Raw genomic sequence first — 60,379 nt, forward strand, 5'->3', positions numbered from 1 at the left:
TCTTTCAAAAAAATGACTTACCCATTTTAACTCGAACACAATCTTCAGTTCCGAAAGATGAGAGAGTCACGGTCGGAGATGAGGAGGAAGATAAGATAATGGGGGAGAATATTTGTTTTGACAGTCGAATTTTTGGATTTTCTAAGGAAGTAGAAGAAGAGAAGAGAGAACGTTGGGAGAAGAACAGAAAATTTTATTTTCTTTTACTCTTTTTTTAAAATGGTTTGGATAGAATTATAAAACTTGAAAAATAAAGTGTTTTTTTGTATTTTATAAAAGATTAGAAAATTCTGAAAATATTAATTTGATCTCAAATTTACTTAATTACATTTTAAAATGAATTTGACCCTTTCTTGGTTAAAGTGTTACCAAAAACCAAAACAACATTTAATTGACATCTTCCATTTAATTGTCTCAAGCAAAAAGGGGGCAAAATGATTACTGTTTCATTAATTAAGGAAGCAGAAGAGTGAAGGCAGTTGCAGAAATGGAGGACTGGAAATCGACCTACCGTTTACTTACACACTGCAAACACTTTTTTCATCGCCGATTGAGCCCTAATTTTCACAATTCTAAGCCATTTTGCACCTCAGGTACCGCTATTATTAACCAATTTTTCTCTCAGTTTGATACAATGCTTTGGTCTATTATTGCATTTCATCTCAGTTAAATTTATGCTTTGTTCTATAATTTTAGCAATCCTGAGAGTTTCTCATAGCATTAGAAACTCCCAAGTCCGGATAAATGAGATGAATTATGGTAAAACGAGGGAGTTAAGCTAAATTGACGATCAGGTAAAATAATAGCGAAATTGAACTGTATTGTATGGAATGGATTCATATTGAGTGTGCTTGGTAGGACATAAGTTATTTTTCTGGAAAATTGTGGTCGAAGAAAAACTTGTTTGACTCTCTAAACTCGAAAGGTCCACATAAATTGAGATGAAGGGAGTGATATTACCGAAGCGGAGAGTGTTTAGACAAAATATGTTAGTAACATGGTCAGTGAGTATGCCACATCCGTGTTATTCCAATAATGTCCTAAGTTGTTCGAACTCTTCACTTTCGCTACCGCACCCCTGACCCATGTTGACATTACGTTTGTGAGATCCATTCTGGATTTGGTTGACCGATTTTGGGTACTTTGACTATAATCTATAATCGACCCGAGAAATTGGGATAAATACCTATGATTTATGAAATCAAAACAAAATCTAAGGGGGATTGAAGAAAATGGAATAGCTTGTATATAATATTTTTTATGACAGTCCTTTTCCTTTTATACCCTTCTGGAATTCTCGTCTTAACCAATATTTTCTCCTTGGAACACCTTGTAAGTTTTCCACTAATGTCTCATAATTTAGGCATATAACTCTATTTTTAGATATTTGAATTATTTTAGCTTTATCTCCGCACCTGTATCCTAATCCCAAATCTTAATATTTAGATCATGAATGATCCAACTACTAGATCCACCTGTATCGGACACCTGCACCTGTGTCTAAGCAACTTAGATGGTGTCCAAGTTTTAGTTGGAGTAAGTAAAATGTAGTTAAAAGTTTAGATAGTTGTAACAAAAATAACACTTCCATCTATAAGGGAGGGAAGTCACTTTTTCCATTTTGATGGAAAATATTTTCCTCGAAAAATGACCTCCACTTGACTTCCCTCGTAAGTGGCTTATCTAGAGCTTAATTTTTGCACTGACCTTGTATATTTTAAGAAACCAAATGAATATTTTATTGTGAATGCAACTATCATTGTATATTAACTTGAGGTCGTTGTAGGAATCCCCAAACGTCAAATCCTAGATCCGCCTCTATCCTCTGTACCAAACAGTCTGATAGTTGACTCAATTAATTTTGGACTGAGACGTAATTATTTGATGATTGCATGTGGAGCTGCTCTGATTTAGAGCCTGCAATTTTTCGACTTTTGTTACTTGAGGATGAGGATGCTTGATTGAACCGTTCTCATTTTGTCTTGATTTTTGACAACAAAAAAAATTAGTCACATGGTTTTGGGGTTACTGATTGAATAAAAAATCACTGAGGTAGAACTCTGGTTGTTATCTACTGAGTTTGTTCTGATAAAACCTCAGGTTCAATGAATGAAGTGGCGTTATATTAAGGTTTAGTTGAAAATGAACCCAACTGGAACTAATTGTATGTGTATTCTAAAAGATACTCTGATGAAGCTAACTGACAATCTTCATTTTCATGGTTTGTAGGTTCAAGGTATCATTGTAGCCAACCTTCTGAGTTGGTAAAACCTTATATTGGTAATTACCAACAAGAATTTCAAACATTTAAACATCTCCAGGTATCTCTGGGTACGAATCCATGGAACAGATGCAGAAACCAGTATAGATGTTTTGCTTCTCAGGCCACCATTATTCAAAGAAGACCAGATTTTTCAACAATTAGTTCAGAAGACTTGAGCTATTTCAAAAATATATTAGGGGAAAGAGGGGTGGTTCAAGATGAAGAGACACTCGATGCTGTGAACACGGATTGGATGAGGAAATACAAGGGCACCAGTAAACTTATGCTCCAACCTCGGACAGCAGAGGAGGTTGAAATGTCACGTCTCTTCACAAATCTTTTGCTCCTTATTGATAATAGATACTAATATCTACACCTTTTGGTTTCCCATTTGTGTTTCTTTGACTTTGGTTCTACAGGTATCTCAGATTCTTAAATATTGCAATTCCAGGTGCCTGGCTGTTGTTCCACAAGGGGGGAATACGGGTCTTGTGGGAGGAAGTGTTCCTGCTTTTGATGAGGTAAGGAGTTCTTGATTACTTGATGACCACTGATAATGTAATTGTGGGTAGATGGATACAGTACCATGAATGTCGTATGTCCAAGTAGAGATTGTTAGTTTGTTTTCCATTAGTCATATTAATTATAGAATGATAGGCTGCCGTCACATTGTATTTTATCTTCTTCTATTTGATTGTTTACCACTGTTCTTAAAGGCTCATTTGTGGCGCATTTAAGATCTGAAGATAGGTGACGCTTACCTAGTGCACTTCTCCCGCTTAACTGGCATTCAATGTTGGTTTCAAGGCATGAAGATGTGCGCTTCATTAACCATGCTATCTTGAAGAGGTTGGCACTAAAAAATAAATATAATTGGAGAAGAGATATTTTAATTGTTAAGAAAATGGTATGAATGAATTTGGTACTTATTTAGGAAAAGGAGTTTATAGATTTAATATAAGAAAACTTAACCTAAATGGAATAAAAATCTTAAAACTGCATTTTTCATCTAATTGAAATTTTGCTTTTTTTTCCAACTTCATCTATTCCATTTAAATATTTTAATTATAGTTTGTTTCAACTACTTCTTCATATAATTATTATTTTCTGTGATTATAGTTATTTTTTCTTGCATTACATACATAATTTTTGTTCTTCATCGCGGTTTCCTTTAATAACGTCCACAGTTTAATTGCGCTTTGAGCTTAAAGCCCTAATAGACTCTCAAAACTTTTCGCCCTCAACAACACTGTTAATTACCTGGTATAGATGTTGTTGATTTGGATCTTAAAACAGATAAACAATTAGTTTCATTAAAGCCATTTTAATAAGAAAATGCTATTTCATAGATCGATTGTCTTAGTTTGTAAAATCAGAGTGAGAGCACAAGTAGCCAAAAACCTTTAAACATAGTTTACCAGGGTATGTTTTAATGTTTCATATCATAGTTTAAGGAGCCCAAAATCATAATGATAAGAGTACTTTCATGTAAAGTATACATGAAGACTTAATAATTCAGAATAGTTGGCACAATAAAATACTTGTAGAAGTTTTTGGGATCAAATTTTGGTTAAAGTCAAGCTGAATTCATTCAAACAAATTGTCACTGAACTGTCCAAAGGACAAAGGGTAATAATTGGGTCATTAAATTTGACATTTCTGATACCAGTGTGTCCTATTCGGAAGGGCCAAACCTTAATTTTGCTAATTACCTATGGGAATGAAGTTTTCTGATAATTGCCTAATCATGTGAAGTAAACATAACTATTGCTGCATCATGTTGCTTAAACCATCTTCTGTTAAAATGGTAAGAATAGGGGGGCAAACGGATCTCATTTTACTTTAAAGCTTCACCTAGGAGGAATACACTCATGTTTCAGTTACTCTCTTTTCGATGTTCTTACAACTTCACTCCGATGCTGCTTAAACCCTTATTTCCACTTTCCTCTCTTTCGGAAGTGGGAAGGATCTGTGGCGGCATTATTTCATTGTTCATTGGGCTGCTTGAAATGTAAACACTGACAAGAAAACTGCTGAATGTTTTCTTGACTCTATAAACAATTGCACTGTGAGGAGAGTTTAAACTTCAAAGCTGTGGTAATGCAAGTCTTTTTTCTCAATTTAACAGCTTAGAACCAAGCCAGAACTTCCTCCTAACTCATTTTAGAGATATTGAACTTGTATTTCTTTTCAAACCAATCAGTTTAGATTTCTATGTCTCACACACGAGCTAATCACTGATACTCGTCAAGCTAGAATTAGTAGTAATCGACATCTATCAATCATTATCCATGTTTTCTGAACTTCTAGTCATTTTAAACATCAATATTATTGCTACTGTATTTTTTTTCTGGGATAAGAAATGTGAAACAGATATAGATGATTTATATAGCCGACCACAATTAGTCTGGGATTGAGGAATAGTTGATAGACTGATTGATGTAACTAGTGGTTTTGCTGCTGGATATGTTCGTTGCTGTGAATGTTTGAAAATTCTCTGACATAAATATGTTGGCTGGTCTTATAATTCTTTTCTTAACTGATTACTGATGTATTCTTTCTTTATTTTGAAAATGTCCAGGTGATTGTCAGTACTAGTCATATGAATAAAATCATTTCTTTTGACAAGGTAAGAGTAAGTTTATTCTGAAAATGTGCTGGTGAGTGTAAATACTACATGAACCCTTGCTTTTGCAGGGTGATATAAATATTATTTCAGCGTAAAGAAAAAGATGTCAGTGACAAGATTAAAGTAACTCTACTGATCTATCTTCAATTCTTATTCTTGTCAGATTTAAACTTGATGAAGGAAAGGGTTCTTTACGAATGCATAAAGTCTATGCAGATAGAATAAGTTGTCCTCCTTTACATCTTTTTGTAGGTTAGTGGCATACTGGTTTGTGAGGCAGGATGCATTTTGGAAAACCTCATCGCTTTTCTTGATAACCAAGGGTGATTTTTTCTTACTTGATACCTTTTATGATTACTATATGAATCATGTCAAGGATAGTTTTTTTTTTTTGGATAATTCTGCTTGTGCAATTTTTTAGGTTTTAATCTAGAAACAGTGGAACACCTTTGAATACTTTATTGTCATATATTTGCAACTTTCTGACCAAAGAATGTTTCTTTCACCATTTAATTGGCATATAAACTCTGTAGTGTTATCCATCAGAGTGACTCTATTCTAAGCATTCTTACCATGTAATAGCAAGGTGTTTCAGTTTAATATTACCATCTGCAAATTCGTAGACTGATCTTCTCCAAACTCTGTTATCATCTTATTTTAATATCATGACAATAGAAAGAAACAGCATTGAAAATTCTGTCCTGTTTCTTACATCTATCTTCTGTCTAGTTCGTTTCTATTTATAAACTTATTCTGGGTACTTCTTACTAGCTCTTTTGATGCCACTGAATAAGTTCTTTTTTATTCTGTTTCCTTATGAAATCAATGTCAATCACATTCTGTCTTAGGTTTGTTATGCCACTAGATTTAGGTGCTAAAGGAAGCTGCCAAATTGGTGGAAACGTCTCAACTAATGCTGGTGGTTTGCGACTTCTCCGCTATGGTTCACTGCATGGCAGTGTGCTTGGTAAGATCTGATTGTGCTATCTTATGGAACTTCTGAGTCGAAGTTGTTGACCTAAATGAATCTGTGAGTCTGTTAATGAGGCTGATGAAAGATTTAGCCAATAATGAAAATTATGTTCCTTCTCTTAGATCTGTTAGATAAACTTGGGATCCATTTTGTCACATTCGTTTGAGGACAAGGCTATGTATGAGCCTTTCAAGATCTTTCTGTCTGAAAAACATAAAAGTAATGTTGTTCTAAAAAAACATATAAGTGAAGTCCATCCTTTTGTATGTGTTCTCAAATGTACTTTCATCTATTCAGGTCTTGAAGTGGTTTTAGCAAATGGAACGGTGCTTGATATGCTGGGCACTTTACGGAAAGATAACACTGGATATGACTTGAAACATTTATTTATAGGTGAGATTATATTATTTATTCTATGTCAACAGAAGTTGTTTTACATTGTGATAAACATTTTATTTTATTACATGGCATAGGGAGTGAAGGATCCTTGGGTATTGTAACGAAGGTTTCCATTTTTACTCCTCCAAAGTTGTCCTCTGTAAATGTATGCTTTCTTGCTTGTAAAGATTATGCAAGCTGCCTGGTAATAATGGTTCTACCCTCTGAAGTATGATACAACTATGAAGTTGCTTGGAATGATAACTTTACTTGCTGAAAATTCTGTTTGCCATCAGAAACTTTTGTTAGAGGCAAAGAGGAAACTTGGGGAAATTCTTTCTGCATTTGAATTCCTTGATCATGGCGCAATGGATCTGGTGAGCTTTATGTGTCTTTTTAATCCATCAAGTCTCACCTGACGATATCATCTGGGAATGTCAAGTTCTTTTTCCTGTTCTATTTGAGTTGCTTTATGTAGGTTATTATACTTGATGAATGATAACTACTGCATTGTTACTTCGTCTGTTATTCAAAATTGCATTGTAAGCTTGCAGGTGCTGCATAGTCAGCCGTCTTTCCTTACCTGTCAACTTTGTGCTTAGACTGTTATTTTAAGTTGGAGATTCAAGTTATTTTGACGACTATTATAAATGTTATAGGTCACTCTCATGCAGTATATTAAATCAGCATTATCTGTTATGTTACGTGGAGCAGGTCCTGAAACATCTAGAAGGTGTCCGTAATCCATTTCCTTCCTCAATGCATAACTTTTATGTTCTGATTGAGACAACTGGCAGCAGTGAATCTTATGATAGGTAACATCCTCATTGGTTAATATGCTCTACTTGCTTAAAATACTTCGTTAAACTTTGGTTGCTCATAACTATTTATATCCTTTATTTGAAAGAACTTTAGTTCTTGTTTGTTTTGGATTTTCTGTTCTGGAAAAATCGGAGGAACAATGACCTTTTCCACACAACTTAATCCTCATAAAGGTCCATGTTTCTTCCTGTGCCTCTCAGAGTATAGAGGCGAGCCAATGGATATTATACCGTGCCTTTGTTTTCAGACTTCAAATGTATCATGAAATGTCTATATATCGGAGGACTTTGGCTTAGTTTACTTTCAGACCACTACTGAACAATATTTTAGAATGTCTTTTCATTGTTTGTACCATATGTTGGGTAGTAAGCCATTTGTGTCTTGCTTACCATTTTGTAAACCCACTCTTGAGTCTGGAAAGAACTCGGCCACATTTTATCCCTTATCTCTTATTAATCAATAAAGTAAAATTACATTGAGCTGTTCCAATATTCACTCATGAATGTGCTTGCTAATTCTGGTTTCTTCATGTTGATTGTTTTGTACTTTTTCACCTGGTTATTATATGCTCTGGTTGTAGGATGGCAGTAGGTCGCGCTTCAGTAGCTAACCTAAACTATTAGCAGCCCGGATAGACTTCTTATGATCAGAATTGATATACTTCAAGAATCATTGATGAAAGAATTGCTAATTTTGTATGTTATAGAATTTTTGACAAATATGTTATAGAATTTGAAATGCTTAAAATGGTAAAATTACCAAGAAAACATTATTTGTTACTTGAGTTGAAGTTAGAAAGAAAAGTTATTAATTTTTATGATGAAAATTTTGACTTCTGAATTTAGCGTTTCGCTATTCATTAGGAGATTAGTCAAGTTTTAACTATGGATTTGCTAGTTACTTTATTAAGTCTACCTATCACATAGAAAGAATACAAAGTAAATCCATGCTTGAGTGACCTATTGTAAATAATATATAGCGTTTGAGAGTTGATATCCTTTATGTTTAGTTGCTTTATGAAGCTGATTGGATGTCAGTAGCTGTAAGGAATTAGAGCTTGTCTGTCATTATCAATAAAAGGGGACACGTGTACTGTAGAGATCAAAGAAGAAAGGAGCACGTGGGAGGAAAGGAATTAATAAAGATGAGCGGCTCAGATTATTCGAAGGGATCGGACGGCAAATACTCCAGTTAGTTAGTTACTTAAACTAACTAGATGAAACGAGTTGGGCAGTTAGGAATTTGGTATAATTCTCACTCACAAATATTCTCTCTCTAAATTCTCTTCTTCCTTCTCTTATCTCTCTCGTCTAACCCATCATTCTAATTCTCTCTTTTTAGGCTACTGTAATCACCCTAGCTAGGGTTACATTTTGCTTGAGAAGTAAACTGTTGCTGTAAACTTTTCCCCATATCAATAAAATTCCCGATTTGTTCAAATATACTACTTTTTCGCATTTCAGTTCATTACAAGTTGGTATCAGAGCACTTTCTTGGCCCTAAGAACAAGAAGATGACAGGTGCAGAAACTAGAGCTAAATCTACAGGGGAATTTGTGAAGAAATTGGATGGCCAGTTACAAACGTATATAACAGAAAACAACAAAAAAATGGACATGAATGACTCCAAGTTGGATAATCTGAGCCGCTCATCTTTATTAATTCCTTTCCTCCCACGTGCTCTTTTCTTCTTTGATCTCTACAGTACACGTGTCCGCTTTTATTGATAATGACAGACAAGCTCTAATTCCTTACAAAATGCGAAAAAGTAATATATTCAAACAAATCAGGAATTTTATTGCTATGGGGAAAAGTTTACAACAACAGTTTACTTCTCAAGCAAAATGTAACCCTAGCTATGGTGATTACAGTAACCTGAAAAGAGAGAATTAGAATGATGGGTTAGACGAGAGAGATAAGAGAAGGAAGAAGAGAATTTAGAGAGAGAATATTTGTGAGTGAGAATTATACCAAATTCCTAACTGCCCAGCTCGTTTCATCTAGCTAGTTTAAGTAACTAACTAACTGGAGTATTTGTCGTCCGATCCCTTCGAATAATCTGAACCGCTCATCATTGATGTAGGACTTCAAAAATGAGGGATCTAAGTTGTGCAGATCTGCCCACAAAAATTTTCTAGTCCTTTCTGATAATACCTTGATGTAATGAGTAGTTGGGTAGTCGGGAAAGGGTAGTAATCAACTCCAATAAAAGTGTATTAGCTACAGGGTCATCCTCATAGCTAGAAGCAATTTGTTGCATCCAAGTAGGATCAACAATGGTGATAGCACATAAAGAGGCATCCTCACCCCTTCTGGATAAAGCATCAACTACTCTATTTTCAGTGCCCTTCTTATATTGGACTTCATAGTCCTGTCCCAGCAACTTAGTAAGCCCTTTCTATTGGAGTACAGTAGTGATTTTTTGTTCAAGGAGATATTTCAAGCTCTGATGGTCAGTCCTAATGATGAAGTGGCCCCCTTGTAAGTAGTGTCTCCATCTGTCCACAGCAGCCATAAACTCTTTTTCATATGTAGAGAGACCCATATTTTAAGAGACAAGGCTTTGCTAAAGAAAGCCAAGGGTCTGCCTTCCTGCATAAGCACATCACCCATACCATTGTAGCATGCATCAGTTTCTATGATAAATGTTTTGGAAAAATCAGCTAAGGCAAGTACCGGGGCACTGGTCATGGCCCCCTTGAGGTTTTGAAAGGGAGTGTCTGCATCAGGACATCACTTGAATGTATTCTTTTTTAGCAAATTGGTCAAAGGTCTACTGATTGCTCCATAAGACTGCACAAATCTCATGTAGTATCCCGTAAGTCCCAAAAAACCCCTCAAGGCTAGAGCTGTCAAAACGAGTAAGCCCAGCCCTACCCCGCCCAAGCCCCGCGGGCCAAAGAATTTGATGGGCTGGGGCTGGCCGGCCCTTTATTTCAAAGGGCTGTAAAATGGTCAACCCGGCCCAACCCCAGAAGGGTCAAGGGCTGGGGCGGGCCAACCCTCCTTTTTTTTAATGTCAAATCAATGTCACAAACAGTAACATTGTTTCAATAATTCTAAATAAAAAATCTAGCAATTTATATTTAAAGAAAATAATAATAATCTCTTAAGCAAATAATATCTGAAAAACAAACTAGTAAACTAAAGAACACTTCTGACTAAAACTTTAGTTAGCAATACATAATTACTTAAAGTATTTAGTTAAATGAAATCAAGAAAATTGTAAAATTGTCCAATGTCGTAGCAGAAAGGAGATGACAATAAAACTATAAGAGTAAAGAGACAGAGAGTTGTAGTTCAAGAATTTAGATATTAGTGTTTAGGGACTTAGGTTTTTAAGAGTAATGGCTTTAGCATTTATAAGGCTTTAGCCTTTTAAATCTTCACGTACTAGTAGTCTAGTAGTAGTAATCTACTATAGCCATATAGGTTAGAGGTTACATTTAGGTTTTCTAGTTTTTTATTTTTATTTTTTTAATATTTATTTTAATTAAAATTAAATAATTTGGCCCATGGGCCGACCCCAGCCAGCCCCCAATCAGGCCTCAAGGACTAAGGGCCTAAAAGGGTTGGGCTTATAATCCCTAGTTTTTAACGGGCTTGAAAAATCCTATTCCAACCCTGCCCCAATAACAGGTTGGGTCGGGCCGGCCCCATGGGCTAAGCCCTTTTTGACGGCTCTACTCAAGGCGTTAAGCGACTTAGGAGTTGGCCAGTTCACCATAGCCTCTATTTTGGAGGGATCTGTGGAGACCCCTTTCTCAGTGATAATATGACCTAGATATTCTACCTTAGGCTGTCTAAAAGAGAATTTGGACCTCTTGGCATACAACTTTTCCTTCCTCAAGATAGACGTCACCGTCTCCAAATGGACTACATACTCCTCAACACTAGAGTTGTAGACCAGTATGTCGTCAAAGAATACTAGCACAAATTTCCTCAAATATTGCTGAAAAAAAGAGTTCATCAAGCTCTGAAAGGTGGCAGGTGCATTGGTCAATCCAAAGGGCATCACTTTGAACTCATAGTGACCCAAGTGAGTTCGAAAAGTTGTTTTATAAATATCTTCTGCATGCATTGAGCCTCAATAGGAAGGGGGTGAAAATTTAGTAGAAATGGAGGAATTAGAGGCTGTGACAAAGGCTATTAGCCTTAATGCACTATCGAGTACAGAATTAGTTAATACTATTCGACCAGGGGTATGCCAAGATGAAGTTGTCCATCCTTCTAGACTCGGGAAGTACTCATAGCTTTGTAGACTTGGAGACTGCTAAGCAAATTGGGTACCCTATCAAGGAGGCTCGACCTATGAGAGTTACTATGGCTAATGGGAATTACATCATGAGTTTGTACTCTTGTCCAAAATTTCAATGGAAAATTCATGGAGAAGAATTTAAGGACTCAGTGAGGTTACTTACTGCAGGAGGGTGTAATATGATATTAGGGGGAGATTGGATGAGAAATCACAATCCGGTGTTATTAGACTTTGTGGCTTATGAAGCACTAGTGTCTCACTTGGGGAGAAAAGTGAGGCTAAGGGGAATATGTAATGAAGGGGAATTACAGAAAATGTCATCGAGTAGCCTTAAACAATTTTTCAAGAAAGGAAAAGGAATGTGGGCTCATTTGTTCACCATCACAGCTACCACAGTGGAGAGCACTGAACTTCTACCTCCTGCCATTACTAGCACCTTAGACAAATTTTCAGATGTATTTGAAGTACCTTCTACTCTTCCTCCAAAGAGAGTGCAGGATCATTTCATTCCTCTGGCGCCGGGAGCAGTCCCTGTCAGCATCAGACCCTACAGGTACAATTTCTTTCAAAAAAATGAGATTGAAAAACAAGTCAAGAGATATGTTAAATAGTGGAGTTATCCAACCAGCCACTCCCCCTTTTCCTCACCAGTGCTATTAGTTAAAAAGAAAGATAGTACATCGAGATTTTGCATTGACTACAGAGAACTTAACAAGATGACTATTAAGGATAAATTTCCCATTCCCCTAGTAGATGACTTGTTAGATGAACTATGTGGATCACAAGTTTTCTCTAAGATCGATTTGAGAGCAGGGTACCACCAAATAAGAATGCATGCGGAAGATATTTATAAAACAACTTTTCGAACTCACTTGGGTCACTATGAGTTCAAAGTGATGCCCTTTGGATTGACCAATGCACCTGCCACCTTTCAGAGCTTGATGAACTCTTTTTTTCAGCAGTATTTGAGGAAATTTGTGCTAGTATTCTTTAACGACATACTGGTCTACAACTCTAGTGTTGAGGAGTATGTAGTCCATTTGGAGACGGTGATGTATATCTTGAGGAAGGAAAAGTTATATGCCAAGAGGTCCAAATGCTCTTTTGGACAGCCTAAGGTAGAATATCTAGGTCATATCATCACTAGGAAAGGGGTCTCCACAGATCCCTCCAAAATAGAGACTATGGTGAACTGGCCAACTCCTAAGTCGCTTAAGGCCTTGAGGGGTTTTTTGGGGCTTACCGGATACTACAAGAGATTTGTGCAGTCTTATGGAGCAATCAGTAGACCTTTGACCAATTTGCTAAAAAGAATGCATTCAAGTGGTGTCCTGATGCAGACACTGCCTTTCAAAACCTCAAGGGGGCCATGACCAGTGCCCCAGTACTTGCCTTAGCTGATTTTTCCAAAACATTTATCATAGAAACTGATGCATGCTACAATGGTATGGGTGTTGAGCTTATGCTGGAAGGCAGACCCTTGGCTTTCTTTAGCAAAGTCGTGTCTCTTAAAAATATGGGTCTCTCTACATATGAAAAAGAGTTTATGGCTGTTGTGGACAGATGGAGACACTACTTACAAGGGGGCCACTTCATCATTAGGACTGACCATCAGAGCTTGAAATATCTCCTTGAACAAAAAATCACTACTGTACTCCAACAGAAAGGGCTTACTAAGTTGATGGGACTGGACTATAAAGTCCAATACAAGAAAGGCACTGAAAATAAAGTAGCTGATGCTTTATCCAGAAGGGGTGAGGATGCCTCTTTATGTGCTATCACCACTGCTGATCCTACTTTGATGCAACAAATTGCTTCGAGCTATGAGGATGACTATGTAGCTAATACACTTTTATTGGAGTTGATTACTACCCCTTCCCGACTACCCAACTACTCATTACATCAAGGTATTATTAGAAAGGACCAGAAAATTTTTGTGGGCAGATCTGCACAACTTAGATCCCTCATTTTTGAAGCCCTACATCAATCTCCCTTAGGGGGTCACTCAGGGAAGTTGGGTACTTATAAGAGAGTGTGAATGTTGTTTTGTTGGCCCAACATGAGAAGGATATTGCTTAGTGGGTCTCGGAATGTGATTTATGTCAACGGACAAAGGTGGAGAATGTGTATTCCCCAGGTTTATTACAACCCCTCCCTATCCCTGACATGCCATGGCAGGATATAGCCATGGATTTCATTGAAGGCCTACCCTTGTCTGACCACAAGGGTGCTATATTAGTGGTGGTGGACAGATTGACTAAATATGGTCATTTCTTAGCTCTGAGACATCCTTATACTACTTAGGAGGTTGCAACTTTGTTTCTTAAGGAAATTTATCAACTCCATGGTCTCTGTAAATCCATTGTGACTGATAGAGATCCGGTGTTTACAAGTCCTTTCTGGCAACAACTCTTCAAATCCATGGGTACTAGACTTACCATGTCTACCTCTTACCATCCACAGACTGAGAGGCTCAATCGTTGTTTAGAAACCTATCTCCGAGCAATGGTGTCTCCTCAACCTAAACAGTGGTCTAAGTGGCTTCCCTTAGCGGAGTGGTGGTATAACACAAACCATCACAACGCCTTGAAAGTGACCCCGTTTGAAGCCCTTTATGGTTATCCACTACCCCAGCTGCCTTTGGGGTCCTTACCACATCCAACCTCCACCCCTGCTGGAGCTTGTTTGTCCCAGCGCCAAAGTGTGTTGCAGAAATTAATGGATAATCTCATCCAGGTGCAAGCCCGCATGAAGTTTTTCGCAGATCGAAATAGGACGGAGCGGGTCTTGGAAGTTGGTGACTACGTCTACCTCAAGCTTCAACCCTATCGTCAATGCTCCGTCGCAGTCCGACAAAACCTTAAGCTGAGTGCTAAATATTACAAACCCTTTCAGATCCTTGCTAGAGTTGGTTCAGTAGCGTATCGTCTGGATCTTCCCACTGGGTCGACGATCCACCCTGTCTTCCATGTTTCCAAGCTGAAGAAGCGTGTGGGACCAACTATCAAGGTCCAACAATCAACACCCGTCTGTGATTCAGAGGGTCACATTTTGACCCAACCGATTGCCATCTTGCAGCGGAAAATGGTCAAGGTTAACAACGCAGTGGGAGTAAAGGTCCTTGTCCATTGGGCTAACCTAGCACTTGATGAAGCTACTTGGGAGGACTGGGGCTACATCAAGGATCAATTTCCGGAGTTTGTCGCGCAACTACGACCTTGAGGTCAAGGTCTTTTTCGAAGGGGCGGGGATTGTAAGGAATTAGACCTTGTCTGTCATTATCAATAAAAGGGGACACGTGTACTGTAGAAATCAAAGAAGAAAAGAGCACGTGGGAGGAAAGGAATTAATAAAGATGAGCGGCTCAGATTATTCGAAGGGATTGGACGGCAAATACTCCAGTTAGTTAGTTACTTAAACTAACTAGATGAAACGAGTTGGGCAGTTAGGAATTTGGTATAATTCTCACTCACAAATATTCTCTCTAAATTCTCTTCTTCCTTCTCTTATCTCTCTCGTCTAACCCATCATTCTAATTCTCTCTTTTCAGGTTACTGTAATCACCATAGCTAGGGTTACATCTTGCTTGAAGAGTAAATTGTTGCTGTAAACTTTCCCCCATATCAATAAAATTCCCGATTTGTTCGAATATATTACTTTTTCGCATTTCAGTTCATCACAGTAGCACTCTCAGTTTCCTCTGGACTTGGCTAATTTCTTGCTTATTCAGTATGCAATTTGATAAGTTGAATTCATTCTGTGTTGGGTTCTGCTACGTGACTATGCAGAGAGAAACTAGATGCCTTCTTGCTTCACTCAATGGAAAATGACTTGATAAGTGATGGAGTTGTTGCACAAGATATAACTCAGGCATCTTCTTGCTGGCATATTCGTGAGGTTATCACTCTATACTTGACAAGTAATCTGACACATAAGCTTGCATTTGTAATCTCTCTCTCAGAAAAAAAAGCTTGCATCTGTAACTTGTGATATTCTACTATTCAGAGTTTTGATAAGTAAATATTTTTTTGGAGAATGAAAGGATGCATAATTTGATAAGTAAATATTCCGTCGTCACTAAAGTAGGGCTGTTCAAAAGTGGTAACCACCATATAGAAGAGGTGATATGGAATATCATATAGAACCTTCAAGATCCCTAAAGTAAATTATAGTTTTCCAAAAATATCATCCAGTCATCTATGCAAGTGAGAATATTATGTGATCTCCACAATAAATAAAAACAATTCCATCTTTAATTTGGGTAAAGGAGTTCTGTGTCCCTTACAAATCTCTGTTATTAGAAACTCTATTACTATTATTAACTTTCGTCTGGATCACATTTTTTCAACTCTTACCATTTGTAGATTTTATAGTAGCTGCACCTGATTTTTATAAAATTGTCAAGACTCGAGACCTATATGTCATCTTGAAAGTTTTACTTGATTAGAACCAAGATATCTGCATCTCCTTCAGTAATGAATAACTGATGAAAACTTTGCCCTATCACTTACTATTATGTGTTAGAACCATGGATTTGAAGGTTGTGTACGCACCACCCTCCCCAGACCCCTGGATTACATTGGGTTTGTTGTTGTTGTAAATTTATGTTAAAAAAGTGCACATTTTCATGTGGTACGATTCTGTTCATGTCTTGATAAATAAAGGTGTTAATCTTTATATTGTAGGGTATTCCTGAAGCTTTGATGAAGGCAGGAGGTGTATATAAATATGATTTGTCAATACCAGTTGAAAAGATGTATGATCTTGTTGAGGAAATGGGAGTCCGACTTGGTAAGAATGTCAAAATTCTTGCTTCGCTGAAAGCATGTTCCATTTCATTCTTATTAGTGTGTCTGGATTATTTATGGGATCAATTCTTCTTAGTGCTTCCTTAATTAGGACTCAGTTTTTCGCTTTCGCCACAGACTCAATTCCAAAAAATAAAAATAAATTCCTTTTCAAAAATCATGACTCAGTTACCTGCAGAAAAAGTAAATGCACAGTTAAATTTGAATGTCTCATTCAGAGATGCCATTTATCATATTTGATGCTTTCATTTTTATCCATCTCTCCATTTTCTGTTGAATCAACAATTTTAGGGGCATGCCATCTGTTAATAGTAACTAACAAACGCAGAATTTAATGTTGTTTTAATTGAAATTTTACAGGTGCTTCAGCAAAAGTAGTCGCTTATGGTCACCTTGGGGATGGAAACTTACATCTTAATATCTCAACTCCTCAGTATGATGATAAGGTACTGCCTTGGCCTTCTTGCTTCTCACTAAATTTTATTAGTTGATTATCCCATTAATTGGATATGTTGGTTCCAGATTTTATCACAGATTGAGCCATTCGTTTATGAATGGACTTCTAAGCACAAAGGGAGTATTAGTGCCGAACATGGCCTTGGACTGATGAAAGCCAATAAAATCCATTACACCAAGTCACCTGAAACTGTAAGACCAGTACTTTTAGTTATCATTTAAATAAAGTGACATCAGTACTACTGAGTCTTCTGTCAGGATGTAGTGTTTGGAAGCACCAATTGTCGACACATCTCAATTTACAAAGTTCTCATTTCTTTCAACGCCAAAAGTAGTATCACTAGTTAGGAAATACTGAAATTTCATGTGGATATATATTCTTTGCATGATGCCCAAGAGAATTTACCCCAAAATGCAGTAAATCCTCGGTATTTTCTTTCTAGACATTCTGGAATAATGTGACTAAGTTCAAGAGATGTGATGAATAATAGTTCTTATCATAGGTTAAGACTGAATGTGGATAAACGATCATCTATGATTGTGTACTGACATCGAGCCCTTGTCTCCCTCAAAAGCATCACGTAGTGAAGATAACGTGAGCTTTCTAAAACATCTCTGTAAACACCCATCTAGCCAGCATGTTTAATATACTGCTATCAAGTATACATGCCAAAATAATACAATAAAAGAACGGAATGTGGATATTGGTATCGGTTGTCAATTGTCTGATTTAGTCTGCATAGCTTACTGTAAATTGAAAAACTAGAAGGTGAAAATACTACATGTATTATTTTCCTTCCCCTCCCCCCCTCCCCTCAATGTGTGGGTAAATCCTCCTTCATAAATTGCTGAACCGATGCATTTCTTTTCCCAGGTGCAACTGATGGCCAACATTAAGAAGCTACTGGACCCTAATGGAATTCTGAACCCATATAAAGTTCTCCCGCCTTCTCTTTTTACAAAAAACTGAGGTGACTAGTTCAGATTTCCATACTAATTTTAGTACTCTCTACTTGTATCACTGAATAAAACAGTAGCTTGATATCTCGTACTATTTCAGATTTATACAGAATGAACCTCTCCTTAGTTTTTCTATTACGAGTCTGATTGTTTCTCAATGCAAGTGTTACTTCCAGACGAACGTTGCAATACATTGTATTGCAGTAGTAAGATATGACTCTTTCGTGATAGAAACATGATGTCCAGGCAATCTTTCTGTTTCTGAAAGGGTCATGACACATAAATTTATGGAATAAAGCCATAACTTGCCAAATAATTGAAGAATTTCCATTGAAGACAGAAGTAAAGTATATGCAGGTTATGGGATTGAGTTGGAAAATTAAGGACTTAAAAGTAATTTAAATGTGACTTTTTATTTTCTGATATAAAAGCTACTTTTAAAACCAATCTAAACGGGCTCTTAGACTTTTGATCACATACAATTTGGTGAAAAGAAATGGCTTATGTATGTTATCCGTTAAAAGTTTATTTCATCTATGTCATTTTCGTTTGAGAAAAGGCTCATCCATACCATCATTTGTTAACTGAAAATAGATCCAATTTCGCAAAACCATTTTTGACATATGGACAATTATTATTTAGTAACGCCATTAACTAAATAACTTTTTAAAGGAAAACGCTCAAATATGCCATCGAACTTTGAGAAAATACTCATCTATGATGTCCGTTAAAGTTTGTCTCATCTATTGCATTTCCGTTAAAAGTTTGTACCTATTCATGTCCTTATTTTTTAATTGAAATAAGAGTTAATGTCCATGTGGTCAACAATGATTCAGCCACAATTCTTTGAAAGAGTCAAACCCTTAAAAAATTCATAACCCTTCCATGTGAAAAGAAGTTTGCTTTTAATATAATATGATATAATATAAAAATATAGAAAATATACTAAAGTGAGTGTTTTAAGGTGATGATATTATAGTAATTTAACATTCAAGTTAGAAAGTTTAATACATAATTACCCCATCAAACTTGTACCCTTTTTTGAAGTAGACACCTAAAGTTCGCGGGGGTCCTATTACCCCCATCCAAATATTTCCAACAATTCCAAATACACTATTTTTACAGTATTTGCAATCTCATAACATGTGTGTGTCCCACCCCCCAAATAAAACAATATTTTTTTATTTTTCTTACCCGTTTAATTGTGGGTCGGGTAAAACCCTGACCCACTCACATTTTAACCCTTAAAAACCCTTCTAGAAAATTCGTATTCATTTTTTCCGATGCCTTTTCCTTTTCTCTACATGATATTTAGTGGGATGTAAAGAAGAATATGAAAGATGAAGGTATTGTATATTCACTGGAATGAACTTAATCAAGATCTTCTTGGGAGGGTTTTTTCATGACCATTAACTTCTATATTTCTTATATTAAGCTCTATTTGAAAGAGGTGAAACTCTGAAAATTCCTTAGTTACACATCTAATTTTCTTAAAGAAAAGCAACAAAATGGTTCAAATTTCCTACTTGCTGCTGCTTATAGTGGACTCCTTTGTTCCCATAACAATAAAAATGGTAAATTTTTAATCTGCAATTTTATTACTTCCAGTTTGCAAGCTCCCTTTATTGAATTATTCAGATATTCTTTATGAAATTGAGATAATTACGTCTCAGAAATCATACAAACTCTTTTCAATTCTAAAGTAAATGTGAGAATGTAACAACAATTAGAATACAAAAAAACATATACACAATATTCGTCAATAATCACCCTGAAAAGCATTGGCCAAGAAATCCTTTGTTCTTGAACTTTTTAGGGGAAATGATGACTTGCAATCTTTGCTATGTGGCACGTTCACATTGGTTTAGGGGTGAATTTTTATTCATTCACGCGCCCTTCAACACTTGAGATTACACCTTCTCTGAAAATGGGTTAAAATGGTGTATTTAGAGTTGTTGAAAATGGTTTCGTGGGTAATAGGACTCCCTCAAACTTTAGGTGTCTACTTCAAAAAAAGGTCCAATTTAAATGGTGTAATTATGTATTTTTATTTCATTGTTCTCAATATTCTTTTTACTCTTTATTTCTCAAACTTGTGTCTGTTGTTGTAATTTTTCATAGTCCAAGAAAAGGGAAAGACAAAAGGAAACAAAAAGGTAGAAAAAACGAATTGAAAGATCTGATGAAACTTTTGTTTTTTCTACAAATCTCAAAAGCTGAGCTATTGTTTTTTTTTTTATAAAGAATGGAGTTGTTACTTTGTTTTTGTAATATGAAGCGATGGAGAAACAATGCATATGGTTCATCACATTGTAAATCATAAGTTCTTTTCTGGTCATTTCTCTACCTATGGTGTTTTTTATATAATTTTAGATGTCATTTTCTGTCATATCTAACAACTTAAAATTGATTTTTATCTTTTTTTATTTTTGATGAAGTGAAATATAACACTTAAGTTATGTTTTTTGGGTGAACTTTATACTGTTGCTACTTGAATTCAGTAAAATAACATATTTCAAATATAAAGGGAAGAAGAATTCTTGAATTGAATTAATTTTTATTTTATTGAGTTAATTATAAATGACTAAGGCTATTTCTATTTATGCTTTTGTAGAGATGATTTTAGATGCTAAAAGTCTAGATGATTTTAGATGCTAAAAGTCTAGAAAATTTTATTCCCTTCTACAAATATTTCCCTCAAGTATCTAAGATTCTAAAAATTTTAGACTTTTTCTAAGTACAAAAAACAAAGGTATTATTCTATAAAATTATAAAAGTTCCACTAAATATATATTTTGTATCTCCAAAAAATCAACTTTATTTTTCACAATTTAGTCCATTTAGTAGTTAAACTTAAGAAGTGTGAAGGAATTTTCAACATACATATGTTGAACAATTCTTCATTTGTGTATAAGGTCGTATCGGGTGATTCTTAAATTGTGCTTAGGTTTTAAGATCAATTCTTTAGTGTGGGTATGGAATTGGAGAGGAATTAAGGTCAAAAGAATTCCCTAGTACAAAGTTGAGTTGAAACTTTTCTTACCGATTGAGTTTTGATATAAAAGTCTACTTAGGTTAACTTCAAATGCTCATATATCTCTGCATATAATGAATTAGATGGCCTATGACCTATCAAATTAAAGTTCTATGAGTCTTCGTTCCAACTCCACCAAGTTTGCCTTATTTTGAGTTCGGTATAAAAAATTATGATTGTTTTACTGGAATATGTGCGGATAGAAAAATTCGGCGAGGACACCTGGTCATTTGGCGACTTGTCGAATGGGTTGGCGAATCACCAAATTAACTCGCTGAAATGTTCTGAAAACCATAAGTCTTTGTCTATATTGGCGATCTAAAGCGCCATTTGGCGAACTGCCAAATATTTCAGCTAGGGAACCTCCAGATCACCAATTTGGCTGACGAGATTCATTAAAAGGTCGTTGCTAATTGTCAAATAAAGCTATCCGTGCTTAAATTCCTAGCTTGAAAGCATTATTTAAAGCTTTTTCTTTGATTTTATGGTCTTCTTACGTTCCCAGAATGGTATTCTTGACCTTTTACCCTCAATTAACTTCCATATGTCCATCTTACCCTAATATCATCATTGTTATGCCGTAATTTTACCATCTTTAGAAAAATCACTTTTTGAAATGTTCTAAGTATAAAACAATTTGTGAAAAATACTTAGAAAAGAGTCGCCACTTAATTTTTTAAAGAAATTAAGAAAACTTATAATTTAAAAAGACTAACAGATTAAGTCTTTAAAAATTTAGAAAAAATGGGTAAAAGGTTCTTATTTACGCTTCAAGAAGGTTTTTAAGGTATTTGAAACGCCGGCTAACATGCGATTATCCTACGACTAAGATTAAATAGTTGACTATTTTTTTGGGAAAATAATTTAACATAAAAAATAATAATTTAAAATATTTGACTAACTTTGAGAAAATAGTTAAATAAATGACACATTTTGTTTTATTTTATTTTTTAGAAAAAGGGACATAAAATGAGACATTTGAATTAAAATGCAAGTGATTAAGGTTTTAACAAAATTAAATTTATTAGAATTTATTTGTATTATATCAAAGATAATAACTTAAACCAATTGAATTAATTAAAGAGAGCATCTTTTAAATTAAATAAAGACAAGTGAAAGTTTTGACTACATGTTTAAGTGTGTAAAAAATACAAGAGTTGATAAATGAAATTTGTTAAAACAAAACAACACAAAGAAATAGTTCATCTTTGGGGAATTCGATTAAGTTAATTAACAATTCTAAAGTTAGAGTTAATAAACAACGAACAAAAAATAATCACAATTAAATAATTTAAGAGTAAGGGAGAGAAGTTGAATTTGGGTCTTTCTTGGGCCAAATTTGTAGCCACTTTTGGGGTTTAACCCAATTCCTGTTTTTGTATACATCAGCTGTATATTGGTGTATATAGATGTATACAGCTCATTTTTCTGCTTTCCGGGACCTGTATGTCAACTCCGAAGACTTGTTCTTTGATTCTCAAGGTTGGCTGACTCGATAAAAGGATTTTGGGCCTTTATGGCCCTCTCGAAATGCGAAGGGAGGAAAGACGGGTTCATGCCAAAGAAGAGAATAATGGATCAATCAAAGGCTTCACAATTCATATCAACTTAACTATAAAATTTGAAAATTATTCATTGCTATAATTTAAAATAACAAATCCAATCAACTAAGGAGCTTTTACACAGATAACAATATTACCCAGATTTATGCAAATATTTCAAGTTAAAATGTGACCAACTAAAATGAGTAAGCTATACTAATCACATAAGCTTAAACTATTTTATTTGTTACTAGTGAATGAACTCAAACCAAAGCTATTTCACGATTTAATCAATACAAACGGAGAAACTAACCAACAACCTAAGTTGATATGTCGTAATCACAAGTTAGATTTAATCAAAAATAGCACGATACTCTACTGTATAAAGCAACGGAAGAAAGTAATGCAATGCTCCAATGGATTCACATCAAAGAAGGCTCCTAACAGAAGCAAGACCAAAGAGCAATATATTCACTTTCTTTAATAACTAACTACATTGAGAAAATTAATTATAATCACATAAACATTGCAGAGAAGATACATAACTCCACATATGGATCCATTTTAATAGTCTTAGAAGGGAGGGAGAGGACTTAAACACATGATTCTTCTTCAAAATAATTATAACAATAAATAGATAAATAAATAAATTAAAAATGCAACCAACATCACGGATCATCTTCTAAAATGCATAGCTACAAACATGATTATAACTATCACCAGACCCTTAAGGCAGGATTGATCATTCCAAGAAATTGCATCTTCTTCATAAGAAATGTAGTAACTAGAATTAAACAAAAAAGTAACTTATGTAAATTGAACTAAATTAACAAGCATAGAATATTAGACTAAAAATTTGTTTTAAGCAAGAATCTGAATACTAAGTATAACCATAAACATAGGGTTCTAAGTGATGGAATCGTCATAAGATGACTAAGATTCTTATCCTACATAACTACATATGAACAGATACAGTCACATGACAAACAACTAAACTAAAACTTCAAACAGGGATTAGAAAAATACCAAGTAATACACAAAATCTGAACCATAAGGCGAAAAACACTATTAACATAGATAAACGAAGACCGAGAAATAATCTTTTACCTTCTTCGGAGCAGCGTTTTGGGACGACGAGCTTGACCACGAAGAAACTTCCATCAGTGAGCCAATTTCGATGAGCTCCGAAAAATAAAACAACTTCGAATTCAAATAGAACAGATTCAAACTCTTTTTTTCTCTTTTAGGCTATGTTTTTCTCTCCTCTCCATTAAAAAAAAAAACTTCTATTTTTTAGAATGTAAAAATCTCTTGTCCCCAACTTCTCCCCTCTCCACTCTCAAGACTTGTCCATTTCTCCAAACTTCTCTTAATCCTCCTCCATTTAAACACAGTGAATAAGAGACTATTTATAGAGAATTGAGATCAATTTTGGGGGGAAATTGATTGATGATTTGGAATGAATTCGAATTTGAAATTTGAATTTTCTTTGCTCTTTGGCAATAATGGAAGGGATGGAGATTTCTTCTGAAAAAGAGGAAAAAGGGGATGGGACGACTGGATTTCTTTGCGAATTTTCTGGGTTTGCAGCGCGATTTGCTCGTTGGTGTTGCTGGGTCTAGTCGCGTAGGGAAGAAGATGACGCAGTGGGGTCGGGTCAGTTTGGTATGCTGTACGCATATTGCTGTTGTATGTATGTTGGGAATTGTTGTGGAGAATTGGGTTTCTGGATTTTGTTGGGCTTATGGGAATTGAGGGTTTGAATTGGGCCTTCAGGAAGTGGCCCAAAATTGTTCTTAAAAGGTGGGGTAAGCAATTGACTAAAAATTGTTATTAAATAATAGCATATTTCAATTATAGCCAAATAAAATTTAATTGGTGGATTCGGCTAAAATTTGAACAAAATGAGTTAATATTAATTAATGAGCTTCTTAATCTTAATGAAATAAAACAATTAATTTACTTGTAAACAAATTTTATTCAAAAAAATATAAACATAACTTAAACTAATCAAACTAATACTTAATTAAAGTAAAAATCTTTGAGATGATTTTTGAATATTCATAAAATATACTAATTATATATAATTATATAGAACACATATATTATTTAAAAAATATAAAGATGACAAACTATTTAAAATAACTTGCAAACTATTTTTTTTTTAATTTTTTTTATAAAACTAATTATTTTAAATCGTTTGAAATTTAAGAAGCTCGATGATTAATTTATATCGTGAAGGGTCAAAATTGAGTGTCAACAATCATTATACATATAGAAACTCTCAAAATCCCTTATTATTATTCTTCCAAAGATCAAGCACTCCAACAAAAGGATTTCTCCTTTTTCTCAAATATCTAAAGGCTCCTAGTTCAAGATTTTCTTCAGGATACCTAGGTTTTCAATCCAAGACTCTTCTCCACACTTCATCTTCCAAGATTTTCTTCAAGTTTCTCCAAGAACATTATTCTTTCAGGTATGTAAGACTACTCATAGTGATGGACTAGTTCATCCTCATGCTTTACATCTAAATTCAGTTAGTAAAATGTTATGTTTAGGATTCTACCCACAGTTTCTTGAAATCTGAATTCAGTTTGTATTTCTATTCTGAGTTCAGATTCCTTAATCATTGAGATTCCATTTATCTTATACATGTTGATTCTTAAACTAATGTTCATACTTTCATTATCACATGAACCCTATTTATTGATGTCATATTTTTAAAATATCTCATACTTGAAAAGTGAGTCCATGAGTATTTTAAATGCATGATTTAAAAAGAGCTTTAAAATTAAAAGGACATAATGGTTTCATATGTACTATTTGGAAATTGAGAAGAAAAGAGCAGATTTGACTTTCTGAAAATTATTTTGGTAAAGTAAAGTAAAGTTATGGTTTGTCACGACACGAAGTACACCCTAGACGTAACATGACAAATAAAACCCCGAGAAGCCCTATACAAGCCACTTGACATAAGTATGATGTAATGAATATACAATTTAAGATATATATATATATATATAAAAAAAAATCTCAAATTATAAGATGACACAAAAGATAGCAACATAGTACATAAGAAATACATTGAACACTACTAAGTCTGACACAAACCCTTCTAACATCATAAGAGTGGTTGAGACGTAACCCACACACCATGTACAAGTCTGAAACTGTAAAGACAACAAAAGTAATAAAAGAGTTTATGGCTTTGCCCTCGAACCATGAAGACTCACCAATCCAAGTGACCAAGTTGAGCAATCCGAATCTGAGCACGTCCGGGAGGAGAAGCGTCAAATCATATATTATAAAATAATATAGGCACAAGTATGCATTAGTACATCCAAGTATGGAGAAATGCATAAAAAAACACAAACATGATCACATGAGGACTTTAAACATGATATGCATGACCAAGTTAAAACATAGTGCAAAGCCTTTAAGAAATTCATGAATCATAAATAAAGTCGATGCATACTTAAAAACCATTTGAAAAGCTTTCATAAGCCTTTGAAGAAAGCATAGTTAATTTGTGGGATACTTACCGTTAACCACCAATAAGACCATGTGAGCTATAACATAGAATATGGTGTAACCCTTACACCGAAAAAGAGATTCTTCCTACCAAGGTAGACCCCATAACATTTATCCATATTTGCTATTGTGGATCCCCTAGCTAGGTCATTTAAGACAATCCTACAGGGGAACGTAGTTTGGGACAAGTAGATTGCTTCTAGAGACCCGACCTCTACTAACGGGAGAGCCTCTATCTCAAAGTCCTCTCTATACTAAGTAATTTCAACGGAAAAGACATAATCATATTCATATCAAAATACTTGGAAAGACATATAACTATCAATCTAATCATAAGTCATCATAGAGTAGCTCATTTCAAAAACATAATTTCATTCATAAGTGAGAAACTTTAGCTTTCACAATCATTGATACTTATCTCAAAAGCATCCTTAGTTCATAAAACATTTTTTCCATAAAACATGGATAACTTTCATATTCATAATTCATAACTTCATAAGTTTTGTTGATAAATTCATAGTCAAAATCAAGTATAAAGCATGAGTCCATATGAAATCAATTGAAAATCATGTAACTGAATCAAACCATGCATAATAGGATTGAAATAGACAATTGAATCATAACCAATAAGACTCATAGAGATTTGCATTAAATCCTAGTGAGACTGAGTGAAATTGAACTTGGAGATTGAGATTCCTTTGGGACCCAATGGATGAAAGGGATCCATTGGTGAATTCTCACTTGATACCAAAGCCTAGAAAAGCAAGAGAAAGAAGACTTTGAAGCTTGAAAGCCTAGCTTTTCTTTCTTAAACTTGAGAGCGAATTGGAGAGGATGAACTTAGATGAAAATTGGTTTTTTTTTGTAGTTTTAGGAATTGAAAGTCAGTTATAGGACTTAGAATTAGGATCAAAACGATATAGTATAGGCATTAAATGCATAAAGAAAAAAACCCAAGTACTCTTAAGAAATAATTATTGGACAGATGTACGTTTGGAGGTCTAAGGTCCGTCCTGTCAAACCGTAGATCAACAACTAAAGCTTGAAAATCTGATCAATTCCCACGAGTTAGTTGTACGACCCATCGTCTAGTCTATAGTTTGTTGGCATTACCTATAGTCCTTAAGTTACCAAAAATTACCTTAGTCCAACTGTCTTTCCACAATTTTCACTCTACTATCTGTAGCACCAACTATGACTCGTAGTTCATATTCGTCAAACATTTGTCTTACAAAAATAAATAAGTGCATAACCAACTCTATGGGGACCACCTATGACCCGTAGCTTATACGACAACTCATCATGTTTAATCGTAACTCATCATCAAAGACTTGATATTTTTCAAAAATTCAAGCAATATCCTATGAAACCCTTCCTTCGACCTGTAGAAATTTCGATGATTCGTAGGTCAAATCGTAGCACTATACTTTCTGTAATTTATTTGAACTTTTCAACCCAACTTCAACTTTCAATTTCCAAGGTGTTACATGGTTCCTTCCCTGAAAAGGGTGATAGAGCATAATTGATTTTCTAAAAATTATTTCAGTAAAGAAAGGGTATAGAAAAAGGTAAAGTTCTCTCCGAGGACTATAGAGCACGTTGATATTGATTGTTTTGGGAGTGGTATTGACCACCAAATTAGGTAAAAGACTATTTTTAACTTAAAGCTCCATAAATTACATAGTCATTGTAGGATAGGATCGTACCGACTTTCAGGCGACTCTTCACCTCCTCTTTGTAAGGCATATTGGATGGATCCATAATTATAGTTAGCATCCTATACCCCAACAAAGAATAAGATGACCCTGACAATATGGGTGAAAGGATGTATCATCGCTAGGCGCATAGTGATGGTTTTCGATTAGAGAAACTCCCCAATAGAGCAAAGTATATTATTTTCATATTGATTTTATTGCATATCTTATTGTAAAGTGTAAATAGTTTTCACTTCATATTCATGTATTGATTTTGTTGAGTTGTTTTCCGTCCTCCAGTTTAGTTATTTGTTTTATTAAGCCATATTACATGCTCGTACATTCAATGTACTGTACGTTGTCATTCGACCCGCATCATTTTATAATATAGATCCAGGTACTTAGGATGATAAACATAAGTTCCTTTGAGATCATACCATCCGCTCGTCAGCTTTTGATGAGACCTCCTTACTTTCGAAGGATTTGTTAGTAGTAGTAGATACACAGTCTTGGACTGTCTTTCAGTATTCAGTTTCATATGTTTTATTTAAAACTTTATGTTTCATACTCATTATTTTCAGATAGTTTTGAGATTCAGTAAATTGTTTTAAATAATTCTTCTGTTTTGATGCTTGGGTTTGCCTTTCGCTTAGTAGTCAGCCAGGAAAAGGGTTCACTTAAGGACCAACAACGGTTCTCGAGTACCTGTCACGTCCATGTTGTACGCTCGAGATGTGACAAACTTGCTATCAAAGCACATAGTTTAATGTCCTAGGGAGTCTATGAAGCGGTGTTAGTACAATCTTATTTATGATTGTGAGGGCCCCACTTCTATAAATAAAGGACTACAAATATTTAAGAATTTTTTTTTCTTTCATAATTTAGATCATGCAATAGAGTTGTCCCCTAAGAAACTTATGCAGATTCGTGTGTTGCTCTAATTCCTCCGACTATGCCTCATCTTCTAGGTACTAGAAATAGTAAAGTTCTTATTCCTATTAATTAATATGGCCTCTTCGATAAAGTCTTCAGAAAGTCAAGAGACTACAGAAGGGCTTGAGAGAAGCTCATTAGTATGCTTAAGTGTATTGATTCGATAGAATGCATCCTTATCCATATGAATCGTGTGTTCAAGCTAAAATCAAGATGTTCTCTTAGATTCATTCTCAAAACCTTGTTTCAGTTGATGCCTTTTAAGAAAGAAGTATGTTTTAGAGTGCTTGGATAGTAATGTCGCCCAAAAGATGTATTTGAAAATGTAGTAACCTAATCGTAACCACAAAAAATCATAAAATCATATAGGTCAATCTACTCCAACTCAGTCTAAAAGTATCAAATATAGGGAAACAGGGGCAAATCTAACCCTATCATATTAATTATCCATCATACTGTCACAAACAACACAATCATAATCAAACAATAACCTAACTGAGTCCCCTCAAGCCTGGAAGGTACACAACAACAAACATAACCCAATCACCCCTAATATGACCGCCATGTACAAACAACAACCTATTATACTAGTGATAGATGATACATATAAATGTGAGTTATTTAATAATAAGCAGTAGTGCCAAGTGCCACGTGTCAAGTACCAAGTATATACACTACCTCATGCCTCTGGCACGCATGCAGGTAGGATCCATACGGCTCCCACATCCTGTTCAGTGGGTCACACGGACAAAGGGACTCACAAGGGATCACTTGAGAAGCCCATATATACCTGCCTAGTCCCGATGTATGACTTTCACAATCGATCCTCTTGGATCTGCTCCATCATGATGACAAAGATATATATGTAACCAAATCAATATAGAAAGGGTCGTGACTCTCCGACATATCAAGTAAAAAGTGAGCATATCCTCGATGTCTCTTTATCTCAAAAGACAATTTATCAATATGGTAAAGGTAGTAAGACTCCGATAAAAATCAGTTTTAAGAGTAAAAAGGGCAAAATCCTACTTTTCTCAAAATGGTAGTAAAATCAATGCATTTGTAAAAGCACGTGAAAGAGTTTCAATGCAATGCATGTCATCACTAGCATCCAAACAATGACATCTAAAAAACCTAATATACACAACGAAGTGCAAAAAATAAGAAGTTTTGGGAACTTTTTTGCATTAAATTTCGACTAAGGTGTGTTTCTCAAACTAATAATTGATAGTTTAGGTATAAAACTCACACTCTCAATAGTTATGGTACGAAACTCAAAAAGGGCATACTTTAGGTGTGTTTTTAACCCTTATCTAAAAAATATTTTGAATTTTTTTCAAAAGATTAATTACAACACCTATGCCTATGCAGAGGATGTTCAATCACGAAATACAACATATTGAATGGAGTTCTAATCTGTTTACTTTCTAAGGCAAGAATGTTACATGTCATAGTTTCTTATCTATTGAAACATCAAGTGAGTAAAGAAAAAGACTTCCATTTCAATAATGAATACTCTAATAAAAATAGTCCTAACCGAAGGCTCTGTCAATATCACATCCTAGATAATTAGGAGGCTTAACCTTGATTTAAGGGGTTGGTTTTTTTATTTAAATAAAAATGTTGACCATTAGATTTTGAAATAGACATATGTCACAAAATTACATATGCACTGGTCCAGTTAGAGTGATCATGTACTTGAGATGAGTCACCTCTGACCATGATAGGCAAAAAATGCTTAGTTGGGTGTGTAAATTATAAAAGAGTTTAATTAATATGCACCGATGATATTTTATTTTACACAATTAGTAACTTTGAAGTCTATTACATGGAAGTTTTTAAGTATTTCTACTTTTTAATATTTAAATAGAGAAGTGTTTACTGTTGAAAATACTTTTGTACTTGAAGCAAATTATTAGTTTTGTCCTCAAATTATTGACAACCTTAATTAAACAACTCTACTTGACTAACTAAACTTAGATATACCTCTATTTGCCACATGATATAGCAAGTGGTCTCAAACTCTTGTAGGAACATGAGACTCTTAATAAAAATCCGAGAGAAGTATTGAAAATACCTCTAAACTTGACGAGAATTTAAACTTGGACTCTACTTTATTCTATCCAAACAATGATCTTGTTTAAACCCAAAATACAGAAGAGGGTCGTCTTACTTTCATGAGTTTGATCATCACTAATTTAGGTATTTTATTTCTTCCACACCATGTAAACAATTAGTTTCATACACCATTCGCGTAATCACTAGCTCTATTATATATGGAAGTCTTCACTTTTTACCCCAGATTTTGTGGTGAGGAAATTTTATGATTTATCCTCGTTATTGAAAATAATTTAAGTTTGAAAGATCAAAATGGTAGATCTAAAATAATTTATCTCAAAAATTAATATAATATAAGTATTAAAAAAACAAATATGAATATTTCCATTTGTATAATTCGCTTGTCAATATACAAACAAGCTAACTATATGAACAAACTTTGTATTTATATATTTAGGAATATTTCAAAACTTGTACAAACCAAATATATCAACATGAAAGTTATATACAAGTTAGGGTAAGCATATGCAAATTGTAGATTTATACAATTAGAAAAATTTTAGATTTATACCATTAAGAGTTGAATTATACAAATTCTAAATATGTGCCACATAATTATGATTGCAAGTTGATGACAAATGGTATTAATTAAAAAAATAGCTACATTAACTAATTAACAAGTTAGATTTGCTTATCCACATAATTTTCTCTAAAATTAATGATGTGGAATAATAATTTAAGTGGGTCCACATGATATAACTACTTTCAAACTTGTGGTGCACGTGTACATAATCTTGATGCTAGCACGCATGTCCACGACTGTTCATTGTTTGGATAAAATTAAATTCAAATAGAAATATCGAATTATATTAATTAAATAAATTAATTTTATTTGACTTTGATTTGATTTTATATTTTTAAATCGATAATAGTTAATTTAATTTTATTAAGAAAATCAAAGAAATAACTGAATTGAATCGGTAAATGATACTCCCTCTGTCCCAATTTATATGACTTACTTTCCTTTTTAGTCAGTCCCAAAAAGAATGACACATTTCTATTTTAAGTAACAATTTAGCTATAAAATATCTATTTTACCCTTAATGAAATGATTTACAGCCACACAAATTTCTATCATTCATTTTGGACCACAAGTTTTAAAAGTCTTCCTTCCTTTCTTAAACTTCGTGCCGAGTCAAAGTACCTCATATAAAATGGGACAGAGGGAGTATGTATATTTTTATTATTATTAACAATTAAAAAAAAGAAAAATTACATGATTAAGCAAGCATATACTAGTTAATTATGCATTATAGCTATAGTTTTAGTTAATTATCACTCGCGACAAATAATTACTGCTAATTACGTGGGCTGGGGTTTTGAATTTGTATGATTCGCACGCTTGTATAATTTGAAATTCGTATAATATAATTTGTATAACTTTTGTATAATGTAATTTTGTATCATATAATTTGTATAACTGTTTGAAGTTCAGATGTTTGTATTTGTATAAATTCGTTATTTCGAGTATATACAAAAAATAGCTCAATTATACAAACGTACCCGCAAATTATACAAACCTACAAATTATACAAACCTGCGAACTATACAAACGAGGCAATATAAACTGTAGCTATAACCGGTAAATATGCAAACTATAGGTATGAAACATAATTAAGTTTATTATAGTGTCTATTTGCGATAATTCCCCTTAAACAAATAATTTTTTTAAAACAAATCCACTTTTGTAACGATATGGTATATGTAACCAGTTTTATTATTAATTTGATGTTAATTTTAAGCAATAACTTATCCAAATCGATTCGTGAATTCTAGGCATGTCAATAAAGTGGTGTCTACTTCATCACCTCTCCCACTTTTTATATAGGATAATATATACTCTGTGTCCCAGTTTATATGACGTACTTTTCTTTTTAGTAAGTGTCAAAAAGAATAACAAATTTCTATATTAAGAACAATTTAATTTTAAAATACTCATTTTATCTTAAGAAAAGATTTATAGTCACACAAATATTTATCACTTATTTTAGACCACAAGTTTCAAAACTCCATATCAAGTCAAACTAACTCATATAAAATGGGATGGAAGGAGTAAATATTTTAACACTATTTTAATAATGTCTAATCCTTATAAAAAAATAAAAAAATAAGTCTTCTCAAAAGCATGACCAAGCATGTATTTCACACCTATTTTGATGCCAGATGCAACATTCATGTGAACATCACTAAAATTTAAACATTGTTTTCACTAAGCTGGTGTTGTGCCTATAAATAAAGGATATTTTCTGTTTTCTTTCTAACCAAATATCCAAAGCCTTTTAGCAATTATAAAATTTCTCAATGAAGTCTCAATTCCTCTACTTGCTCTCATTTTTTTGGGTAAGAAAATTATATTTCTCTATTTATCCCATATATATAGTTGTATACTTTCTCTATGAATCAAAATAGTCATAATTGGAAAAACATCAACTAATATTTACTTATTGTTTAATTACATGAGGAATTATACTGATTGAATATTTAATTGTTTATTGTTGTTTATATGTAGCTTGCTTTTTGTAGTAAGTCAAGAAGCGATATCTCTGGAAGTTTATTGAAAAATAAAATTGCTCAACACTCAGATATCTAAAGTGATCAAAGATGTTCTTCCCCACACAGGTTTATTACAAGTTTGTTTAATTTTGTATATATATACAACATAAAATGACTTTTCCAGAAAAAAATATTATTTTTCAGTAAAGTTATACTTATCATAACTACCGTGCTTGTGAATTTGATTTTGTAGATCATAAATCCAATAGTAGTCAGAAAGTATATCTCGGTTTTGGATTGTGGCATTGGCATCATGCTGCTACAAAGAAAGAGATTTGTGAGCTGAAAGACGATAACAATAATTTTCTTTACAAACCTTACTTCTTCGAAAACGACTTGAAGAAAGGAAATATCATAAACTTTCCCTCTTTCAATGATAAAAACAATGCACCATTTTTGCCTCACCAATCAACCATTCCCTTCTCATCGAAAAAAGTCCCAGAAATTCTAAACCATTTCTCAATCGATAGTAAGTCAAAGGATGCTCAAACAATCAAAGAAACAATCGATTTATGTGAAGAGCCAGATCACCACAAAGAGAAGAAATTTTGTGCAACCTCATTAGAGTCGATGGTAGATTTCATGTTATCTGAGCTAAGAACAAACAATATCCAAGCAATTACGTACAACGGAGGTAGAAAGGGAAAGTAGTCAAATATTTCAGAAATACACCATGGAAAAAGTTGAAGAAATAGCAGATGGAAATAACATGGTATGCCACCAAGTTAACTATCCATACGCAGTGCATTATTATCATGTTGGAGGAAGAACCAAGACATTCATGGTATCTATGATAGGTGTTGATGGAACAAAAGTTAAAAGCAGTATCAGTATGCCACCAAGATACATCCTTTTGGACCCCAAAGCGATTACCTTTTGTAGTGCTCAATGTTAAGCCTGGAACTACCCATATTTGTCATTTCCTTCCAAATGATCAAATTGTCATTTTCCCTTCTAAAAAGGCCACTAATTAGGCTATTATTTGTATGACATCATTATAATTATGGAAATGAATCTGGCTTAATGGTTTTTTTTGTGTGATCTGCAATATGAATTTCATATATTGATTATAACCTTGTGAAATATTTTTGAGATTTAATTGTATGCGCAAAATGATATTCAAATTGAGCCAATCTTTTCATTGGATTAACTTGTAACGTGCTACATGCAATCTATATTGAGCATTATCTCATGGAGCATAATATAAAAGAAAGTAAATCATAGCCTACCTCGAAGACGAACTGCAATCTCAAACCGTCCAAGCGCTATCCTCCTCTTTTCCAGATCCTCAGACTGACACGGTACTATCAACATCAAAAACTATTGCATCATTCTGAGAAGAATGATACCCATATTGCTATAACATATTTCGGACCCAAAATCGGGTAAAAAATGGGCCCGTGGGACTCATTAATTGAATTTGAAAATTGAACCTGTCACTAGGCGTCCCTAATATATAGCTAAAGGAACTTGTGACAAAAATTGGACACAATTCGAGCTCGAAAATCTACTCAAGGAGGCTCACCAACAACTCTGAATGCTCAATTGGATCAACGAAGCGCTGGATGTTGATCCTGGTTACCTGTATCTACATCATAAAAAGATACAGGCCAAATGGCATCAGTACATTGAATGTACGAGCATGCGAGGGGAAATCTAAACAAGACGTAAGTTTGAAAGGAACTGAAAGAACAAACCTGGTCTCAACTCAACTCAATTGAACTGAACTCATTTCAATATAAATCAATGTAAATAAGTGCATTATAAAGAAAAGCTTTAAAACATGGATATCAACTCTATGTATTTAGAAATACAATAATAACTTTGTATGTATACAAAGATACAATATAGACTCTGAAATGTATATAAAAATACAAAATAATATTGTTGTGGGAGTTTCTCTAACCGACAACCATCACGTAAGAGCTATTGTGATGATACAACGTTTTGCCTCACGTTGCCAGGGTTGTCCTATACCTTGCCGAGGGTATAGAACCTGACTACCAAGTGGATCCACTAGTCTATGCTAAAAAACACTAATGAATCATCTAAAAAGTATGACCCTTTTCTACCCATGATGGCTATATGGTTTATGGAGGTTGGCCCGGCTAGGAGTTGTCTGAACTCTCCCACATATCGATGCTCAATACTACTCCCAAAATATAATACTAGCTCTTATGTTTAAAAACATATTTCTTTCTGTGGTTTGAGATAATTGCTCAAAACTTAGCTCAAAGGCTCCTCTAGAAAATCAAAATGTCCTCTCTTGCTTAATTGTGAAAGTATTTACTTTTTACTCAACTCAAAACTCAAGTCTTAATTCCTCTTCCCAAAAATTGAAAAGTAGTAAATATCCAATCTAAATGTAATATAATCTAATCTAATTCCTCTTCCCAAAAATTGGAGTATAAATTCAAAATCTAAATATTCAACATAGTCTTAGAATTTCGTCGTATACCACATAAATTATTTTTCATTTTCTCTATGGATTCTATTGACCATAAATTTATGGAAAAATTATATGAAATAACAAATTATTAATTCAAATTAAATGTTATAGCCATAGTTTATTTTAATTGTAATTCGCAGCAAATATTCCTTTTTTTTGCCATCTGATTCGGTATACAATTAGCCATTTTCGGTATACAATTAGTCATTTTATACATTTCGGTACAAAATGTATAAAATGTGTTTGTGTGTATAAAGTGAGAGAAAAGTGTATATACAAATACAGATACATATATTTTCGTCATATACACTTATAATTATCAAATACAGATCTTATTATACAAATTACAATGTATAAATAAATTTATACAAAACTGAACAATTTGTATAAAATTGGATGTTTGTAGCGAATTATACAAATCAAAAGCTCCATAGCAAACATAAAATTTGTTATGAAGCGCAATTATGCAAACTATAGCTATAACATACAAATATGATTTTTATGTTTGTTATATGTGAAAGTTGCTCTAACTTTATAACTTAACCAAAAATACTAACAAAGAATCAATATTCTTTTTTTTAATATTAGTAAATCTTATAATTGTAGTAAAATGTAGCCTAGAATAATATAGTATATCTAAAGTAATCTAATTTCAACTGATGAAAATTAATGAAGGATATATATATATATATATATATATATATATTCTGCCTCTTTGTTTCTTAAATTAATTGTATGTGTTGTAGTTTTTTCTACTCCAAGAGGAGGGAAAGACGAAAAGGAAAGGAAATTGTAGAAAAAAAATGAATTGAAAGAAGTTTTTTTTTATATCTAATCATTGATTTAATTTCTTCCTTTTGTTGATAGATTTTGCCGAAACTTTTGATTTTTCTACAAACCTCAAAGGTTTTTTTTTTTTAAAAAAAAAATAGAGAATAGAGTTGGTCTCCTCTTCTTCTTCATTTTGACTTTTTGATGGTAAACATTGTTGTCGTTCTATTTTTGCAGTATGAAGTGATTGAGATGCGATGTATATGGGTCATGCCATGGTGCATGGTAAGCTCTTCGTCTTTTGCTCATTTCTCTATCTGTGATATCAATTTAGGTACATGACTTGTTTTGATACAATTTTTTTAAAAAAGATTTATTGAATTATTGATAATTCAAGGTAAATTGGTGATTTTTAGTTGTTATATGGTGAGTCGTGTGTTAGTTTGTCATCAGAAAATGTTAGATGCCATATTTTCGCTGAAATAAATCATGATTGGTGCGTGGGTGAACTAACTCAACGCTATGTGATCTCACAAACCTCGTAGGGATCACCCCTTGACAAAATCCACAAGCAAAATCCTCAATAACGATGAACTGCGTTCTTTCTCTAAAAAACCTAGCGTGAAATCCTTGAGTGCGTAAATGGACCAAATTCAGTTTAGACCCCTAAGTAATTACCAAAAACTAATTAATTTAATTGGATAGTGAAAAGACCATAATACCCTTCTAAAATCCGGTTTTGACTTTCCTTATCTAGACAGCCCAACTTTCAATGGGCATATCTTACTCATACAAACTCGAAACTGAGCAAACTCGGCGGAGTTAGAAAGATAATTCAAAGATCTTTCCTACGGTATCTTGTAGCACACCTAAATCATCTTGATCTAGGAGTTATGGTCGTTTGAAATTGACCCAAAACTCGTACTTAACTTAATTTTTGTCAAATTTCCAGATTTTCATTCTTTCCAAAAATGACTCTTTCTAATTCTAGCTCCTTCTAGTTGCGGGGTGTTATAATATCTCCCCCTTGGGAACATTCGTCCTCGAATGAGATTACTCTTAGTAGGGTAAGGGTGTAACATCTAACATTCAGCTCAAGCACCCAACAAGCAAATCTAACACATCAAGCAAAATGCAAATACAACATGCCAACTTATAAATGAATACCAAGAAAAGGATTAGTACCTTAATTTGGAACTTCTCCAGATTCGAAGAGATGTGGATATCTCTTCTTCATATCTTCCTCAGCTTCCCAAGTGGCTTCCTCAACAAACTGATTCCTCCAAAGAACTTTGATTGATGCTACCTCTTTTGTTGTCAACTTGCGAACTTGGCGATCTAGAATCTGAACATGAATCTCATCATAAGATAAGTTCTCCTTGATTCCAATATCCTCAGTAGGTATGATAAGTGAAGGATCGCCCATGCACTTCTTCAACATGGAGATGTGAAATATCGGATGAACCGCTACTAACTCTTGTGGTAGCTTCAACTTATAAGCTACATTGTCAATCCTCTTGGATATTCTGTGAGGACCAATATATCGGGGACTAAGCTTCCCCTTCTTACCAAATCTCATAATCCCCTTCATGGGTGAAACTTTCAAGTAGACCCAATCATCTACTTCGAACTCTAACTCCCTTCTCTTAACATCAGTGTAGGATTTCTGACGACTCTGCGCTGTTTTCAACCTTTCTTGAATAACTTTCACCTTCTCCATAGCTTGATGAACTAAGTCTGGTCCTATCAACTCAGCTTCACCAACTTCAAACCATCCAATAGAAGATATGCATCTTCTCCCATAAAGAGCTTTATAAGGAGCCATCTAAATGCTAGAGTGGTAACTATTGTTGTAAGCAAACTCAATGAGAGGTAGGTGATCATTCCAATTACCCTTGAAATTAGACACACATGCCCTCAAAATATATTCTAATGTCTTAATAGTGTGCTCTGCTTTACCATATGTCTGATGAGGATGAAAAGCAGTACTTAAGTTCACCTTTGATGCCAAGCATTTCTGGAATGACTTCCAAAACTGTGCAATAAATTGCACACTTCTGTCTGAAATAATGGAGACCGAAACTCCATGAAGTCTAACTACCTCTTGAAGATACGACTTGGCATAGTCCTTTGCGGAATGGGTAATCTTTACCGGCAAAAAATGGGTTGATTTGGTCATTCGATCCATAATCACCCAAATAGAATCATGTTACCTGCGAGACCCTGGTAAACCTATGATGAAATCCATATTGATTATGTCCCATTTCCATTGCGGAAGTTCTATATTCTGTGTCATACCACTGGGCCTTTGGTGCTCTACTCTAACTTGTTGGCAATTTGGACACTTAGCAACAAACTCTACAATGCCCTTCTTCATACTATTCCACCAATAAACCTCTTTTAAGTCATGATACATCTTTGTGGAACCCAGATGGATGGAATATATGGAGCTATGAGCTTCCTTTATGATCCTCTCTTGGAGTTCATGCACCCTTGGTACACACAATCTACCTCGATACCTCAATACATCATCTCCCCCTTGTTCAAAAGCCATTACTTTTTGCTTATGAACAAATGCCTTCAATTCAAGCAAAATAGGATCTTGGTCTTGCTTTTCTTTCACTTCTGACACTAATAATGATTCAACCCATTCATCACCACTATTCCTCCTTCTATGGAATCCATTAGTCGAACTCGTAATCGTGCAAGTCTGTGCACATCTTTTGCTAACTCTTTCTTATCTTCCTCAAATGGGCGATACTACCCATAGACAACCTGCCCAAGGCATCATCAACAACATTAGCCTTACCTAGGTGATAGAGAATACTCATGTTATAATCCTTGAGTAGCTCTAACCACCTTCGTTGTCTTAGATTAAGCTCTTTCTTACTAAACACATATTGAACACTCTTGTGATCGGTGAACACATCAATATAAACACCATACAAATAATGACGCCATATTTTCAAAGAAAATATTATGGCAGCCAACTCTAAGTCATGGGTTGGGTAGTTTTTCTCATGAACTTTCAACTGTCTGGAGGCATAAGTTATAACTTTTTCATTCTGCATTAACACACAACTCAAACCAACTCTAGACGCATCACAATATACAACAAAGCCTTGCTTACCTTCTGGTAAGGTCAATATATGGTCAGTAGTCAACCTCTTTTTCAATTCCTGAAAGCTTTTCTCACAAGCTTCAGACCATTGAAACTTCACTGTTTTCTGAGTCAACTTGGTCAAATGGGACGAAATAGATGAGAACCCCTTTACAAACCTTCTATAATATCCAGCCAACCCTAAGAAACTCCTAATATCAGTTGGAGATGTGGGTCTAGACCAATTCTACATTGCCTCTATTTTCTAAGTGTCAACTTTAATTTCATCACCAGAAATAATGTGGCCTAAGAATGCCATAAACTCAAGCCAAAACTCACACTTAGAGAACTTGGCATACAACTTTTTATCCTTTAGAGTTTAAAGAACTATTCAGAGATGGCTAGCATTATCTTCATCATTCCTCGAATAGATTAGTATATCATCAATGAATACAATAACAAACATATCTAAACATGGCTTGAATACTCTATTCATAAGGTCCATGAGCGTTGCAGGCTCATTAGTTAAACCGAACGACATGACAAAAATCTCATAATGACCATAACGGGTCCTGAAAGTTGTCTTTGGAATATCACATTCCCTTACTATTAACTGATGGTAGCCAAATCTGAGGTCTATCTTAGAGAAACAAGTGGCATCCTGAAGTTGATCGAAGAGGTCCTCAATTCTTAGAAAAGGATACTTATTCTTGATGGTAACCTTGTTCAACTGACGGTAATCTATACACATCCTATGAGAACCATCATTCTTTCTCACAAATAAGACCGGAGTGCCCCAAGGTGAGACATTTGGTCGAATGAAACCTTTCTCTAAGAGATCTTTCAACTGCTCCTTTAACACTTTTAACTCTGTTGGTGACATCCTATATAGCGGAATAGATATAGGACGAGTATCTGGAAGAAGGTCTATACCGAAATCTATTTCTCTATCAAGAGGGACTCCGGGAAGATCATCTGGAAAGACTTCTGGAAACTCTTTTACTATTAAAACTGACTGAATAGTAGGTATCTCAACACTAAAGTCATTAACTCGGACTAAGTGATAGACACACCCCTTAAAAACTAACTTTCTTGCCTTAAGGTACGAAATAAAACGACCCTTAGGAACTGTTAAACTCTCTTCCACTCTATAACTGGCTCATTAGGAAATTGGAACTTGACTACTCGTGTTCTACAATCTATTGATGCATAGCAGGCATGAAGCCAGTTGATACCTAAAATGACACCAAAATTTACCATATCTAATTCAACTAAGTTAGCCATGGTACTCTTGTGATTGACGGAAATTGTACAATCACAATAGACTCTTTCATCTAGAATAGGCTCACCAACAAGTGTAGAAACACTGAAGGGCTCAAGAAGTTGCTCAAGAAGAACATCGAAATTCATAGCAACATATGAAGTTACAAAAGATAAACTCGCTCCTGGATCTAGCAAAGCGTAAATATTAAAGTTAAACACTTGGATCATACCAGTGACAACATTTAGCGAATCCTCTTGTTTTTGCTGACTAGTTATAGCATACAGACGGTTTCCTCCTCTGCCTGCCCCTGAAGTAGCTCCTCTAGATGCAGCTCTTTCTGGTGGAGCAACTGAAGAAGACTGGGCTCTATTGCCCCCATTACCGTTACCATGCTTGTTCTTCGGACTCTCTCATAAAATGATCGTTCTAGCCACACTTAAAACAACCAGTGGAGCCACCACAACACATCCCTGAGTGGTTCCTACCACACTTAGCACATGAAGGAGACTTACTACCCCCTTGTGCCATTCTACCTTGAGAATAGGCACGTTTAGCTCTGAAATTCTGACTATTGTACTCAAATTTTTTCCTTGGTGCAGGTGCACTAGTAGATGATGGAGCAGGTCCTCATTCCCTGATGTCTTTGCCCTCTTATTCTTAAACTCTTCCCTATCCCTCAGTTTGTCCTCCTCAACTTGTTGCACATGGAGCATTAGCATTGCTATGTCCATATCCCCTATCAACATAGTTGTCTTACCTTCCTTGCTTGACAGGCGAGATAACCCAGCAACAAATAAACTCATCATGCTCTTCATATCAACAACCATCTCCAGAGCATACCGGGTAAGTTGTGTGAACTTCAGACTGTACTCATGGACGCTCAAAGAATCCTGCTTAAGAGTGAGGAACTCTCGTACCTTTGCTTCTCTCAGTTCTCGAGGAAAGAAACGCCCCAAGAAGGCCTCCTCAAAACAAGCCCAACTCATAGGTAGTGCTCCCACAACTCGGTTCTTCTTCCATTGATCAAACTAGATCCTAGCGACACCCTTCATTTGGTATGCAGCTAGTTCCAACCTCTCAGTATCAGCAACATGCATGATCTCAAAAACCTTCTGAAGCTCCTCAACAAAGTTTTCTGGATCCTCAATAACAATTGATCCTATGAAGCTTGGAGGATTCATCCTTGAAAACTCACGGACTCTAGAAGTATCAGCCACTTCCTGACGATTCTCTCTCTGTTGCCCAACTTGATTGGTCACAACTTGGCTCAACATCCGGATGGCCTCACGGAACTCAGCATTGGTGACCTCTTATTGGAGTTGCACGTCTGGTGCATTAGGTACCCCTTATTCCTGTTGTTCAACATCTCTTCTAGCCGGACGACCTCTGACAGCTCTTCGTAGAGGCATGTTCTGAAAGACACGCACATTTTTCTCTATCTGGAATATTAATTTAGGTACATGACTTGTTTTGATACAAATTTTTTTTAAAAGATTTATTGAATTATTGATAATTCAAGGTAAATTGGTGACTTTTAGTTGTTATATGGTGAGTCGTCTGTTAGTTTGTCATCAGAAAATGTTAGATGCCATTTTTTTGTCATATATAACGAATATGTTTTATATATCTATTGTTTTCTATCAATAAAAATAGTCAAACAGAACTAAAAATAAAAATTAAATTGTTGCGTTTGTTTGGGAGAATCTTTTTCCAATTGAAAAAAAAAAAAACGTGTGCACCCTCAAACATGTACTATTATTTTTTTATAAAAAAAAAATGGGAATAAGGGAAAGGGAAATGAGAATTACGAGATTAGAATCATCACCAACAAGATGGAAGTTCAGATAGCTAACCAACATAACTATTAAGATTCCTCTCAAATAACTATTAAATAGTTAAGTTAAGGGAATGGTCAATCGGAAATTGTTTTAACCAACAATGGCCTAATTATCAGCTATACCAACACTGAGTTTTAGTATCCACTCTTATTTTATCCCATTGTTATTATTATTTTATATTTGTTTTGATAAATTTGTTATCTCATTAAATTAATAGTAGAATCAATGGTCATTTTTCTATCTCCATTTTAAATTTTTGTATATATATATATGGACATATATATTTCTTACATATAGTTATACATTATATATACACGATTATATACTATTTATACAATATAGATACATAACATATACATGTGGCCATGAAACGCTATAATAGATTATCTCACTTAATTATATACATTAGAACCCATAATCCTTAAAACCTCAAACAATCAATTGAGATCGATGTGTATAATTAAATAAGATAATTTATTTTTTGTGGTTAACTTAACTACCTAATAGATATTTGAGAGTGCACACACAAGTTCATCAAAATTTTGAAGATATTATCATGTTAGGTGCTCAATTAAAAAAAATGATAGATTGAGTGTCTAAATTAAATTTACTGACAAATTTAATATTAGACATTACAATTTGTGCGCATCTCAAATATTGAACTTGCTATCTCTAATAATTATATTTGTAGTAACTTTGCGCACCAAGATTTAGTAATATGTGGAGTTATCGCCAATCTTTATTAGAATTTGAGCTCTGATCTCTCATGATTTCACCCACTTCATTTATTGTTAAACCGCACTCTTGATTTTGTAGTAATGTATTTGAGTGGATACTTATGACTATGATTTGGATGTATTTATTTTTTTCTTTCAATTAGGTATGGTCAATCACAAGTTCATGAAAGTAGTTTGTGCGGAAGAGGAGATGGCAACCGCATAGATAGTAAGTTGGAGCTGACAATAAATAATGTGTTCCCTTATTTGAAAGAAGTTAAGGATATCTTTCCGTACCAAAGGGAAAAAGTATAACATGTTCCTTGTTGTTATGAATGACTTTAAGAGAAAAAGATTTGCTACTGCAATTTGCTTATTGTCATGATTCGTTTTATTTCTATTCTTATTTATGTGGGACTAAGTATTTGATATTCCTCACAAGAATTGATGTTGTTGGTGTCATAGCAAGAGTGAAAGAATTATTTAAAGGACATTCTAGTTTGATCCTTGGATTAAATCATTTCTTGCTCAAAGGGTATGAAATAATCGTCAATGAAGAAGACGAAAAGAAAATAGGTTCGGAACAAGCACTCAGTTTAATGAACAAAAAAATGTTGCAGTTCTATTATCTTATGATTTTGATAATAAAAGATATGTCTTTCTTCCATAAAAGACTTTAGTTTTAACTTACTGTCTTATGATTTCTTGCAAGAAACGTTTAGAAAATGACCATGAATAGAACTCCTTCCAAGATATTCTATTCATGGGTAAAAAGGAACGCAAGGACGTTAAAAATATATATCATGAAGTGATAAAATATTTTTAGTTTGAATATATAGATATTATAGACGACTTTTATGTTCTTGTTTGTTACTGCGTACTATTTTTTTATATATGTAGGTTGTCGTACTTCTCAATGACCATCCAAATCTACTGTCAAAATTCTTGACAGATTTTTCACAAAATTAAAAAGAGTTAATAATTTTTTTTTGCATTTGTTATGGAACAAAAATTCTTGAATGGGTTGATAGATTTAATTGGGTTGATCACAAATGACTAAGGTCACCCCTATTTATTCGGGATGATTCAGATATTAAATGTTTAGAATATTTTATTTTTTTCTACAAATATCTCCCTCAAATATCTAATACTCTAGAAAAATTGGACTTTTTCCAAGAACAAAAATTCAACGTATTACTCTACAAAATTCTAGAAAGTTCTACTAAATATTTAAGATTTTTTTGTACCTTCATTATTTTCATAATTTAGTCCATTTAGTAGTTAAACTTAAAAAGTGTTAATTAGTTTGATTGTTTTTTTTTCAGACTTGGTAAACATTTGTGATATATCCAATGTAGTTAGCAAAGATGGAGTGAATCAAAACGGGTAAAAGAAATATTCAAAGCCTTAAGTAAGAATAGCAAGGAACAAATTATACAAGTGATAAGTGAAGAATGAGGGAATGAAAGAGATAAATATAAACGAATTATTAAACCATTAACTTGGATCAATAATGCAAGGCTACATACTTCTGATTACTATCACGATTTGGTAAAAATCGATCTAAATTATAAAATTGAATCAAATTGATTAAATAAATCGATTTTTATTTGATTTGATTAAAAAGTATCTGAATTAAATCGACAAATTATATATATATATATATATATATATTTTTTTATTTTTTTATTTTTTTTTATAATTATATGTATGTTTTCATTAAAATTTATTTAAGAAATCAAAAAAGATCAAAACAAAAAAGTATCAAAAGGGCCATCTTTTTATAATTATATATATACATATTGAATTAACTGATTGTTGATAAAAATAAGTTGATCAACACAAAGAGGACGGTTCTAGTTGCTCAAGATGATGCGAGACTAAATGACACTATAGAGTTGAACGTAGTTGGAGTTTTGGTACAAGAATTATAAGATCCAAAATAATATAAAGATAATTCACTTTTTATTAATGAATTGTTGTCTTCTTTCCCTTTAAAATAAATCATTTCTTTTATATGGATAATAATTGAAAAATCGAATCAAAATTGATAACAACCAAACCGATGTATAAAGTAACATGCAGTTTTAGCTTTCTCCGCATCAATAATAGACTCCACTAACTTAACATAATTCTCCAATTCCATTTCTATAATAATAATAAAAAAATAAAAAAAATCTATAATCAAACTCCTCCATATGCTTCACCTCTCAGAATATAAGGTCTTCACATATTTACCAATGCATCTTCACTCTCTGCCACAAAAAACACAAATAATGCAGACTTTTTCAGAATCCTCTTAAGTGTTGCTTCCCCTTGTATATCCAATTCATTAATCATATAATTGTTACGGTCTGAAATATCAGGTCATGATGACACCAACTAATGTCCCACCGGTAGGTAAGCCAAACTCATAGCCCGGAACCAGAAGTAAGTGGCAATCGATCACGTGAAAGAGAAACATATGGAAAGCAAGGAACGATTATCGAAAAAAGAAATAGACAGAATCATCTCCAAATATAAATAACGAAACAGAAGGAGAAGGACAACTCCAAACACTAGGAGCTCACCCCAGTCTTCGAATCCAAAAGTTGTTTCGCACGAGGCACACATCAACAACGAAAACTCGTACTAGGATCTGCAGGGTGCAGAAGTGTAGTATGAATACTTATAAGTGATACCGAGTAGGCATAGATGATAGACCGACTGAGCTCCAAAGACAAAGCAAGTATAAATAACAGGTAAAGAAGGAGCATATAGTACAAGTAGCTAAATAACCGAGAACGCACAATAAAAGTAAGCAACGACAAGGAAAACGAATAAAGGAAGCAAGTAACTGAGACAAAGGAATGTACCCGGAGGCACTAGCCCAAAAAATTTATCACAACAATATTCTACTACAAAAGTCAACTAATCGAAGATATACTAACAGTAACCACCACAAAACATCATAAAAACCAATAGGTCAATCCAATCCAACTCAGACAAAAGGTATCAAATATAAGAAAACAAGGGTGAATCTAACCCTATCATATAAATTGTCGGTGATACTGTCACAAACAACACAATAATAATCAAAGAATAACCTAACTAAACCCCATAAGCCCGGAAGGTACACAACATCAAACATAACCCAATCGGTCCCTTATATTACCCTCAAGAAGTACTACATATCTATATGAAAGTCGTTTTTCCGGTATTTTGCAAGAACAATTGAAGTGATTCAATTTTGAATATCATAAACAGAAAACAGAGAACCCAGAACATGATTGATAGTAAGTCGTTTGCCTTCTGTGAATATAAATTATCTCGTCAAGGTAAATTACTTTAAATATAGAAAAGTGAACTTTTCGATAGATTAAAAAAGAAAGTTAGCCGCATAAATTAAGACACAGAAAATATTTAATTCAAGAATGTTGAAAGAAACAAGAAAATACATAAAAACATATAGAGCCGCAATTATTCATTTCTCTCATGCCCCTTTAATTGTTGATCTTCCTGCAATTCTTCCTGATTTCTCCCCTGAAACCTGTTAAAGGTGAAATATTCCCCATCTTAACCATAGACTTTGTGAAATGCTCGAAGAAAAGCTCATTGTTCTCTGCATATTGTTTCACAAGTGCTAGTGACTCTTGATTCTTAGTAACAAGAACTTGATCTGAGTTCAATAGTCCCTTTGAAGCCAACAAGTTCTTAAAGTAGCTATTGTCAAATTTTATCGGGGAGACGAAATCCAAGAAAAATAAGGTTTGGTCACCACCAGATCTTGGACACCTAACGCGCAATTGGGCAGCATATGATTGTTCCAGTGTATAGTCTGGTAAACTGTTTCCTGACTGATTGTAAAGTCTCTGCCTAAAGCTGGTGCATCTTGCATTTCCAATTGTGTGGCTCCCTGTACAACAAAAATTTGGCATTAATTGAGTGATAACTTGTTTACAAGTCATGTTAAAGGATATATAGTGCTCAAAAGGACATGTTAATACGTTGTCAGTGCATATAAGTTGAATTCGTTAACGTCTATGTCCTCTTGGAAAACAAAAGAGAGAAAGTTTTACCAGATAAAGCTACAAGATCAACAATATCAAGCCCCTTCAACTTGAATTTAGTAAGAATGGTATTAAAAGTGTTGTTTGGAGCAGGGATATTATAGTTGGAGCCACTTAAACTGGCACCTCTGGAGTCTCTTCTTCCTAATGGTACCTCCCAGTTTGGTCCACCAGCCTGCATATACAAAAATGAAAAATGTGAATTTTGTTAATCCTAAAATATAATGTATTTTTACGACAAGAAGGAGTTGCTCGGATGGTTAGCACCCTTCAATACTTCCAACCTTAAAATTGTGAGTTCGAGTCAGCAAGGGAGCAAAGGTGGGAGCTCCCGGGGGAGAAGTTAAAAAAAAATTGTACTTTTACATTATAGCTATTCAACTTACTAAAACTGTTGAATCCCTTGCAGCTAGTGCCAATATATCTGCACATGATACAGTTTGAGGGCACTCCTTCTCCAGTGCCTTTTTAATCTCATCGATGACTTCAAATCCACGAACTGAATTCCTGTTGGGATTTGATCTTTTCTCACTAATTATGCTTCCACTGTTGTCAAGAAGCAGAGATGCATCACACCCCTACATGAAAAATAATTAGTCATCATTTTTTGAAATTTATTGTCTAAAACTAACCTTAGATAGTTGTGTCACATCAGTTGGGATCGGAGGGAGTACGTAAAATAGGGTGTGATATATTGCATATAATAACATTAGAACCTTACCTTGACAAAGCAATCGTGGAAATGCAGCCTCAGCAAAGAAGCAGCCATTCGAGCCTCTTTGGCTACGGCCTTGGCAACAATAGACTTGACTATTTGTTTAGCTTGGGGACATGACCGGTCATAAAATTGTGGGAATAGATAACCACCATAAGTCTTAGTAGACAAACAAATTGGTGCAAAAGCAAGGAGAACAATAACCATGAAGAACCTCATTGATTGAGCCATAATGAAAAGTATTTTGTTAAGGACTTAATTAATTTGAGAATGTAATCATAAAAGTTATGGCTTGTGTTGATGAAATTGATCCATATATATAGTGTTCAATGAATGAATGGAATGTTTGTTACAAATGGAGTTGGTAGCTTATTAGTTATGAAAATAGTATTAGTTTTTTCACAAAGTGAAGCAGAGACATGTTCTTTACCAAGTACAATACCATGATAGATTTGGTTGGCAATTGAGAATTGACATTCAACTTTGTGAGATTTTAAATCATTCTTAATGCATTACAAATGATTCATTATAACTTCTTCCATTACTAATAGCTTAATTTGCTATATTTTTAAACCTTTGTAAAGTTGATCAAGGATACCAGCTCCATTTAAGTTCTTAAACAAAATGAAAATAAAAAATTAATGAAAGCTATTTTAATTGAAATGTTTCTTAAAATAAACAGTTTTTAGCCGATTTACCAAACATATCGGTGAATGACAGAGAAAAGACAAATAATGTGCATGAATTGGCCTAGTCGTCCCCCAACCAAAATCCAAATATATTGCAGCTATCAAGGGTAAACCTTTAATCCAAAGGTTTAATGCAATCTGAATATTCATTTGGGTTATAATCCAAATGAATATAACCTCCACTATTGTTGATTTCTTTTTCTTTGCAATAATTACTCCAAAGAGATCTAATTAATGTAATAATATAAGGAAGAATCAATTTATCATTAAAATTTTGCTTACTGAAATCAAATGAGGAATATACGTATCAATTTAAGGGGGAAAAGGAACAACAGAAAATATTCATGGAAAAAACAGAAATGAAGATGTTTAAAAACAGTAAAGTGAAACTAATGAGCGAAACAACAGGTAATGCTCAATACTGGCAACTTTGTCTGTCTTTCTTGGTCTCTTGTGTCTATAAATTATCTCATACTAGCTGGAGTTTGGCTAGCTCGCTTCGCGTTCTTCTCGTGTTTGAAGGATAGCTGGAAGAGGTGCTGTAATTTTGATAAGCTGCAAGATGAAGTACTGTCAAAAAGATTACTTTGAATTGAGATATCTAGCAAGGTAGCCTTGTTTAAATGTTTAAAAAACACAATTCAATTGTCAAATATGATCCTCTTTGTATATAACCAAAACTGAACTTGTTCCAGCCCAAATCTAAAGCATCGAAAGCTTGGGAACATTCAATCAATATAGTTCTATAGTAAGACCAAGGGAAACTGATGAGTACATGCTTAAGGTTTGTAGAGTCGAGACCCATCCAGCCTTAAACATCACGCTCAAGGTAGTAAGGTCCCATTTGGTAAAGTCAGTGCTGCTACCAGATAAAGGTATAGAGTGATAACAGCGATAAAGTAATCTAACAGTTTAAACTGTCAGCAACGCTGTTTCATCAAAACAAGCATTTCAGATGAATATTCCTCTGTTTCATTACTGTAAAACTGCAAATGACTAATAATAGAATCACCAGGGATGTAAATAAGCAAATGTCGCATTGAAATTATTGAATTTTGTTAGATCGGTAACATCTAAATTACTGGTTTCTAAGACAATACTAAGAAAAACAACTAACCTCATTTGTGATTGGGTGAATAAGACCTATTTGATGTGCATGCAGGTTATATCCACAGTCTCCAGGAACAGGATTCTCTGGTCTTTGATAGCCTCTAATAAGAAAGTAAAGCCAACTAAAATCAGATCATGATATTAGCAGCAGACAAAGCTATTGTTCTTGTTTAAAGTGATTAGATAGAATAAACTACTTTCTGTTTCAATTTTAAGTAATTTGACTATCTTCGCAATTAACATGAAGGATAAAGCTTTATTTGGTCCAAAATAGGCATAATGTATAAACTATTGTAACTGTCATGATAAAGGTCACTGTTGATAAGTACTTTCTCGCTTAACAGGATAACCAAAGATGTGGAAGAAGGGTAATCCAGATAGCAAATTCAGTTAGTGTTTACTACTAGGACTATCTAATTAAAATGAATACCGATAAATAAAAGTCCAATTTCATACCCATCTTTCTCAAAACTTTCATCCATTAATTCAGGATGAAAGCACTTTGGTTGCCCACCAGATACATAGAGAGGATCACCTGGTAAGATAACAATTATTAATAAATCATAAAAGGAGCAAAACAAGTTTGTAATACTACTTACATGAAAAGAAAAGCTGTTGTAGCATGCTACAGTTATGTTACAAGAGCACTCCTAATTATACACACAGATTAATCAATTGACATTGGTTAGTTTGATGAGGTATACAAATTATATTTTCCATAACCAATCTCTTTAAACAGACACCCTAGGGTCTATGAATGCAGTACTGTTGCCTAGAAATTCAGCTTGCACACAGTTACAATTAACTCAGGGATAACAATTCTTAGCCTTGGCCTGACCACATTAAACAGGGGAGCATACTCGGTAAAAATCTGAACACGAGATGTTTGATGAGAAATTACATAATGAATGATACAGTAAGGAAGTACTAACTGCTCTTTTTTAAGTTAGCAAGTGTTCGTCAACGGAACAAGTATCTAAACCTGCATTTAGATAAGCAAATCATTTTTGCTTGGCTATAACCTAGAGGAAGAAACACATTCCAATGACCCATATTATTTACGTTGTAGAGGGCCTCATGTTGACTTCATCGGAGAGGTCATTGACATTTCTGTAACAAAGCAGATGCATACTCACAGGCATAGTTCAGAACTCTTTCTCTTATTGTAACCCAATGTATAGACTTAAGTTCTTCCATCACCTTTTCTCCTTTGCTCGTGCACTTAAGTAGATACTTACTGATATGCTTTCATAGAACTAAGAACAACAAATGTTTGCAATGCACCATCCAATGTCGAGTACTAGTCAATACATGGCTGAAGTTGGTGAACTTCGTGTTTCTCTTTTCTTTTGTGCATGTTTCTTTTAGAAGACAAACTGATATTTCCACCTCTATGCTTATATTTAATTCTTTTATGATAGCGAAGGATAGATTATAAAATTTCAGATTTACCAATTAGTGGATATCCAATGAAAGAGAGGTGGATGCGGATTTGGTGTGGCCTTCCAGATTGAATTTCAACCTGTTAATAATGTACAACGTTAAGGAAAGAAAATATAAGGTTCCTTCTCCAGCTCAAGGGTAAGGAAGGTTAAGGAAGGTGGCTATAACATTAAATTTCTTATGTCTTGACTTCTAATACCTGAACCAATGTGCAGTTATTCTCTGAATCTCTTTCCAGAACGCGAACACTGCTCAGAGCTGGCTTCCCTAGAAAAAAAAATCAGAACAGATTAAGCCAACACTAGTGTCCTCTGAAGCACCACATGAATGATAACAACTGAATGAATCTTTTATAAAAAGTTAATCAAGGAAATGTTCGCGTAAAATAAATAAATTTGAAAACCTGAAGGAGAAGCAACATACAACCCTTTAGCAACTCCAGGATATTTAATTGTACCAATTGGTTGCTTGATGACAACCTATCAGTCAAAATTACTTTTAAATTTAAGTAACCTGATGGATTGACTGCCGTAGAATAGACACTCCAACAGAAAAATTGAAACCGGGAGAATAATGTTATGCTATTACCTCATCCATATCCATCACACCACTTACTAGCGCCCGATATATCTTGCAAATCTTCCTCATTGTATTGCACTCTGAGTTGGTGCATCTATACAAGTAAAGTTTAACCATCCGTGACAAATCCACATAAATTTTTTACAAGACAAAATATGTGCTAATTATGGCAGAAAAGTACAGGAAGGGGCACAACTGTCAAGAAGCAAATGATGTTTCTGAATTTTCTTTGCGGCTTTAGTAGGCGCTCCACAAGTGCCATTCCAAAAAGTGTTAAAATAAAGTCACCCTCTTCAGATTAGGATTTCGTTTTTCTTTAATAACTGCATTTCTTCAGAAGATCAAAACATCAAAAGTTACAAAGCTAATCTCAAGGAAGAATGCAACAAAAAGGATTGAACCTAACGCCAAACTTTTAGTTCTTTACTTGCTAACCAACAGTTATCTTCATTATATAACAAATAAGTCAATAAGCATGCAGAAGTAAAGGTGAACTACAAGTGAGATATAGGGAAAATGAAGTCTTTCTACGTTGGTAAAATAAATAAAGTCCTTCATACTGGTCCCACTGCTCTTTAATCTGTAAGAACTTGGTTTTCTCTCCTTTTGGGGGTTTATAAATGGAGTGGGCATGATTTTGTAAAGATGGAAAACTGTGTAATCAATATTAACAACATACCCAGTGTGTTCCCACAAGTAGGGTCTGGTTTAGGCTTGGAGTACCTTATTTGCTCCCTCTTCTCCTTTTCGATATTATCATTATTATTTTATTATTTCTTATTCTTCAACTTTATCACTACTTTGTTCTTTTGCTTTGGTTATCTTTCTATTTTTACTATAAATATTTTCTTAGTATTTCCATCCGAGTTTCTTTCACCTTGTATTAATTAAACCTATATTGAATTGTTTTTGTTGAGCCGAGGGTCTATTGGAAATAGCTTCTCTACCTCACAAGGTAGGGGTAACATCTGCGTACACTCTACCCTCCTTAGACCCATTTGCCTACAGAATATTGTCCAAACAAAAGAAAATAAAGAAACTAATTAACCTCAGTATGTTGGAAACAATTAATGGAAGTATGAGGTTAATAAGTGAATGGTACTAATAGAAAAAAATGAATGGTAGAACTAAAACACCAAAATACTCAAACACTTGAAATCACTAAACAATTGACCCTTGTATAAGTATAGAGTAAGCTGAGTTTTCTCTCTAGAACTCCAATTAGGGGGGACAATTTCCGAGCTGCTATAGGCCTTTAAACAGGAGTTTTTTGATTAAGCATGATGAAAAACCGAAGAATTTGGACAATCAGATGTTTAGCAATGTGGTGGCATATCCAACTTTAATCAAGAGAGAATTTGGCATGCCAAATTAACAAATGTTTTTTAGAACAAAAATAACATTAATAAGACAACTTGAGCATGAGTGTCTGACACTCGAGCATAGACAGTAAGCTGTCAATATTGTATTATCATAGTGATGCTCTTAGCATCTTACTGGTATTAACAATAGCAGCACAAGTATGTAAGGAAAAATATGGCATGCCTAAGTGGTGAAGCAAATTCAACATACTTGTCTTCAACAACTGACGTCCCCTCAGCAAAATATGCTGCAAGGCGAGATTTACAAAGCTTTGTTTTTGCACAGAGCAGTATTCCTGGAACATTCCATAAAAGAATCAACAATGTTCTTTCTTACTTGATTTCAGAAGAACAGAAAAAGGAATTCAAAACTGTTACATGAAATTTTAATAATATTAGATAGTGCGAATAGTTCTAGTAATAACCTATTCTGCATGATGACTCAATTTTGTATTCGATTTTTTCCAGAATTGGTTATATTTCTGTTTCCATTGCAGAAAGGAGGTGAAAGATAGCTACAATTAAAATATTTTATTATATTTACATCTAGTAATTTTGTTTATTAATTCAAATTAAAAAATTCTCTACTACCATTTACGACAGGTTTATGTAATTCTGTTCTTTTTAAATAAAGGGACATGACATGAAATGAAAGATTACCCATCTTACAAATTATACTTGGAGCACAAATTCATTCTCTGTTCTATCAGTGTACTTGGAGCAGAAATTCATGTACAGATGTACCTAGATAACTCACCTGATGTACCCCTTCCTAGGCGATGGACTGGGACTGGATGTGTTTTTTGACAACCTGATGAAGTGGTTGTCGGCTTGCATGCATGCCACTGGAGTTGCGTCAAGATGGACCGTTGCTGGTATAACCCTCCAGGAAGAACTTGCAAACCAGAAGGTTTATTTACAACAATCTGAAAATACATACCATGAATATACCTTTGGCCCATAAGGGATAGTGTGAAAAATTCTCTACCAGCTATGCTACATTATGCTCTTTCTTTCTTATATATATATATATATATATATATACACACACACACACATACACATACATACATTATACATGCATACATATAAATACTCCATTTTCTTTATACATCCACTCATAAGACTTCCAACCGCAAGGCTTCTACTTTAACTAGTCCCAATTTAAAATTTGCATTCAAGATCAGAATTGGGCCTGTAGAAAAAGATCTATGAGTTTACAACAACTATGCCTCACTTTCAAACAAGTTGGGTGACTATATAGATCCTTTATATCCAATCCATTCATTTGGGTTTATTCTAATGCTGGAATTTGCCTATAGATTATCTAAAGGGATTCTCTAAATATCGCATTTATCACTACAGTGACATACAAATCTCTAACCAAACCAAAAAGACTCCTAGCGAACACCAGTTATAATGTAAGTATAACAACAACGATTAAACCTTTATTCCAAAATCAAATGGTTGCTCCATATAGACTTCTTCCTCAAGATCACCGTGAAGTAAAACATTCTTAATGTCCAACTGATTAAAAGGCCTATGGTGAACAATAACCATAGTAGAAAAAGGCGGATAGATGCTATTTAGCCATGGGTGAGAAAGTATCCCTGTAATCCAGCCCAAATATTTGAGTATACCTTTTTTGGCAAAACTGAATCTGAAATAGAGAGAACACTATTGAAAAACTCATATCTACGATCTACCAGAAACAGTGCAGCGCAGTCGCCGAAAAGTGCTTGAAATCTGGTATTAAATATATGGATCTCCTTGGAATAAATAGATTAGTCGATATTGAACAAGAAAGTTGCCGTAAAACTGGTCGAAACAGGCTCATGCACCAGCGCGTATGGGGGCATGAGGGATCCGCGACTGGCGACTGGCGACACGGGTTGGGCTTTGGTCACTGGAGGTTACTAGACCTTGTGGTATTGTTGGATTTTGCACATAGTTGTGAGTAGCAACCAAAATTTGCACAGTGATTGCTGATTTCGATGGAATGATGCACAGAGATACTTTTCGAAAAAATGGTCGAAAAGAGACTCACGCGTGCAATGCGTGGTGTAGATCTCGCGGGAGAAGGCTGCTTTCGACAACGCGTGGCAGCGCGAGGAAGGTTTTCTGCCGGTATAATTTTGTAACTTATGGTCGCGAGAGGCTGGGGACCCCTGGTGTTGGTTTTCATACAACACTGACGAAAACAAGATTTTGCGAAAGATAAAAAGAAAAGCAATAAGTTTGAGAACCACAGAATCTACCAATGTGGTTTCTTTAAGTTTTGCCTATTAACCCAAGTTCTCTTAGAAAACCTCTTGACAAGATGGGTAGCCGGTAGCCAACAGGTGTTTTATCACAAATAAAAGGAAACTGGTTTTATCTTATCTTGTTTATTTATTTTTATTATTATTTATTTTGGGAAGGATGGAGCTACTACAAAGATTTCGGTCTTTTACTTTAAGGTTGGTTATGACTGGAAAGAAATGTCATCATTTTCTCCTTCATGTAGGCATTTGAATTGCTCAAGCCCAATATGCATCTAGATGTCTTTAACTTTTCCATTGATCACCTGTGTACTCAAGTCTAGTTTCCTCTCTCTTAAGAGTCGGGACATCACTAAGATGTGGTCATTGATCTTTCCTCATGAATTTCCCAGTTTTCCTCTATCGCATAAATAAAGTATAAACATTGATAACAAAAATAACCTCAGATTTAATTTACCAAGTAGTCATCTTCAAATAGTACTTCTAGCAAGTAAGGTGCATCAGGTTCTCTCCAAGGAAGGCGATGATATACTAATTCAGCACCTGCTCTGCACATCCAAAAACTACACTTCAGATATTTTTTCACCCAACATATGTAGGCTAAATCTTGCAAAAAAATACAAATCATTATACAGATGTGACCTGAGTTCAGTATCTGGTAAGATAACAACTTTACCATCAATTGTTATCTGCAATAATTAAACATGACCAAGCTTCATTCATAATCCCAAGATACTCCATGTGCATTAAACACCAAGTTTAACCATTTCCTTGACGAACTAACCTGTTTATTTTGAATTCTCTGCAACCAACTGTTCAACACTTTAATATCTGAATCTTCAATAACACAAGCAAAAAATAAAAAGAAGTTTTGCACAAAGGATTGGAAGCTTACCCTTGTAAAGGAGCTGAATTTTTGTACTTTCTAAAGTAGAATTCGATCAACGTAAGACCTATTGATTTTGCAAGAAGTCTACAATTAAAAAAAAGTTTATCGGAAAAATGAGTTTATTTATGTAAAAACAGACCAGCATCGGTGGGTCGGACGATGTCATGGTAGGTTAATCCCTCATTAAGTTCTGGCCACGACACTCCAAAGTAGGCCGTCACCGCTGCAAGCTCTGCTTTTTCTGACATTCGTAACTCGGAGTAGGGAAAATATCGCCGGAAGCAACTTCCTGAAACACTATTGTCAACAAATTATCATATTCTAATATTGTATCCTCGAACTTATATACAAACCAAAGGTTAAAAACTAATTGATGAATATTGTTATAGAAAATACGTCTGAAAAGGAAAACATTGTCTATACAATAAAAGTAAATAATATTGTTTCAAATTTTCTTGTTTGATTTAAATTTACCCAAGTGTTCCCACATCACCTTCCACACACGACTTTTTTCACTTCAGAATCAACTTCAAAAGGGAGAGAAGTAAAAAATGACAGTTAATAGGTTAAAATTTCCAACCAAAGGGACTTAGATGGCCAAAATATACCACAGTTACTTATGTTTCTTTGTTCTTCAGGCTCCTTTTGTATGTTCTAGCTCCTGATCAAAGGGAATAAGGGAAAGTGACAGCAGCGGTTGTTATGAATCTGTGGTGTAACAGTGCCTTTGTGTTACTTGGAATTTCCTTTTTCCTTGTATTTTTTCTGGGTTTTGGCCTATGTTGCTTGGACTCTTCAAAATTGTGGGCGTTGGATCCTCAAAAAGTAGTCTATATTTGGAGTATATGACACGAGTGTGGCATCATTTTTGGAGAGTCCGAGTAACATAGGGTTGGCTGAATGCATGAGGATTTTGTTTATTGACTTCTAAATTAGTTTATCAAATCTATAGAAGTTACTTTTAGTTGGCTGCTGCAGCTCTTTTATCTCTTGATCTTCCTAAGCTTAATGTAATTAAAGCTTCAGGCAGCAGTATCACTTTTGTTCCGGAGACTCTTGAAGAGAAATTTGGTCCTAAAGGCATCAAATTTTCAGATGCAGGGACAGTTGAGCTGACTGTTAGAAATGGAAGTTCAGTGAAGCTACAATACCCAATGCACATGTCACTTCTTATAAGCCTAAAGTTTATTGGAAAGATGATGGCTTTGAGGAAGTTCTTTATATCCCTTCCTCCTTCCAGAGGTGGCATAGGTTTGGTAATCAATGAAATCTCGGAGCCTAATCCTAAAGGACCAGCACCCATGGCAAAGACAACAACCCACCTTCTGACCAGTGGACTGTCACAGATGTTGACTCTGACTTTATTGATGCTCTCCAGGTAAATGGCACTATGTCATTTATTTATTTAGAGCAATAAATGGAACAACTTTCTGAATACACCTGCTCCAGACTATCTAAGATAAGATTGGAATGGTAGATTAGCAATAACCATACATGATTAAATGATTGAACAAGGCCTAACCATTATCTCTATTCAAAGACACTTAATTGTTATCAATAACAGCAAGTGTTTTAGGCAAAAATAGAGAATTGTGTTGTGTTGAATTTCTTGATCCTTTATTATCTTTCTCCTCAACAACTAGATTTATTTGTGTAGTGTTTTAGACATGATTTCAATCATAATTGCATTTATCTCTTCTCGAGTATATGAACCACCACACAACTGAACAAGAGACAAAATGTTGAGTTCATAAATGGGAAACAGAAAAGAGAATCAAGTAACAACTGGTTCAATAGCATTTAACAACCAATAGAGCTGCAAAATATCTACGAAACAAGACTCAGCAATTTGTTTTCTCTACTCCATTTTCAACATTCAAAATTTTCACTCACTCTTTTTATCCTCGATTTTCTATCTCAACTCAGCATTGCCAAGTAGAGTCATTTCGAGCAGAGCACAGAAACAAGTCCAGGCAGAAACCCTAGGCCAAGACGACGACTTATCAGAGTCAAATAAGAAATCCGGGAACTGGAAGAACCACAGTTCAAAATTACACCTCAAATAGCTGAGAAAATTGGTGATTATAGAACCAAAATTCAAAACTATTCTCAAAATCCATCAATATACCAAAACAAAAACTAATCTTAAATCATATACATACAAAAGAAATCATGATAGCTAGAATCAGTGAAGTAAAACACACAAATAAGTCGAGAAAATAAATTCAAAATACACCAGACGAAAGAAAATATAAATTACAATTTGAAGAGCAAAATCAAAGAATCAGAAAAATAAAATAGAGCTTACATCAGTAGATTCGTATCCCAAAACTCGAAGAAATCAACAAATTTCTGGCTAAAATATTAAACTCAAACTCAAATTCTACCAGCTGACAAATAATATCAAAAAATTCAACAAAACCTTAAGAAAAAATCAGAGCAACCGAGTATAGTAGGCTATTAGTGAAAAGGGTATTTTCGTAAAAACATCTATTTTGGTAAAAAAGAAATTAGTGAAAAGGATTAAAAGGAGAAAAATCATCTATTTCTGGCGTTATTACTTTTTTTTAAAAAAAAAACAGTAGATGTTAGGACCCAGCAAGTTTAATAAACATTAATGGAGCCTAATGTAACTCCATTCCCTCCATTTCAAATTAATTAAATTATTGAGGTGTTTCAACATCATTTAAGAAAAGAAGATTAAGACATAAATTAGGTTTAACTTTCTATTTTTACCCTTATTAATTATTATCAAAATTATAATTAAAATAACTAAACATTAATTAATAACTAATTTCAATACTACTAACTAATGAAGGGTAAAATTGGAAAAATATTTTAAAAGTAGTCTTGAAAATTGAACAATTAAGTTAATTTGAAAAATAAAAAATGTGTCAACAATTCAATTAATATGAAATGAAGGGAGTAGTATAATTTTGTGGATCATAGGAATCCACAATTCTACAAATTCAGCTTCTTCTTCTTTTTAATTACATCTTTCAATTATAGTGTGTAATAAAATGAAAATTAGCTTTTTTTTTAATATCAATGTATATAATGTTGAATCCCTCATACTAGAGGGAAAGTAGTGGCAAAGGTGGCTAAAAAATGATATGAATCACAGGTATGGCAATTGGCATCCTTGTGTCCACTATTTTAAAAAAATCGTGAAATTTGTTTTATTGATTTTTCTCTAAATAATCCGTATCTAGTATGATTTTAATCCGTCCTCAAATAGGATTAGCAATAAATTGTTGTGGATTAGTTATAACACTTCATAAGAATTTAAATCATTCACAATGAATTACAAATGATTGATTGTAACTTAATAGCGTAATTAGCTATATTTTTATAACCTTTGTAAAGTTGATCAAGGATATCAGGAAATAAAATAAATAAAAGTAATCTTAACAAAAATATTTCTTAAAAATAAACAGTTTTTAGTTGTTTGACCAAACAAGCTCTTTGTAATAAAATTATTCTGGATTAAAAAAAATAAAGACTAATTAAAATTCTTTGTATAATTAAAGTAAAAATAATGTGCTAGAAAGCGCCTCCTAATCAAACTCCGTATATTTTATAGCTATCAAAGGTAAATATTTAATCAAAAGTTATAACACTAATTTATGATAGAATGACATGCATGATTTGGTTAACAACACATCCATTTGCTTTGGGGTGAAATGATGTGGATTCATGAAATATAAAAAGTACTCAAAATCTCAATGTTGGAGCAGAAGCACCTGCTCTCTTTTATATTTATGCTATATGTAATATGTAATATTATACTATATATTCTTCCACAAGCAAAAGATCAACAGATTCATATTTATGCCCAATTTTTTTCTCATCATTAACCAACTGTCCTTTTGCAACATATTTGCAGCAAAGCTGACAATGTGGAACAAGTTGTTCAAGCAAAATTATGAACTCTAAGCTCTGGAATGAATGGGACAACATGCCATTTGGAACCCAAGAAATTGCTTTTCAAATTGGCTGAACATTGACAAGAAGGGATGTGACAAACATTAATCGTCTATTTGATATCAACAACACACCAGTGTAATCCCACAAGTGAAATTTAGGGAGGGTAGAACGACCATATTGAATTTGTCCATTTAACACTTCTTTTGTCCACTTCTTCAGTTGCCTTTGATTTATGCTACGCAGTAAAACTTCCCCTTTTCAAAACGAG

The 60,379-nt window shown here is 34.1% G+C and overlaps 3 protein-coding genes and 1 pseudogene across 4 annotated transcripts; 2 read left to right on the forward strand and 2 right to left on the reverse strand.

Moving 5' to 3' along the window:
• Positions 1–417: 417 nt before the first annotated feature.
• On the forward strand, positions 418–17,675 carry LOC125825210 (D-2-hydroxyglutarate dehydrogenase, mitochondrial). 2 transcript variants are annotated; one of them, XM_049504547.1, is made up of 15 exons: positions 418–593; positions 2,230–2,573; positions 2,683–2,784; positions 4,845–4,892; positions 5,145–5,215; positions 5,741–5,859; positions 6,163–6,258; positions 6,339–6,448; positions 6,540–6,620; positions 6,931–7,058; positions 15,111–15,219; positions 16,008–16,113; positions 16,491–16,576; positions 16,653–16,778; positions 17,461–17,675. In XM_049504547.1, the coding sequence occupies exons 1-15, from the start codon at positions 488–490 to the stop codon at positions 17,554–17,556; spliced, it is 1,728 nt and encodes a 575-aa protein (XP_049360504.1). In that variant the 5' UTR covers positions 418–487; the 3' UTR covers positions 17,557–17,675. The 2 variants fall into 2 exon arrangements, with proteins under 2 accessions (XP_049360504.1, XP_049360505.1); XM_049504548.1 differs by having other exon boundaries at positions 6,958–7,058.
• Positions 17,676–23,626: 5,951 nt separating this feature from the next.
• Positions 23,627–33,924, forward strand: LOC125825183 (BURP domain protein RD22-like; annotated as a pseudogene).
• A 12,646-nt stretch (positions 33,925–46,570) lies between these two features.
• LOC125825216 (peroxidase 72-like) lies at positions 46,571–48,111 on the reverse strand. The gene is made up of 4 exons (XM_049504555.1): positions 47,859–48,111; positions 47,524–47,715; positions 47,147–47,312; positions 46,571–46,983 (listed from the first exon to the last, which is right to left on the reverse strand). The coding sequence occupies exons 1-4, from the start codon at positions 48,081–48,083 to the stop codon at positions 46,571–46,573; spliced, it is 996 nt and encodes a 331-aa protein (XP_049360512.1). The 5' UTR covers positions 48,084–48,111.
• Positions 48,112–48,828: 717 nt separating this feature from the next.
• LOC125825213 (RNA pseudouridine synthase 5) lies at positions 48,829–56,555 on the reverse strand. The gene is made up of 14 exons (XM_049504552.1): positions 56,324–56,555; positions 56,191–56,248; positions 56,080–56,107; positions 55,938–55,984; positions 55,753–55,843; positions 53,792–53,960; positions 53,246–53,330; positions 51,683–51,767; positions 51,498–51,573; positions 51,294–51,361; positions 51,104–51,173; positions 50,108–50,186; positions 49,659–49,752; positions 48,829–49,096 (listed from the first exon to the last, which is right to left on the reverse strand). Exons 1-14 carry the CDS (start codon positions 56,430–56,432, stop codon positions 49,031–49,033), a joined length of 1,125 nt encoding a protein of 374 aa, XP_049360509.1. The 5' UTR covers positions 56,433–56,555; the 3' UTR covers positions 48,829–49,030.
• Between the last annotated feature and the right edge of the window lie 3,824 nt (positions 56,556–60,379).

This window comes from Solanum verrucosum, unplaced genomic scaffold (assembly GCF_900185275.1).
Source record: "Solanum verrucosum unplaced genomic scaffold, falcon-dt-bn FXZP01000113.1, whole genome shotgun sequence".
Classification (NCBI taxonomy): domain Eukaryota; kingdom Viridiplantae; phylum Streptophyta; class Magnoliopsida; order Solanales; family Solanaceae; genus Solanum; species Solanum verrucosum.

Excerpts from the sequence above, each read along its gene's own strand:
- LOC125825210 (XM_049504547.1), top strand. The coding sequence starts at position 488 with ATGGAGGACTGGAAATCGACCTACCGTTTACTTACACACTGCAAACAC. Across the intron at positions 594-2,229 it reads TAAGCCATTTTGCACCTCAG|GTTCAAGGTATCATTGTAGC; the intron begins GTACCGCTATTA and ends CATGGTTTGTAG. Across the intron at positions 16,577-16,652 it reads CTCCTCAGTATGATGATAAG|ATTTTATCACAGATTGAGCC; the intron begins GTACTGCCTTGG and ends TGTTGGTTCCAG.
- LOC125825216 (XM_049504555.1), bottom strand. The coding sequence starts at position 48,083 with ATGGCTCAATCAATGAGGTTCTTCATGGTTATTGTTCTCCTTGCTTTT. Across the intron at positions 47,716-47,858 it reads TCCACGATTGCTTTGTCAAG|GGGTGTGATGCATCTCTGCT; the intron begins GTAAGGTTCTAA and ends TTTTTCATGTAG. Across the intron at positions 47,313-47,523 it reads CAAGGGATTCAACAGTTTTA|GCTGGTGGACCAAACTGGGA; the intron begins GTAAGTTGAATA and ends TTGTATATGCAG.
- LOC125825213 (XM_049504552.1), bottom strand. The coding sequence starts at position 56,432 with ATGTCAGAAAAAGCAGAGCTTGCAGCGGTGACGGCCTACTTTGGAGTG. Across the intron at positions 56,249-56,323 it reads CGTCCGACCCACCGATGCTG|GTCTTACGTTGATCGAATTC; the intron begins GTCTGTTTTTAC and ends CAAAATCAATAG. Across the intron at positions 51,768-53,245 it reads ACGTCAGTTGTTGAAGACAA|ATGCACCAACTCAGAGTGCA; the intron begins GTATGTTGAATT and ends TTACTTGTATAG.